Raw genomic sequence first — 69,534 nt, 5'->3', positions numbered from 1 at the left:
CATCTACATGCAACAACTTTGGTATGAAACCTAGCTAGCAAGCAAGAAATTTGATGTAAAGTAACTTAGTTTCGAGTGCCATTGATATAATCTATCTCAGCATACAATTCTCAACATTAACCAGTAATTAATAAATAACTTTGATTTGTAAAGTTAATTATTGCTTATTTTGAAATCGGCTAGCTAGCCGAGCTAGGGTAACTATAAATATTCAACCAATGGATTGGAGTATTTACCTCAAGGATTGATTTTTCTCACATTATATGTTCAATAATACTACGTATATATATTATACTCCATATAAACTTAAATGATTTATATCTCAATAGCAATAACCAATGCCATATTTTAATAGTTGTCCACAAATTAATATCGGCGCATATAAGAAGTTAATTAAGATCTCAATTACAAAGTATCAGATTGGCAATGACTACGAGCGAGTACAATAACAACCTAAGCTAAAACCCTAATCCTCCGTAATAAGAAGATCCACAATATCAATTCAAATTTTACCTCATAACATACTATCATAAAGTTCGTAATAATTTTATTTCGCTTCTACTCGTCTCACATATAAATAATGCTCATCCATAGCACAACTAACTGAATCTGTGCAACAGCACATGTAACACTCGAAAATTCCAAGTTAATGACAAAATGTGCACTTATTAACTTCACTTTAAGAGTACTTTCATATTTTCATGTGCTCCCTTACAAGATATGGCCAATTTCAAATCCATCTATCTATTTAGTCTTTGCTTGCAAAAAAACAATAGGACAGTAGTACTATTTCGTATTTATTTAGAGGTTGAGGGACACATTTCACTGTTTTGCTTATATAATTGTTGTTGTTTTTATTCAACTTTTATTGCACTCAAATTTAATTTTATAAATTTCACGTACCCTAGCTAGCATCTATTATTGAAATCATGCTAGATAATAATACTCCCTAATTTATTTTTCTAGTACAAAAATATTATTGGAAATAATGAACTAGGCTGCATGTTTTTCTGCAACATTGACAACATATCAATACGGGAGTAATAGTTATATTATACCTTTTCTTAAATTATTCTTGATAATTAACGACATGTTACCCTATTAATCCGTTGACCATTATTATTTTTTAAAATATAAAAATTCTATTTTCTTATGTTTTCAATTATGATTGCCAAAACAAAGGTCAGTCTGGTTCTTTTTGACTAATTTTTCAAAATTTTAATTTAATTCAGTTTAATTCGATTTTTCTCATGGTTATTTTACTCATGCTATAACATAATTCAATTTATTTCAGTCCAATTAATATATATTTAGCTAGATTTTAAATTTAAATAAATAAAAAAAAAATTCCTAGTGGAGACTTTGCACAATCACACCGGCCCTAGCTATTAATGGTTCATGGGATTGGAAATTTTAAATTATTTCTGATAATATGTTAATAATACCCCTACAATTTAATTTTTATGGATAGAGAAATGAGTTTCATACTTTCTTATTTACTTCTCACACACTCATAAATATGAAGATCACATTTTCAATTAAATGCCACTCTGAATGCATGTAGGAATGTAAGAGATATTTCTATTTATTTTTTTTGTCAATTAATGTGACAAGAAAATTTAAAGAACACTAAAGTCGATGATTCAAAGCATGCCACTCATAAGTCATAAGTACTCTTGGATCTACAATTTGCTCCCAATCACTAGACATAGAGGTAATGGAGCATACAATTCAAAGTAAGTGTTAGATTAATTAGTCAAAATTCATAGATATGTCGAACCAATAAGTTTGTGATTTTACTCTGATTTTTGTCAAAAAATTTAATAAACTTATACGGTACCATCTTAAAAAATACATATAATTTAATGTTTATATCATTATATCACTTAGATGCAATCCTAAAAGTTGTAGTATATATCATACTCCAAAACCGTTAAAATCAATCAGTCACATTTTGATTTTAGGTATATTATAAAGCTTACAAATTAGTCAAGTTATAATATACCAAATGGTTTTATAACTTCAAAAACATTTTAAATTAAATTTTGGTATAATAAGTCACATTTTGATTTTAGGTATATACCAACACTTACACGATCCAATTCAAATATATAGTTCAATTTGACAGTTTGTAGTTGGTTCACGAATTTAGTATATTCAAACATATAATACGAGCATTAAAAGCCTTTATTGAAGGTGCACCAACCTTCTGCTCATTTGCAAGGGTGACTATTAATAAATACTAACAACTTTACTAATCAAATGAAATAGTATCCTATGAATTGCCTTCCTGTTTTTCTTTTACTTCCTTTTTGCCCTTATTGTGCTACGCCATAACTAGCAATAAGGTTGTGAAAGAAAATAAATGTAATTATTGTTAGACAATAAAAGTTGTTAAAATATTTTAGTAACATACTCCCTATTCCCTATGATCCTAAACATTTTTTCAATTCTATTTCGAGTTTTTTATAAGATAACAATCGCCGTCAAAATTAAATGAAATTTTAGAGATAGAGGGATTATTATTATGCTATAGAATAATCTATTATCAACATATTAATACCAATTAGAAAAATGCACTTATTACTTGGTTATAAAAAAAGGCTTGAACAAGGCATGGTCTTTTTGGTCTTATATATATATATATATATATATATATATATATATATATATATATATATATATATATATATATATATATATATATATATATATATATATATGCCAGTTGAATACTAAATCCGTCTTAATTATTGATTAAACAAACAATCGATTTATTTTCCTATCTACTGTAATCTTCTGTATTGTAATTTGTAAGTATTTGAAAGAAGTATTGTCTAAGGTCATATTCTAACAATAGTTTACTAACACACACACAAAAAAAAAAAAAAAAAAAAAAAAAGTGCGTAGTAATGTAATCACTTAATCATGCATTTGAAATAATCACCAATTGCATAATTATTGATTAATTTACGCTAAAATTCTGTTGAGAGAAATATTAAATAGAGAAATTATGAGTGTTCCCATTATTTAGGCATGTCTGTAAACAAGGGAGCAAAGAGTGACGCAATGCTTTTGTAGAATCTTTCTCTCTCCTGGATTAGGGTGTTCTGCTTGTTTTCCAAGCATTTTAATCTCTTTTTAATACGAAGTATTTATTGAATTCAGTATATATATATATATATATATATATATATATATATATATATATATATATATATATATATATATATATATATATATATATATATATATAATTACTACAACATGCTACCTAAATTAGCCAATAATATTTAATCATCATTAATCCAGAATTGATTAATTAAGTTTATGAAGATTATGAGCTGGTGTAGTAATCGTGTCCAATGAAGAGGATGGCACGTGGGTCAGTGGCCACATGTGTCATGTGCAAATAACTTGTACGTGTCAATGCTCAAAAGGTGGCGTTTATCAGAATATTACTTGTAGTCTACAGTTAAAATGTATAATACGAGAGTGATAATGGTAATGAATTATTTTGTACTCTGTATAAATGGTAATGTGGACATGCAATTTTACCTGAATGTTGTACGTAAATAAAAATACGTGGATTTAGCTTACTCAAGCATTCAATTTTTTACTCCATTATGACTTAATTAGCATCAACAAAAGGATGAATATCTTGATTAGTTACTACTATATATACCCATTTTTAATATACTTATCTAATAAATCAACTCATATTAACTATGCATTCATCTTTGTCAATCTAACAAATCTTGATTAGAAAATCCTTGCACCGTAATTAGAGTCATTACTATTGGGTCAAGAAGTGTCCTTAGAGATCAAGTTACAAATACATTATTTTTAAGTCACATAAAAGGGGTAATAATGTAGATGTCTAAATGATTTAAAAGAGATATACTCAAGTCGATATCATGATTTATTTTATGAGTGCTATAATTAACTAAACTAGTTGTATCTAAAAGAATCAGATCAGATACTCCGTATATGTGACTACATTATACGGAGTATTCTGATCCGATCCGTATGCTGGAAAGTATGGGCAACATGCACTCTGCTATCAAATTAAACAAGTAATGCCAAGATGATCAGGTACATTATTGCAAAATTTAGGAGGTTCAAAACTTGACAGTGTCATTGATCTTAAAGATCCAACCACAGTCCAAATCTTTTATTTATGGTCGTATAAATTATATAATACGAATGAAGTAGCAACTTCGTCAGTTGGAATGTACAGTTAGAAGTATTTTTTTGGCTTAAATCATTCACTTTATAAAATTATAAGTACATGGTAATGTGTCACATTTATTAGTCATAGCTTGCGTCACAACTCGCATGTTCAAAGACAGGCCACTATTATTAATCAAATGTTATTAGTGTACTTACATTAATCATACCAACATAATTTCAAGCCTAATTTGGATATAATCAGAAGGGTAATTAAATTATTTAAATCAATGTGTTGTGTACTTCGTAATTTTCATAAGTAGTAGTATTCATTTTTTTTTTTGGGTGAAATAGTATTAAAATTTCTAATACTTCAATTCGTACAATAGTAGATTACAATAGTATTATTTTAACCGAATTATGAATTATTAGTATTATTGTTCGTGAAATAAATGAAAATGATCGAGGTAATGAATAGAACACATAGCCTTATCTCCCCTGATCACGGAATATATTGTAAGGAATAAGAACCATTAAAGAACACAAATTTAGAATTTGACATGGTGATTAGTGTTTATGTAGTATAACATAAATTCTAAGGTGGTACTGCAAATTAATTGACAGTTATACATCAAATTAAAGTTGTCTAATATATACCATACAATTATTATCAATTTATCACTGTTGAACACAAATTTAGACCAAGCATCCCAAAAATTATAGACACCTTTTATATTATACCCTCATCAACACTGATCGATCTATCTGTACACTTTATATCCGGGAATATATACTTTTGCTTTAATTTGCAGAGTCTAAGTAAAAAACATCATCCTGTTTAGCCATACTATTGAACACATGTAATGTCCCAACTTATTTTATTGTTTAAATTCAGAAATGACCATTATCTGCATATTGCACTGCATTATAAATTACGGAGTACAATTAAAATTTTATATTTCTCCATATTTTCTTAATTTTGAAAGTCTCAGTCACTTACTGTTTATGTGGTTAAAATAAATTTATCTTAATTGACTGTTTTATTATTTACAGTATAAAAGGATAAAAATCAACATGCGAGATTTTGTTGGTTTCGTTTTAGTATAAATTAGATGGAAGCCCGTGCGATGCATGGTTTTTTCATCTAAGATTTTTAATTATTTGATTTATTGTATTTAATAATTTCAGACAAAATTACAAAAGTTTAATATTTAATTTTTTTTACAATAATTTATAATGAATTTATTAAATATAAATAAATTGTAAATATGACATTTTTTCCGTTATATAAAATCTCTAATGTGAAATGATAATTTTTAATAATTTAAATCATAAATCATTATTCATTGTTTTACCATATCTTTTATTTCGATAGAATCACCAACCTCGTCCACAACCAACCTACTACATCAATGGATAAATTGAACCGTGAAATGTTAGCCAAACCGAAATTGATATAAATTAAATCTTTACATTTATATAAAATAAATCAATATATTTACCAATAAATGAAAAATTGTTGCGATATAAAATCTAATCTATGCATTGAAATTTTTTCACCATCTCCAAAAATAACCAAAGTCATCCATATATTAAGAATGCAACATCTAATTGTATGCCATTACATAAACAAATAATCGTTAAGTGTATTAAATAAATACAATGTAACTAATAATTACAAATATAAATTTAAACATAAGATTTTAAAAAATACCCGGACATTGATGACCTAAAACTAACACAAAATTATTAACACAAAATTCGCTTGATAGGGTTTTGTATTGATATGAAATTTTATTTGCGTCGTATGATGTGTTAGATCTGCATGTAAAAAAAACATTTAGTAAATAAAACATAAACATATAATCGTTGAGTATCCCAAATTAATACAATGTAAGTAATAATTAGAAATACTAATTTAAACATTGGATTTTAAAAATTAAGCTAAAAATTACCCGGCCATTGATGACCAAAAATTAACACAAAATTCGCTTGATGGGGTTTTTTTATTGATACGAAATTTTGTTTGTGTCGTATGATGGGTCAATTTATAATGGTAGGTATTACAAATTTTAATTTCATTATAATTAACTAACAATTTGTATTTCTTATCATAAATACTATCAAAATTTATCTTATAATGATAGGTATCAAACTTTATTATAAGCGTTTATCATTTAAATATTTCTTAGTATACTTTTTTTGGATTTCTTATACTTGTAGTATTGAATTAATAAATTTATCTTTTGCTATATTTTTACTTTATGTTTTTCATTAAAATAATTTAATTCGCGTATTATAATCTACGCGGCATTAAAATTTTAGATATATCAAGTCTAATTCGTTACTTTTATCTAGGTGGCGACATAATTTTTTAATTCAAAAATAACATACAAATCTTTCTTCTTATTGGTCGAAATAAGTATATTTCTTACATGGCGCTCCGAATACTCTCCAAAAATGCCTACTATATATATATATATATTAGATTTAATTATAAAATCTATTTTTTTTATTTTTTATTTTTTTATTAAGCTTTTATATATACTATTAAAGGTGGTAAAAGTCGTGTCGTGTTCGTGTTCGTGTTTAGTCTTATGTCAATTTCGTGTTGTTCATAAAATCTATCGAAAACTATGTAAAATGTAAGATAATTGCATAATTTGACCACGTTATCTAAACGGGTCGTGTTCGGGTTGGTTTCGTGTCATGTTGACTTCGTGATTTCTCTTAATAACTTCGTGTTCGTGTCGTATCAGTTTCGATTGTGTTGTCGTGTCGTGTCAGAGATTGCAAGCTATAATATATACTCCGTACGTGAATTATATACGGTATAATATTGGTTTAAGATTTGCATGCATTAAAAACTGTGCAAAAGCCAAATGAGTTGAAGACGAAGAAGTATCTAACTTGAGAAGTCCTTTTAATCTTCACTTACATGATTGTCCCTACTTGTAAGTTCATCATGTACTATCATTAGATCAATAAGGCAGGCCTTAGACAGGTGGATATAAATAAGTATATAAATGAAATCAATCAGAAAAAAATAAAAAAATAATAATTGTTTTGTTTTGTTATATGTTATGTTATTTACTCATTTAAGTTTGGACATTTATCTCTATCATAGTTCTGTTGTCATTCCCATATTGTTGGCAATGATGCAATTGTATAATTATCGGTTGTATGTACGTTATCTTGTTAGTTTATCTCGTTTTGCTACCAATAATGCAACGTTGTATTGCTGAATGTCTGCTGTAGTGCTGTGAATTAGACAACTATCTTTGAATTTTTTGGCATTCGAAATCATTTGGGTGGTTGAATAGAGATAGCCTCATGGGCATGTTCACTTACGCTATACTAGCTTTCTCCGCTCCTAAATAATTGTAATGTAAGTACGAAGGCTGGGTAAGCACATTTTATAAGATCGGGTATTGAAAAAGTAGTTAGTACTCCCTCCGCCCGGAGTTATCTGCAACAAAGGACTAAAATGCGGACTTCTAGGCAAAACTTCTTAAGCAAGATTTTTGAAAAGTAAGAGGAGAGAGAAGGGATAATTAAACCAAATTAAAATAAAACACACAATTAAACATTGGAGAACAACCACCCCACGAACCACCAAAACCCACCACCGCACAAACCAAACCACCGAAACCGCCACCCCACGAACCCCCAACACCAACCCCACTTACGCAACCCCCACGAAACCACCAAAACCCACCACCCCACAAACCAAACCACCGAAACCGCCAACCCACGAACCTCCAACACCCAACCCCACTTACGCAACCCCCACGAAACCACTGAAACCACCACCAAAACCCACCACCCCACAAACCAAACCACTGATTTCCAGATGTGGAATCGAAATCCACCACACCAAAACCCGTGAGTTTAGCAACAACAGTGGCGACGGAAAGGGGTAGGGGATGGTCGGAGAATTGCGCGACGATTTACGGTCTGGGATGGTCGGAGTTTAGCAACAACAGGGGCGACGAAGGTGGTGCTTCGTTTTTGGGCTCGTGGTGTTATGGGCGACGAAGGTGGTGCTGGTGTTATGGGCGATGAAGGTGGTGCTGGTGCTCTGGGTTCGTGGTGCTATAGGCGACGAAGGTGGTGCTGGTCTGAGTTCGTGGTGGTAGGGGCGGCGAAGGTGGCTGTGGTAAGGTGGTAATTAGTTGGTAATTGAGTGTAATTAAAAGAATGTAAACAAAGTTAAAAAATTTAAGTAAGGGTAAATGTGACATTTTCTACTAAAAATTTACCAAAAAAGAAAATGAAAAACATTGTTGCAGATAATAGCAAGCACCTATATTTAGTAAATGTTGTAGATAATAGCGGGCGGATGGAGTATTTAACTTGTGAAGACAAGCATGAGTTACTAAAAGAGTGAGTACATGTTGCAAACATGTGAACAAGAAAATTGTGGGCTTGTTAGTATTGTTAGTTTTTTTTTTTATTTATTTTTTATTTTTTTATTTGTTTTTATGTTTCAAAATTACTCAATATGTTAGGATAAAACTAATTAGATATGTACAAACAATCTCCCAAAAAATATGTTTAAAATTGACCATGTATAATATGATATTTTTTGGGCCTAGTTAAGAGATTATACATACGGAGGGCTTTAGAAAACATATCATCTATAAGTTCGAAACATCGATTTTGGTCACAAGTTCTCCTAGCTTGTCCTTAAATTAGCTTGACCTAATAGTGACCTTGATTAGCTCCACAACCCACAAGTATATTATAGCATGACCTAAACGAAGTTCTTAATGTGTTGAGCACCATGATACTTACTTTTGAAACCTTTTAAATAAACTACTTAATTAAAAATTAGCAATAATTTTTCTATTGTAATTAAGGCAATATAAAAGCAAAATAGAATCTTCCACTAACAATGCTCCTCTAGTACTCTAGTAATATGCTATAAGACTTTAATATATTGAGACCTAATAACGGTACAATGTCAAATAAAATGAATTAGTTAAGAACTACATAATCCAACTCAAATTCATACAACCACTTAAAAATACTTATTTGCACTTAAACGCTTAACTTTACTAAAAATAAATGGAAGGTTTTAGTGATGAGTTGGATCAAAAGGGGACCATATACTAACCTATGTTTAATTAGTTAAAATGAACTAACCATAGTTTAATAATAATTATGATTATGATACTAACACCCGCCCACTAATCGGCACCAACTAAATTGCAAGGGTGGCCAATACAATTAAATTACTTTAATATAAAGTTAATAGATATAATTAAGATATCTTAATCATTCCTTTATCAAGGAGAATCAGCATCCTAGGAGTATACTATTGGTGATATTCTATGATTTGGCAAGTAATAATTCAATGGTGTTGAAATTTAAAAAAAAAAAAAAAAATTGAGAATTGAAGGATAAGAATATAGAAATAGGCTCCCATTATCAAGGGATGTCCAAGTCCAAGGAGGCAGAAAGTGGCTAAATTCTGAAGATTCTCTTACTAATTAAAGTGGCTGGGATAAGGTTCGATCGATGTGTTGGTGCACTTAATACCATACCTAAGGTTTAAACCGCAAAGTAAAAGTATTAGTATATATATACACATATACACGGTTTTTGGTATGGCATATAACACGTATCAACAATGTAAACCGGTTATTTACGCATTTAATATGATGATAGCAAGTCATCACTCAAATGGTACGGTCTTTGTCTCACAAAATTAACCGAAGTGAAAATAGTTTATTTGTTGTGCACTTGTGCTAATGATATACTTCTGCAAAGCTAAATTTTCAGTAAAGGTGCATTGCATGGTCGTTCTTCTTAGTTTCTTCCCCTTTTCACATGTCACTTTTAACTATATATGCACACTGCACATAATCTGTATCCTTTTACATTTTACGTTACACATGTGTACGACCATTCATTCTTAAACGGCAAAGGACATTGATCCCTTATAAGCTTAATAATAACAATGCATCCTAACTCAAAGATTAAAATAAAATTAAGTTGAAGATAAGAGAGTTATTTTTTGAAATTAGCGGCACTTTAGGTTGCATTTTATTGTAGAATTCTGTAAGATGGGCAGATCACATGCTTCCCTGCATAAATAAATATAAATAATTTGTGTTATTATCTTTTGTGTTATATCACTATGAACATAACGCATTTTTTTGTCAGCAGAATTCTCTGAAGATCTGATGCAAGAAAGCCGTTGTATTCCTTTGAATAATAATAATAATAATAATAGTAATAATCTTAATTATATAATCATACGATCCAAGTCAATCAACTTCCAACAAAGATCTAATCTAGTACATAGAATTGTTTATTTACTTCCATAATGCTGTACTATTGCAGACTTTGTAGAATTTTCTTGATGCTCTATCTTCTGAAAATTTAATTTATTAAAGTAGCATTAAAATTAGTGATAGTACAAAGGTTGGCTTTTTGATATTTCAAAGTATTTGAATTTTTTTTTTACTTCAAAGTTAATAAGGGATAGTAAACGAAATTATGCTTTGTGTTTTTAATTAATGCTAGAAAGATCCTTGGGGATAGATGACTCAAAATCAACCACGAATTAATTTTTGACTTAAAATCATCACCCAATTTGGAGCACCACCATTGACTTACAAATAAGTGCTCTCATACTTACGTATTATTTTCTAGTTATTGGTGGCTGGTTAAGTATTTAATGCTATAAAATTACATACGGATCGGAGTATGTAGGTACCTACTATATAATGGTGGCATGAGACTCAAAATAATGAGTATGTTAGGTGCGCGTACTACTGATAAAAAGTCTATTAAAGCGTGCATGTTCAAATCTAACTAAACAGTATATAGTAACAAACTCTTAATGAAGTATTCAAATCAAGGGGTACAAAAAATCAAGCAACAAATTTTTATGCCTCAACACGGTTCATACATGTTTAAAGAATGAACCTTTACTTCATCTCTTTCATTCCTACCGAAAGTGCTAGCTCTTATGGTTAATGTTTTCTAGTCAGTGGTCGGCCATTTATTAGTGTAAATATACGGATTGGAGTATCAATATGCACGAGATCTAATTGAACATGTAACTAACCTATATCACGACTTAGCTTGTTGGGTACATTGATAATACTAAATAGATAAGAATGCTATGCATTATTTTAATGTAACAACATCATATGATCATGTTTTAAGGATTAATTCAAATCTTTATGAACGAGTACACACTATTAAGCTTTAACGTACGTTTTTTTTTGGCCGGCTAGTACTATACCGTCTATACGCATGTCAGCATGTGGCCTGGACTACGTTACTTAGCTAAGAGCCAAACCTATGATTTTATGCTCTATTTTTATGTGGTTGTTATATAACCAATGTAATTGTACTTTAATTAACCTCGTAATTACAACATTAATCTATTTTTTTAATACAATAAAAGGGGTTAAATTTGGACCATTTATGTACATTTCTATGCGGTTAAAATATAAAATATGAAAAGGAATATGGTACAATTGTATGTACAAAGGTGCAATGTATTGGTACATCCTCTGATAAATTTTTTTTGTAGGGTTTTGATAAGAGTTTTCAGAATCTTATCGAGCCAATTACTCCCTTATTTTGGACAGCTTTTACCAAATTAAAATAATTATTATGTGTTTTTTTTTTAAAAAAAAAAATATCGTAGCATAAAGTTATGTATATAAATTTGCTGTTTAACTTTTCAATTTCTTGTAAATAATATTAGGAAAAAAATAATTTGTTGTACACTTGTACCCTATATAATTCACATGGTTGTATTCCATTCTTGGGCTAATATAATTAAATTTATTGTACAAAGTTGAAAGAAAAAGAAAAAAAGAAGGGAGAATAAAGGAATAAACCAACCAAAAAAAGTTCTTTATATTTAAGCATCCGAATTTAAACATTGACAGCTTTAGCTAGCTTTAAAATTGGTTTATTTTGTTGTTCCTAAAATTAATTTTGCTTGTTATAATGATGGTTGCTCTTGCCTTTAGCACATGCATAAAATTTTGGAGTGTAAAGTAAGCACACTTTATGCACATGTATTCTAGCCTTTTGATTTCCTACATGGTATGCCTTATGATTGGAGCTAGCTATATACTCCGCTAGTAGATGATATAAGCATATTTCATCGGTTTAAAAATAGTTGTCACGTTAGCAAAATTACATATCATTATAAACATATAACATGGTATTACATACTCTAATAAATAATTCAACACTATCTAATTCAATATTTAGTAGTCATGAAGCTTACTCTAACTATTTATATAGTTACATATATGCAAATATTTAAAACATTTCTGAAAATGATATTGGTTAGTTTGTTTAGGAGTTTATTAAGATTAAATCATGATTGGCTGATATAGTTTATCTAATGCTTCATATTTTCACTTTAGCGCACTTATAATTTGCTCTTAGAATTATGCATACCATCATTTTCCTAATAAATAGTTGAACTATATATTTTCATAGTTTTTTCTCCGTACTTAATATTCATATGGTAATTTAAGAAATGGTGATCAAATTATTTTAACATAGATCAAAGAGGTCTTTCTCAGTGGCGGAGCCAGGATTTGTAATCCGGGGGGACAATTTTTAGATGTTTAATAATCGACAATAATTATAAGAAAAAAGAAATTGATCACATAAATTGTTTAATATATATTTGAAATCGCTTATGAGATATGACAATTATTCTTATATGGTGAAAGAGGAGTTGTTAAAAAATTAATTGCATATTAAGAAATTTATTAACCAAATTTTTTTTTTTTATGCTGGTAAACCCCAATTTTAAGGTATGTAATCCTTAATAATCGATAAATATGATTTATCAAATGATAAGCATTTACACAAATTGATAGTAGATGTAAAGGGATTTGGGTTACATTTTAAAAAAAAAAATAATAATAAATAAATAAACTTTCTTTGACTAAAAATAAAATTGGAAACTTAGTTCCAAACAAGCTATAAAAAAATAGAATTTAGGCACACATAATTAGAGAGATAAAAAAATACGGAGACATGTGTTCATTACAAATAGTTTAATAACACATTAGTAATCACTATCAACAAGGCGATACTTGATTAAACAGTTAAATGAGAGTAATTAGAGGTTTGAAGACTTATAATACTTTGTATATATAAATTACATACTATATAATGAAATTTAAAAACCAGTAAAAAAAAAAATGGCAAAATCCAAAAACAAGAAAAAGAAGTTAAATAGGAGCACTTTGTATAAACTATAAAATGAAATAAAAATAAAGTCCAAAAATAGCAAAAAGAAACAAAAAAAATGATCGGGTAAAGAATCGAACCTAGGATCAAAGAGAAATACAAGCTTTACTCAAGCCCATCAACCACCAGACCAAATGTTGTCTTTGTTATATAAGGTATACATGTAAGGTATTTATTCTTATTTACAGCATTTATTTAAGCTAACATAAATTAAATTTTTTTTTGGAAAAATGGGGGGACAACCGTCCCCCCTTGTTCCTACATGGCTCCGCCCCTGGTCTTTCTCACGTATCATAGCCCAAATAATTTTTATTTAGAAGCTTAAATTAACTTAAAATTCTACATCGTATTCAGTTTAATCCAATCTACAATTTTTTTTTTTTAAAAAAATATCATATTTGTTTGGCTAGCTACTCAAATTGTTAGGGTTACCAGTTATGGTCCAAAAATCCAGAATTGAATTTCGTTATCATAAATAATATCATTCTTTCACACAAAAAGAACTTCGACCCTTGTAAAACCATACAATTCTATTCCATTCTCTTTTGTTTGTTAAGTACAAAATATACAATAATGTACATCAACCTAATAATGCGACTACAATATTATTGCATATACTGTACAAATAAACTTTATTATTGTTTGTTTGTAATAATAATTCTTTTGGTACCTCCTACCTAGCTAGTCCTCTCTAGCTACTCATAAAGTCATTACCTATTTGTAAACAAGATATACTCCCACCGTCCCATAATATAGTTCTTGTTTTCCTATTTTGGAGACCTAAAATGTTGTTCCTGTTTTTATTTTTGAATAGTATGTAAAGACCATCTTATTTTTTTTACTTTATTTATTGTACTTTCTACATTACCTTTCAATTTTGCACATGTCTTGTACTTTTTTCCACTTTCTCTCTCTAACTTTTGTCTATAATTGTACTTTTCACTTTCATTAATATACTTCATCCACTTCTCCTCCTATTTCTCAAATACTGTAAAAAAACATAAACAGGAACTATATTATGGGACGGAGGGAGTATATGTGTGTATGTTTGGTTAGTTTCGGTGATTGACCAAAAATTCACCATTTCGTTACGCCTAGCTAGCTATTATTTTCAATATAATCCTTTCATTATTAAGTACTAAAATTATGATGATTATTTTATTTTCAGTAATGACATACTATGTATATCCTAAATAAAAAAGGCAGCAATAATAGAGATAAGAAGAGAGCTAGAAAATCATAATCTCAAGACAATGCGTAGGCCAACCAGGCAATAGCAAACTACATACAAACGTTAGTTCACGGGGAGCAGAGATTTGGGGTATGTTTACACATGTCACCCTCAAACATACACATCTTAACGTGTTAGAATACGAACAATCGTTATTGTAGCACTTATGACCAATAATAAACTTCTCTAATTTTCATAGACAATCACTTGAACCATTCATTTGTATAACAGCCAAACTTTCCCCTTATACATATACGTACATTACAAATTTACAACAAATTGTATTTATGAAAGCAAAATATAATGTGCATGCATGTTCATATTATATATAGTAATGTTGTTATATAATTCATCTTGTGGTACCTAGCTCATAGTACGTACTAAAAAGCTAGCTAATTATAAAACGACTAACCAAGTTGATATAATATTGTTAAAAAAAATTGTCTGGTACTATTTATGTAATAGTACGTAGTATTTGTAAATAGTATATTCTTTATAAATAGGTTGAAATGTAGTGTTCCTTAATTCAACATCAGCTTTTATATATTTTTCTCTCTCTAGTCTTATTAGCTTGGTTGCTCTGATCTGCATGTATAAATGTGGGACAATTTGAGTGGGAATCCTTTCTCACCAAGTAACCATCTGGTCCATTTTTGATCCGTGCTAACACATGCAATGTTCCATTCTTATTATAACTATTTAATAAATTGATTTATAAATATATATGATTTGTATTCTTTTTTAAATGTAAATGAGGGGCGAAGTCTCGAAAAAGAGGTTAATTATAATAGAACATAAGTATAGAGGAATAAAACGTTGTATACCTACATCATGATGTATAATACGACCTAAAATATGAAAAAGCCGAAAGAGTTGAATCAACTCAATCTTTTTGTTTTGAATAACACCTACCTTGGTTGGGTACAACACAATTACTAACTACTACTTAGAACTCGAGTCTGCAAGTAGAATATGATCATTATTATATAATTTCACGGATTTGTTTAATTAGATATGGTCGTGTAATTTCAAATTAAAAGTTAATTATATATTTTAACACCAATACACCATGTATCCCTAAATAATTAGTTAAATCAAACGAGCTAAGCTAGTAGCAAGAACGACAACATAATAATGTAATTAACTGATTAAATGTAACATTGTGGCCTCACGTATATGTTTTTTTGGGACAAACTCACAGTTGGGAAAATTCATAAATGATAAAGGCTGTGCATTTTTTTTTAACATTTTCTTCTTTGTAGTATATTTTTAAAAAATAAGTACATCTCTTTCAAAATAAATGACATAAAATGGTACACCTTCAAGAAATGAGCTTCATTTGTTTTTTTTAGAGGGGTGGAGTAAAGGGAGCAACAATAGTACAATACGAATACATAGCTAATGATCACAATTAAATTTAGGTCTTGAGAGAAGACGGACTTAGTTGCTATCACGTATCCTTCATTCCTTCTATCCAATAAATAAGTAAGTAATTGGATCACTAAACTAAGAGCATTATAATATTTTTATTTTTATTTGAAACGGTACAACGATTCATTAATTTTTATAACCATTGTAAAATTAATGACGTTATTCTTATTTATAATGGGTCTGCTTCAAATGAATAGGGAGGTTAGATCTTACCAAATCCTAAACATTGTCATTATTCCTAATTAGCAAAAAGATTATTTTCGAAGAAATTAAACGAAGTTAATTTATTTTTATCTATTCGTTGGCGTCCCATACAATTTGGCTTAATTATTTGTGACAAACATAAAACAATGACATGTATCGAGCTTAGCTAGGGCTAGGTGTAAATTCAAAGAATGATGCTAGTACTTCATGACTCAGGCCAGCTGCCACATCATATACAATTAATTTCCGTTGACCTTTTAATAAAAAAACAAATATGTAGGGATTTTATTTATTGAAGTAACACTATCAAAGTTTTTTTTTTTTTTTTTTTTTTTTTTTTTTTTTTTTTTTTTTTTAATACTACTTCGTATTATTTTATTAATTTACTCTACAATCTAAGTTGTTAAAACGTTGACCTTATAATATATACGTCATCAAAAAGACACCTAAGATTAAGAAATTAAGTCCTTTTCTAATAATACATATATACATACATTAACTTTACTTAAATTAATTAAGTAAAATATCGTAGGAACTCATCATAATGTCGCTAGGAAGGAACATGCAACTCCACCAACTTATAAAAAACTAGCTCTTATACTTGGAAATTAATTAAAAACATAAGTAATGTGTGCTTTTTACTAGAACTAAACCATTGTCAACATACGCACCATTCTTCATCTCTATTGATCAAATGCACTATTTAAAGTGGCCATATGCAAATGCAATGGAGTGAATTCAAAGGGAAGGTTTTGCACCTTAGAAGGGAACTCGTATCTAGGAAAAATTTATTTTAATAATCTATTTGTTCGGAATTAGTTGTTATGTTGACAAAATTGTTTGTTATATATAATTAGATGCATGACCTTTTTTTAATTTTATTATTATTTGTTTCATTCAAAATCATCTATTATAATAGTTGATTAAAATAATTTTTGTTGTTGTAATGAAATTTATAATTCTCAGCAATTAAAGAACAGGGGTTGAATGATTTGGGATGATTAAAGTATATTGATTGTCCACTATATGCTACTTCCTTCGTCTTTAAAAGTACATATGTACCTTCATGTGATAATATGCTCTTATTACTTTGCCCTCTCATCAATAACATGTAATTTCACTATTTTACCTTTTTCATCAAATTCTCTCAACCAAATATTAAAAATCATGTACTTCGTATATTATATTTGGAGTATACTTCCTCCGTTCTTTTTTTATCGCATCACTTACTACTTTAGGAAGTTTACTTATTATTGCATCATTTCCTTTTTAGAATAAAAAATATCTATGTTCACAATGCAAATACCCAACATACCCTTACTTTTTCACACTTACTTTTTATTTTATCTTACATTACATGGACAACTTTGTATTTTTACGTTTCTCTCTCTTACTTTTTCCCACTACCAAATTTTGCCTCCAAAACCCCTATGATACAATAAAAAAAAACGGAGGAAGTATATATTTTAAAAAAACAGTTGAAAAAAAAAAAATAATAATTTAAAAAAGACAAAGGAGAGTAAATGGTTGCAAGTAACAGAACTGTACCTAATGAGTTTATTTATCTATTGCAAAGGTCGTTCATAATCAATATAATAATGCAATATGGGCCATGATGAACATTGCCATATCAGCATAGTCCATTCAGTTGTAGAGCCATAACTTGGCATGACTCAAACACTAATCATCAATAACTTTTATAACATGTGAATATTAATTTCGAACTTGTCCAAAAAATTAAACTGCCTCAATTATTAAAAGTTCTTCCAATTGGTAAAAATTAAAGATACATTTCCATTTTTTGTAAAGCTTATATCAAACATTCAAACCTAGGATACCTTAATATATACTCCCTTGCTCAGTCTCTTAATGATAGTCCCTTTTGGTGAAATTTTACGGGAATTAATAAACTTAAATAAGAAATAGTAAAAGTATATTGGAAAGATAAATTTACATGGGGTATGCAAAACAGTAAAAAAAAGAAAGTAATAAAAGTATAAGGAAATACAAAATTTACATGAGAAAACTAAATTTGCACAAATATTGTTGCAAATTAGAGGAATTTTTGGTGAAAATTTAATATTAATAGTTGTTGGAAAAAGCCAATGAGATGAATATTTTGAAACTAAAATTTAGCCAAACGAGACTATCATTAAGGGCCGGAGGGAGTACAAGTAAATTTTATAATATAAGATGGCCGTAAATTTATGGGGTTTAAAATTTTAATGAAAACATGTGAAACTAAATCTATTTTATTGAATGATGCCATAAACGTGAACACCACTAAAATTTGACTGTTGCTTGCATCTAAAACAAAGTTGATCAAACTGAAGATATAGTTGAATACAGTATATATACAACTTCCAATCAATTAATCCAATGAGCAAAATCATGAGTTCAATCATGAGACCATTAAATGTTTAACGTTCCTAATACTTCATCAGATACTATATATGTAACAGGATAAGGTTCTTAACTCTATGTTATTACAGAGTACTATACTAATTAATTAATGATATGATATGCTAATCCAAACTTTGATTATTATTAACTCATGTAATTAGAATTTAATCTTCAATTTAATCATTTATGATGGTCCAAAAATATAATGCCTTATTATCGTGTGAATTAATCATAAATCACAAAGTGTAGCTCACGTGTCAAGCGGATCAGTGGGGGCAATGGCCACATGTGCCATGTGCTTAGACATTCATGTATGGAATTATGCATGAAATATACACCAATTTTTATCATGATTAATTACAATTTAAAGCAATGATATAATTATTATTATTAGTAAATATTCTAAACATTTACAAGTTTTTTTTTTTTATTAAAATTTTATTTAACGTACATGTATTTGGAAAAATCATGGCAACATTTGATGTATTAATACTTAATAATTCTTCGAAATTTCTTTTTGACTTTGTCACATATTTATGCCGGCCATATGTAACATTTTGTTTTTATTCTAATTTCGAAACGATTTTTTGACCTATGTTTAATCTAAGTAAGAGTATTTTAGAATTCGAATTTTTCGACAGGAGGATAATTTCTTAAAAAAAACATCTTGAATTAGATAATATAAGAAATTGAAGAAGTCCTTGGAAATCAAGTAGCCGTTAAGAAAATCTATAAAATGGCCAAGAAATGGCCAGCTTAAATACGATTGTCATAATTTGATTGCTCTGACTATGATTAAAAATTTTAGGGAAAACAGAGAATAAATTAAAAATAGAAAGTGATTAAAGATAGTATATTATGATGGAATGTGCAAGTTGTGGAGTTAAAAAAACATAAAGACATTCCAAGATTAGTACTAATCCCACTATGATTGGTCGAAATCTGATTGTAATCACATGAACTCTGCCATACTTTGTGTGAAAATTTGACAACTTGATCCCCTCTTAAACGTGCAAGCTAGTTAATTCCATGACAATTTATTTTGTTTCATAAATTTATTTATGGAATTTGAGTATCTCATACATTAATAGATATTATGAAACTAACATGTATTAATGTATAATTTATATAGAATAGGCAAATTAGCGAATGGACTTAGGTTTTGTCATGGTCAGGCACATGCTCAACTTCCATATCTAAACTATTTCATCCATCTTTAAATGTTATTCCTATTTTGACTTTTTATATAAAACGATCTTGGTCCAAACAGGAAGAACATTTAAGGATGGAGCGAGTAAATGATAACTTTCAAAAGTTATCATTTTTTTTTGTATAATAATATTTTTAAAAAATGCATACTTGAAATTTTATTAGGAGATAGAAAATCAAAATATGGATTTTGGCTAGGCTAATTGAACATGCTTACCTTTAGCTCAATTGGGCTTTTAAAAGACCGCAAATTGTAAAAAAAAAAATTGAAGTCATGATCTTTATCGAGCCCACCATCAAATAGTCAGTCTTTTTACAGAATAAGCAAAGAAAAAACCAAGGTGTTTCTGACTGTGTCTTGGAACATAATATGGCACCCTGATTTTGATGGCTTTTTACAAATTAATAACTAAATTAATCAATAATTATTTATTGATTAGATGCTCTAAATATTGCTCTTTTGCACGTGGAACTTTTGGTGGTTAAAAGTATTAATACTTTTGGCTAAATCATAAAAAAGGAACATATATTGGAAATAAAACAATTGCTAATGGACAAATGAGAAAATGTATATTCTTAATTGTATATTATATATTCAAAAACTACCTCAACATAATTATACGCATGTATAAAGAGGTTTTGATTATAAACATTCATAATATCAACTTATATTATTGGCAAACTTTTGGTGTATTATGCTGTATTACAACAAGTAAAGAATCATAACATAATTAAATGTTACATCTGAAAAAGTTTGTAACACTAAAAACCTTGATCTTGCTGATATCGAAATTCCTTGTGAGATTACCTTCCTGTATGATACTCTGTATTAAGCTTCTGTATTTAACATTCGAGGTGACAACGTACATGGAGTTTGTTAATCTAATAGGTTGTGCATTATGAGAAAATAATGGTGTTCACAATTAAGTCGGGATGGCTCAGCAGGTTCCTGCTGCCTTACATGGCCATAGTCCCTGGATAGGGAGGTGGTTCCTTCCATTATAGAAACAGAGTTCGCTGATAAACCCCTTCTTGAAGAACCTCCCGAACATAACCAGTCCGGATAAACAATAGTATATAGTTAGGGATATACTCCATACACTCTCAAGTTTCGGTTCCATTTTTCATAGTGTTACAATTCTTTTTCCAGATACCTGAGGGCTGTAATAACATTTTGAAGTTCAAACCTTGAGTGTCACTTATGCTCCCCTGTTAGACACATTGGGAAAGGTTAAATAAAAAGTCATCTTGTTAAAGTTAGAAATCCAATCATTTCCAGCTCTTCTAAAACTGACATCAAAGTTCAGACTACATCCTTAAAACATTCACAGGCTCACAGCAACAGAATGAGAATAATACCTTTTGAAAATGTTCTGATATTCAAGGGAGTGTTACATACATAGTTACAGATCATATGGAGCTTATTTCATCTGTTCTACATTGTTAAAAAAATTCAAGATGTTACCTTCTTACACTTCTTGGCAAGCCTGGTTGGCATTGCAGACCTCTCTCAGTCTCTCTTTCGTTTATTGTTTCATTGTTATCGCTATAGTTGCCACCCATGCTTGCTGCAGGCTTGCCTTGAGCTTGCGGTGCGACTTTTATATAGAATTGTAGCCTCCATAATGTGGATTCACTCTATATGTCAACGGAAAAACATTCCTAAAATGATCTGACAAGAAGCTAGCCTGTGGGGCAGACAATATATCCAGAAAAAGACTACCTGAGCATCTATAGCGAGGTCCACCTCCTCAGCGCATTTAATACAAAACCAGGATTGCTCAGGACAACAATCTCTAGTGCCCCACTGAGATCATCAGTGGATAGCCTTGTGACTTGTGAGGGCTACGCCAACCTGCCTTTCCTCTTCTGCTGACATTTTCCTGAAATTTGATGATTCAAATTCAGATTAAAAAATGCAGAGAGCAAATAGACCAATGTTCAACCAAAAAACTTCAGAAACGCAAACCACTTTGCTCTGGTGAAAGCTTAATTTACAGTCAATTTCAGCTAGTAAGCAACAAGAAAGCAACCAAAAATATTAGACACAGAAAGAGATAATTCAATGGCTGTTCAAAGAGAGAGTTCAGGTTATATCCTGAATGAGAAATTTTCTAACCATAAAAGATCTGGGAGACATGTCATATTCATAACTTGAATATCATGAGTCATTTTGCATTTTGACATTAGAAACAGCATGGACATCCTCTGCAACACAGACACCTCTTTGAGGGATAATTATAGGGTCATTTGCTTTAAGTTTTGCTTACATGGGTTAGGAGCAAAAAAGAATTCAGGCTTCTTACATGAAATATCTCTAGTCTGTTCAGTTTGAAAGTATTTTGGGTATCAAATTAGAAGTAGTTTGCAGGTGGTTTCAGAAGTATTTCTGTTACACTGTCATAGTTTAAAAAAAATAAGAAAATAAAAAAAAAATAAAAATAAAAAAATCTTAACCTCAGTGATCTCATGCAGCATGTTTGACATGCAAGCTGATTGGATAATTGCTAAAGATATTCTAAAAATTCCAGAATTCCAATGAAATAGTCCAATCACTCCGAAAAAATGGAACAAACCTCGTTGCTTATATCCCAAGTCATTTTGGCATAAGTAGACTCTTGAGCAGCTGCATGCTTAGCTGTACATCAGCTTCCTCTTCTTATCGTCTATTATCCTGCAACAGCAACCTGCCTTTTTTTTTGAACGAGAAAGAATGATAAGATACGACAAAACTTAATAACAAACAGCAAACTGTGCTCACAAAAAGAATGGGTCTTATTGATCACTGGAATCTCACCTTTTCCACAACTCAGGTAAAAACTGTAGCCACTTTTCTTCGAACTTTGCCAACAAGGTTCTTGCCATGACATGTAGATCATTCTTTTCATTAGTATATTTCATAGCATTCTTGAAAATCAACCTCACATCTGCACAGATCTCCCATACATGTTTATATCCACTATCATCCTTAGCTTCCATCTGTTTCTTTATTGTACAGAAATACATCGGGATTTCAATAACCTGGTAGCAACAGAAAACTTGAGGTAGATAATACCAGCAGCCAAATAGTGTAAAAGGCACACAAAAACAGATACCTAGGGGGAAAACAGTCTGTAAAGGGTTCACAGCAAATTGAAGAAAACATTTCAAGTTCATCCATCAATAAATTAAACTTTTATCTGACATTTTGTTCTCCCCAAGGTAGAACTTTGACAATTAATTTCTCCAGATGTACGTTAGAAAGAAGTGAGGGAAAATACGAAGACAAAACAAACAATTAGTCTTACAACTTCTAACAAATTAATGACAAACAATATCAAACTATAACCACAAAGATCAAACAAAAAAAGGTTTTAGGAAGAACAAAGCAGCATTTACAGAATGCAGTGAAAAGAGTTAAACAAGTGAAAGTAATAGGGAAAGGATTTAAGATTACCTCACAGCAATCATTCAAACCGGCCTTTAACATCTAAAGGCTCAATAAAAGGCCATGCTCACTAGTGTTAAGTGATCTAAAAAGCAATACTCAAAGTGAATGGTTCAAATCACCCAATGTGGCCTCTCACAGTATCATTCCACATGAAGAATTCATCCTCTTATCATTACCGACTTCGGAAAAGTAGAAAAAGCACTAAAACTAAAGGGTATATTCCACAATTTTGGATCAATTTCAGAAGATTTTCCCAAAAAAGAAGCATTTGTGGGGAATGCCTCTTCGGATTATAAAAAGGTGTTTAGAACAATAGGTCCACAACTTGATCAAATAAAGGCTCGAGATGGCATTGAGTCAATGAACGGAGGCGTATCTACAACTAGCTAAATTGATAATTAATAGATTAACAGTTCAAATAGGACTATAAGTAGGGAATGTCTCCTGAGATTATAATAGGGTGTTAAAAACCACATACATCCATAAGTAGGTCACATAAAGGACTGGAATGAGACGTACCTATGAATTGATAGTTAAGATTCAAATCATCCAAGTCACCTCTCGGGGCCTCATTGGATCCTAAGAAAGCACCTTGTCCTCTATTATTTTCACCTTCTGAAAAGTTGAAAATTAACAAAAATAAAGGCTTACAAAAGTGATGTGTATATGAGGAATGTCTCTTAGGTTTACAAAAGAGTATTTAGAACCACATATATCCATAAGTCAGTCACATAAAGGTTTGGGATAGCTTTGAGTCAATGATAGTAGGCGTGCCTGCAAATGTGTAATAGACTAACCTAAGGAGGGATAGTATAGGTATTTTAGTAATATTAGGTTAGAGTTCTTAGCTTTAGTGTTTATTATATATAGAGAGAGGGGGGAGAGGATCAGAGAGGCAGAAATTTGTATTGAGGGAAACCTTAGAGAGTCATGGCCTAAAGCCATTGTTGGAGAGTTGTGAGCTAAACTCACTATTGGAGATTAATAGCCTTAAGCTATTAAACCTATCGTTTGTAATCCTTCCACCATTATCAATCAATACTAAAGCTTCCATTTTTATTTAAATTCTTCATATTCAATCAATTTACAAAAAATCAGATTATATAGTTCACTCAAAGAATCAGTCTTTTCCTCTCTATTTCCTGATATCTGCGTGAATTAAGTTAGCAGTAAGCTCAGTCCATTACAAAATGGCTAAATTGTAATTAAATGTCAAAGTAAACATTTCATATCACCTTCTCCAACATTTTCGACTTTGAAAATTTTGAAGATTCACTAACATTGAAGACTAAATGCTTTAAGATCAAATTCTTCCAACTTTTAAAAAAAAAATATTATGCATACGTAGGGAATGTCTCTGAGGCTTTAAAAGTGTGTTAACAACTACATACATCCACAAGCAGGTCACATAAAGGACTAGAATGGCTTAAAGTCAATGGCATGAGATGTATCTACAACTGACTAGATTGAGTGTTAAAAGCCAAAGTAAATGATTCAAATCATCCAAATTGCATCTCGGGGGATCCTGAGAAATCACCTCATCCCCTAAATTTTTGGACTTCTGAAAAATTGAAAATTAACTAAACTATAGACTATAATTCACGATTTGGATCAATTTTGGAATTTATTTTAAAAAAATTGATGTGCTTGAGGGAAATGTTTCCCGGGCTTACAAAAGGGTGTTTTTAGAGCCACATACGTTCACAAGTCCATCACATAACGGCCAATGATACATAGCTTTAAGTTGATGATAGGAGGTGCGCTAGCAAGTGGCTGTTTAGATAGTAAGAAGTAAAGGTCCATAGGAAACACCTCATCCTCTGTCATAACTGATTTGAAAAGGTTGAAAATTCAGTGAAACTAAAAGCAAATCCATGATTTGGTATCTATTTCGGAATTTTTTTCCAAAATTGAAGTATATGTTGGAGTGTCTCTTAGAATTATAAAAGGTTTTTTGGAATCGGATACATCCTCAAGTCGGTTACATAAAGGTTGGAGATGACATTGAAGACTAAATGCTTTAAGATCAAATTCTTCCAACTTTTTAAAAAAAAAATATTATGCATACGTAGGGAATGTCTCTGAGGCTTTAAAAGTGTGTTACAACTACATACATCCACAAGCAGGTCACATAAAGGACTAGAATGGCTTAAAGTCAATGGCATGAGATGTATCTACAACTGACTAGATTGAGTGTTAAAAGCCAAAGTAAATGATTCAAATCATCCAAATTGCATCTCGGGGGATCCTGAGAAATCACCTCATCCCCTAAATTTTTGGACTTCTGAAAAATTGAAAATTAACTAAACTATAGACTATAATTCACGATTTGGATCAATTTTGGAATTTATTTTAAAAAAATTGATGTGCTTGAGGGAAATGTTTCCCGGGCTTACAAAAGGGTGTTTTTAGAGCCACATACGTTCACAAGTCCATCACATAACGGCCGATGATACATAGCTTTAAGTTGATGATAGGAGGTGCGCTAGCAAGTGGCTGTTTAGATAGTAAGAAGTAAAGGTCCATAGGAAACACCTCATCCTCTGTCATTTCTGATTTGAAAAGGTTGAAAATTCAGTGAAACTAAAAGCAAATCCATGATTTGGTATCTATTTCGGAATTTTTTTCCAAAATTGAAGTATATGTTGGAGTGTCTCTTAGAATTATAAAAGGTTTTTTGGAATCGGATACATCCTCAAGTCGGTTACATAAAGGTTGGAGATGACATTGAAGACTAAATGCTTTAAGATCAAATTCTTCCAACTTTTTTAAAAAAAAATATTATGCATACGTAGGGAATGTCTCTGAGGCTTTAAAAGTGTGTTAACAACTACATACATCCACAAGCAGGTCACATAAAGGACTAGAATGGCTTAAAGTCAATGGCATGAGATGTATCTACAACTGACTAGATTGAGTGTTAAAAGCCAAAGTAAATGATTCAAATCATCCAAATTGCATCTCGGGGGATCCTGAGAAATCACCTCATCCCCTAAATTTTTGGACTTCTGAAAAATTGAAAATTAACTAAACTATAGACTATAATTCACGATTTGGATCAATTTTGGAATTTATTTTAAAAAAATTGATGTGCTTGAGGGAAATGTTTCCCGGGCTTACAAAAGGGTGTTTTTAGAGCCACATACGTTCACAAGTCCATCACATAACGGCCGATGATACTTAGCTTTAAGTTGATGATAGGAGGTGCGCTAGCAAGTGGCTATTTAGATAGTAAGAAGTAAAGGTCTATAGGAAACACCTCATCCTCTGTCATTTCTGATTTGAAAAGGTTGAAAATTCAGTGAAACTAAAAGCAAATCCATGATTTGGTATCTATTTCGGAATTTTTTTCCAAAATTGAAGTATATGTTGGAGTGTCTCTTAGAATTTATAAAAGGTTTTTTGGAATCGGATACATCCTCAAGTCGGTTACATAAAGGTTGGAGATGACATTGAGTCAATGACAATACATACATCTAAATTAAAAGTGAAGAGTCAATGTGAACAATATAAATCACCCTAGTAGCTATTAAGGTCTCATTAGGTCCATAGGAAGCACCTCGTTTCTAGCTTCCCATTGAAGTTAGGAGTTCTACATAGGACACATACAACTACCCTCATATGAAGTAAACATTATAAGTTTGACTTAGTAAGGTTGGGAGTTGGGACTCAAAATCTTTCACCAATGACTAGCACCAATTTCTTACAACCATTTTTGAGGAATTTGCTCATACCAGGCATATAGAATGTGCCAATCGGCATGCTAAAAATTACAAACTTATTACAAGCAATCTCAACAAACATGGAGAAAATATGACCCTGAGCACAATTATTTTAATTGAAAATTAAGAAAAAGTCCTTTTACAAAGACTACACCAAATGAAACTTCATTAACGACGAATTAGTCATGTCTCAGTCAGCTAGAGCTAGGAATGGGTGTCATAAACATTTGTTCAGTGCCATTATGTAAATTCAAAGAAAGAAAATAAAATTCAGACCGTACCATCAATAAGAAAATAAAATTCAGACCATACCATCAATTTAATATCTTTCACAAGGTTCTCATCTCATGTTGGGAGGGTAGGATTAGACATATGCATCTTTTATCATACAAATGGGCTCTTCTAGCTATACCTCGTGGCTTGTAAAGATAAGGGTATACAAAGTCATGTACTCCATATGAGTTTTTACATAGATAAACCCATATATTCCATAGGACATACATGTATTTCTTCATTAATATGAATTAATCACTCATATCACATCTCTGAGAAAACATTAGGTTTGATGATACAAACATATACATTAGATATTCACATGGGACATTTTGTGTCAAACTACATACAAACATACTTCTACCTAGTTTATTTACCTTATGGCTTATACTACATGGATTTTCAATGTTATGAACAAACAAATTCTGTCAACCTAGAGTAGAATTGCCAAGTCATATATGGATCAGTATCCGTTCTAGACTTCTCATTTCAACCAACATTAATGAAGAAATTTAAGAGTTAGGCCTCTAAACTAGCAATTTACCAAACAAATATTATTTCTCCGTACTAAATTGAGCTAGGATTAGGGAAAAATCACTAAACTTCAAAATTCAGAAGCAAACTCACATTATTGACTTGCGACAAAGTCGACACGATTCTTGTAACCTTCCCTTCCACAATCACCCATTTTCAATTGTCAATCCTCATCTTCCATCTGAAATATCAATTGCACAAAATATTTAGCACATGAGCAATAATCTACAGTCTCCGCAACAAGAAGCGTAAATTTATAGTTAAAAAAAACGCCATTTCGACGAAAACCCTAAATAAATTCAAATGTTTTCTAAACATTTTGCAATCTTTCTACTAGTCTTAAACATAACCAAAACTTCAAAAATCAAACACAATTCGCAAATTAATTCCAAATTCAACCCCAAACAAACATAAAATCATAAATTAAATCTAAAATGGGCGATTTATAATCACAAAAAATCCAAACTCAACAAAAATAACAGAATCAGAACGCAAACAAATATGATCAGAACAATTAAAAAAAAAAAAAATCAATGAATTAATTCAATAGAAATGCTAAATTACGTAAAAAATTTCAAGGTGAATTTGAATAAGTATCTTCGAATTGAAGACACGAGAACAGGAGAGAGAATGAGCAGAGTGTACTGAAAGTATTTGGCGAATGTTGAGATTTTCTTCTGCTGCTACTATGGCGGCAAAATGACTTTCTTCTCTCCCCTTTTTATTCTTTCCGTATTTACTCGATTTTTTTTTTTAACGGATTTTTTCTTTTTTATTTGACTACTTCCTCCATCCATTTTAATGTTCAATTTCTTAAGAAACAAAGAAAAAATAATACAGTACGATATGTCAATATGAAGCATAGGGGTTGTAAGTGGGGTCGTTGATGAGAGACAGAGACATAGAGAAAGCAAGTGCGGTTATAAGAGATAACAGTTATACAGTACCAAATAAGATAATGGAACAATTTCAAAGGGACACTCCATAGAGGAATACAACAGCTAACACAAATCCTTAGTGGGCTTATTGTCTTTGTATTGGACCTATTGGTTAATTTGACCAACTAATTGCATTAATGGTTTGTATAGAGAAATTTGACCTTACAAGGTTGTGTACAATTTCAAGGAAGGCTCATGTTCCAAATTCTAGATAATCTTGATATTCTTATTTCAATTTGCCAAAAAGTGTAATTTGTACATGCCAATGATGAGTAAATCTACAATTTAGCAAGCATTGTCAAGTTGTTAATCACAGTTCACAATATGAAACCTTTGCGAGGTATATTATTTCATTGGTTATATAATATTTCTAATCTTTTCTAATTCGGGTGAGTAAAGGTACATAGGATATCTACATATCAACTTGTGAAAAATCAATCAATCACGTCTCACTATACAACTATACAATATTGGATCATAAAAAAGTTTGTGCCACGGATGGAGTACCAGTAATAATTACAATTAAGAATAAGAACTTCTAATTGCGACTAATGCTTGACATTAACAAGCTCAACATCAAATATAAGAGTTCCTAATGTCGATCCTTCTCCATTGGCAAGACGTGTAGGGTTGAAGATTGTAGTGAATAATCGTTGTCTGTCGAAGAACTAGTCCAAAGAAAATCATCAATACACTAGCATATACTATGTAAGTTATAATCTTGTACACAAGGAAATTAAATGTAGTGTATGACATACATTGGGTGGTAAAGGTTCTTGAGTTGTATTCTGATATCCTTGAGATGGAGGAATTATTACTCTTCTAATGCCACCAACTTTCATTGATCTTACTGTTCCTTCAATCCCTGAAATTACCTATGATATACATAATAAATAGTTACATAATATGCCATTTAATTTCTTTAACTTAGTTATTTTTAACTTATTAACATTTTATTTATCTAATGTATTGAAAATTGTATTAAATCTAATGCAAAATTACATTGTTGGAGCCAAGAATGAAGATGAAAGGAATTGGTTCACCAGTTGGATCTTTGTGATCATATGTTGAATCAAAACGCCAACCTTGCTTTGCTGCTAATCTTCCATAATAATGTATTGCTACCTACTCATTTTAATCCCTTGCCAAATTTCATTAGTGAATTCACATGCCATAATATGGGATTAATAAAGAAAAACTATACGAAGTATATATAATCGCCAATAGGCTAGAAGCAACACTTTCTACATTATGCCATGTCGTCTCGAAATAATAGGTTACTTTCCGACTTTAGCATGTTACAATTTTAACTCATCCCAGTGTAACCAATACTTGTATTATGTAGCAATAGAGAAAATATTAATAAATCAATATGTTCGGAATATTAATAAATCAATATGTTCGGAATATTAAACATGTTTGGCAACAAAAAGTTAAGGTAAGTTTGGAAAATTTAAGGCGAAGAGAATAGAGCCTAAGTCGAACCTTGTCACCATTGACAGGGATGGAACCGGTACCTACACGAAGGTCTAATGCCTTAACACCACCGGAATTCGGGAGCTCGTAGAATTTACCAATTGCATCACTTGAATTATTAGGAGTTGATGAAAATGAAGCAGCAGAAAATGAGAAAAAAGTAGCAGGGGATATAATTGATGTTATGATACAAGTAGATAGCAGCAATCTTCTACTGCTACTTGTTGGTTGTTTAACTAAAGGAGAAGAAGAAGATGAAATAATGGAGATTTTTTTTGATTGTTGAGATAATGCTGAGGAATAAATGGTAAGATGGTGAGGTACATGGAAGGATATCATAGTCATGAAGCAGCTGATAAATCAAGTGTTTATTTCTGTAGCTTGATCTTTATTTTATCTTGTTTTTCAAATGAAAGGACAGGAAGTCTTCTAATTAAAGGTTTAAGATACATAGATGTTTGTGTTGTGTGTACCACTAGATCATAAAGTGACAAAATCTTGACCGTAGATTTCCTCTTATTATGCCAAATTTTGTTAAGTTTGAATGCATACATGCTACGGAGTACATGATAATTAACAGCGAGTTGGAAACAATAAAGAATTAATGTAAGTGAGAATTTGACATAAGTGGGAGGGAGGAACAATAAACTAAAGGAAAAAAGTTATGCAGGTTAAAATGTTTGTATCGATTTATGTAAATATGAATATTATTATATTATCATAAAACGAAAAGAATAATTATTGTATAATGATACTCTGTAGTTAAAGATATTTGTCGTTAAAGTTTTGCGTTGGAATAAATGTCTTATTTGATTGAAACATCTATACTAAATTACTAATAGATTCGAACACCCAACCTCTTGTAGGAAATATGGTTATTTAACCATCTAAGTCAATTAGCAACTATACTATAAATATGAAAGCAAGGGGGCATTTGGTTAGTGTATTTTTTTTGGATTGGAAACGAATTCCATTAAACCGATATCCTTATCGTGTGTTTAATTTGAAGGCATGGTAACAATTACCATTACCCTTAGGTAATGGTTACCCCTCATTTGTTACCTCTCAAAAACTTGGGGTAACAAATACCCTTACCTTACTCTTAACAAATAACTTTTTCATGGTTAAATCAAACAAATGAAAAGATAATAGCTAAATGATTCCTTTCCACCCTTTTATTTGTTTCCTTTATACTCCATTTTCAATCATTTCCCGAACCAAACGCACCTTAAATGTATATAATTAAAAATCACAAGGACTAATTAAAAAAGAAAAAAAGACACTAAAAATGCAACGCTCGAGCCATATACTAATTTATTTTAAAAATGAGGTAGTACATGCATCTGAATGTACTCTGTAATAAATTGCAGGTAATAATATTAATGTACTTTGTACTACAACTACCATAGTAGAAATAGTGTAAAATCATTCTTGCAAATATCACTAGATCCTTCATTGAATGAAAATTATGAAGCCCAAAAAAATTGAAGGACAAGAATTGAAGACCAAAAGAAGGCACCCTACTCATTTCTATAAATTGATGCTTTCTCCTCCTCAACAGTCCATCAAGCTGGTAATCTTTCTTTCTTGTTTTTTCAGTAATTCAAACTACTAATTTAAGCTAATTGGTTTTATTTATTCATTTTTAAGTCTTTGGTGAGATCATTTCACACGGGTCATTGATTTAATTTCATATGCTGTCTTCTAATTTTATTTCATAATTTCCATTATTATCAATTCTTTGATTATATATTGTGAAGGGGTTGATTGTATTTGTGAGATAGTACAGCTATCCAATGTTAATTTGCAGTTTTTACTCATAATTAATTAAATATGTTAATGGTGAAATTAACTATTGACAAAAATAAAAGTCAAAATATTATGAGGGTAGAAAATAAGAGGAGGAAGTAGTATAATGCCTGTAATAATATTAAGATAACACAATTATACACTTCTAAAAGTAAGATCAAATAACATATACTACCTCCGTTACATATATTATGTGCAACTTTTGGATATTATTTGTGAGAGATAAAAAAAATTCAAAAATTGCACATAGTATATAACAGAGGTAGTACTGTACATAACATTTACAAAGTATGTTAATTGCGTTGGGTTGATTTGCTACCAATATGTTCCTTAAGTAGTTAAGTTGGTAATAATCTCAAAATCCATATATACATACCATTTTTTGCTAATTGAATTGAATTAATTTGTTACCAATGTCTTCCTTGAGTTGGTGACAATCTTAAGAGTGTTTAAACAGTCTTATCTCATCAACTGCATCTATACATCTAATACATGACAGAGGATTCCGAAGAAATTTGCAAGGACACGGCGCAATGAACTCTCTAGTCCAGTCATCCTTACGGTTCCAACAGGTGAAACCCGAAAAGTGGAGTTAGTAGAAGAGGACAATGATCTATGGTTTAGAGATGGCTGGGAGGACTTTGTGGAGTACTGCTCCATAGGCCTTGCTTACTTCATGTTGTTTGAATATGAAGGGAATTCTAACTTCAAAGTTAATGTATTTGACTTAACTGGTTTTGAGATATCTTATCCATTTAATGCGCGTTCTTATTCTCGTATGCAACATGAAGGAGTTGATTATAGTGATGGTAATGACAGTATGAAACACGAAATTATGCACACATCTTCCTTTAATAGCTCGAAAGCATCTGATGTAGAAGTAATAGGACTAAGTAGTGAAGACGATGAATGTGTTGGTGATGATGAAGTGATGGATGAAACTAGAGAATGTTTTCCATTTGGTGAGTGGATATGTTGAATAACATGTGTTTAGCTTAATTTATCGTCCTCTTAAGTCTTAAATCGAGGTTAGATTACTTGATTTAGTTGAATATGCAGGGTATCCTTTTTGGTTGAAGAGGTTTCAAGGGCTAATCAATGTTGTTATTGCTGCTGGAATTCCCTTGCCAAAGAATCCTTTCTTTGTTGCTGCTATAAAGGAATATGTTTTGGGCAATGGAAAGTACTTGGTAAGTTTTATGCAAATTCAGGTTTATTATGCTTGTATAGTTGTATCATTCTATGTTATGCTAAGCTATGTGGAGTGTACTTAGTAAGATTGTTTAAAACACGATTTCTTATTCGTGCAGAATATTCCTAAGGCCTTCGGTCAAGGGCACCTCAGATGTGAGATATACCAAAAGAAATCTGTTAAGCTTGAGGCATATGATGGAAGGCAATGGAATGTTGATTGTGTTAGAGACAAAACAAAGTACATTTTTAGTCGAGGGTGGATTAACTTTGCGCGACAGATTGGTTTAGAAGTTGGAGATATCTGTGTTTTCGAGCTAACAGATGCAAAGAAGCATGTTCTGAGAGTTCATGTTGTTAAGAACTCAAATACCTGCAGGGTTTCTGAAGATACATTTTGATGGCATAGTGCAAATTGTGTTACTCCTGCTACAACTTCTGTAATGTACTAATAATGGATATAAATATTAAAATATGTAATGGACTCTTAGCTCCATTTCAAAAGGTCCTAACTAAACGGACTCTAATATCATGTTAATATTGTATGGCGTATGTTGTGTAAGTTCGTGTTGTTAATATTGCATGGCGTATGTCGTGTAAGTTCGTGGTGTTAATATTTTGACACTTTATAGCTGTTTTTTTTTTTTTTTTTTTTTTTTTTTTTTTGGTGAGAATAATTTATCCAATTAATAATAGGAAATTAGGAATACATGATTTATTATTTTATTTTTTTTTAACAAGAAGTAGTACGTAAAATAATTGAAGATATTAATCATGTGATTGGATTTCGTAGGAAATTTTAAAAAGTGTTTGGTTAACCATAGGTTTCTCTAGATAATTTACTTCTCAATTTCTCATGAATTTATCAATCAATACCACAAAAGATTTCCAATTTCTAGGAATTTCAACTTCCCATGTTTTTTTTTTTCAACTAAATGACTTTTTTAATTTTTTCTTACCAGTAGTATTTATGGATTTATTAAAGGTCTATATATTTATCTTTTTACGTTTTTTTTTCGTCTTCGAATTTTAGTGAAGGATATAAATTAAAACCGCAATACTTTAATGCCACATCGAGAGTTCCAAGTTACAATTATTATACTCCATATTATAAAAAAAATAATAATAAAAAAACAAACAAACAAACTCTGAGACATTGCCAACTGTGAGGTCTATTCAAAATTTCTACGGTCAATTCATCACAATAATAAATGTGGTTGGAATTACCAAAAGCGCGCTAAATTTACAGTGAGGTTGACCGTGACAAAGAGTAACCATGGAATGCAACAAAGAAGAAGAGAAGATAATTCATCACAGAAAACCTTGCTGCTTTTTCAAGCTGATTCTCTTCCCTAATTCACAATCTAAGAAGTTGGTACGTAAATTTGTTATTTTGTAATTTTTATTTTTGCTAATTTAACGTGCTATTGATGATAGATAAAGTTGCGCTCTTGAATTTCTTAAAAAAAAAAAAAAGGGTTGTGTTCTTGATTTATGTAGTATTGGTGATATGGGCACTTTTGGCTGATCAAGGAAACTATCTTTGATGCACGGAAACTCTCATAAACGTCGTGATAACCCGTCTAAGAACAACAAAATCGGGGATTATTGGATTAAGTATATGAAGTATTATTAGAATTTGTTGTTACAAAAAAAACGTTACTAGTTCAAATTATCCTATCAATGCACACGATGAATTCTAAGAGTGTTTCTATGCCTCTAGAGGTTAAGAGGTCATATTGCCATGTTATAATTTAAGCACCTAGGCCTAGCAGTGTAGCATCGACAAATGTTTCTGATTATTGGGAAGTATTGCATTTTCATGTTTTCCTCGGGTCTTGTAGAACTCTTGACATCAATTATGCTTGTATAATTATGTTCGTTGTATAAATGATGCATAAATGCAACTTCATATATCTGATGCTTCAGTTACTTGTAATTTTGCATAAACAAAGACAAACAGGCCGTGAATCATTTTTATTTTTTCTTCTGTTGTAATATTTTGGTCATGTACAGGGGATTCCGGAGAAGTTTGCAAGGGCATTCCGCGAAGAACTCTCTGCTGTTGCTATCCTTACAGTGCCTACAGGTGAAACTCAAAAGGTTGCATTAGTCGAAGAGGGCAACAATCTATGGTTTCATGATGGTTGGCAGGATTTTGTGGAGTATTACTCCATAGGCTATGCATCCTTTTTGCTGTTCAAGTATGACGGGAACTCAAACTTCAGGGTGCATATTTTCGATCCATCTGCTTGTGAAATATCCTATCAATGCAGTGCTCGGATTGCTTTTAAACCACAACTTGATCCTTGTCCTGAAGAAATTGATGATGATGCTGAGGACAGTCGCGAAATATTGCATTTATCATCTGTTGATGTGAACAATTCTGATTCTGAAGAAATTATAAATCTGAATAGTGATGATGAGACAAATGATGCAAGAGAATACAGTCCATTTGGTATATAATTTACTAGAAAGGTTACTGAATTTAACCAGTTTCTGCTTTGTAGTGATGTTAAAGCTATTCTTATGGCAGGGTATTTTTGTAACTTGGAGAATAAAGAAGGGATAATGAACACGGTTGCTGCTGCTGGAATTCCCTTGCCTGATAGACCTTACTTTGTTACTGATATTAAGACGTATGTTCTGCATAAAGGACTGTACTTGGTAAGTTTTTTACTTGGATGTCTACGAGGTGTGATCTGAATGTGCTTTGGTGAAGCTTTTTCCAACATTAAAATCCAATTTATGCATAATTCTTGCTCGATGATCTACCTCTTAACATGCACATAATCTTGCAGAATGTTCCTGTGTCTTTTTGTCATGACCATCTCAAATGCAATGTGATGCAATCAAAGTTCATAAAGCTTGTGGCATACGGTGGAAAACAAGTGACAGTTAAATGTATAAGAAGTCAATCTAGATGTACTTTTGGTTCAGGGTGGATCATCTTTGCGCGAGGGGCTGGTTTGGAGGTAGGAGATGTATGTGTTTTCGAGCTTACTGATGCAATAAATTATGTGCTGCATGTTCATATTGCTAAGAAGTCACAGATCAAGGCTGCTGCTTGACAACTCTTAAGCCCCTTGTATCTTTTGGCTTAATTTGAGCTGCATTTAGATAGTAGGATTATGTATTTTGTGTACTTGTTTGTTAGTAGTATGTAGTATCATGATATATTTTGTATATGTCGAACCATAACAGTCGTGCATTAGGTGAAACCTTAGTTCAATCTTTGCACTTTCTGAATTTCAATTGCATATTTGGACATACAGATGCATACAGACATGATTGACACAATCGAGTAATGGAAGATTTAATTCTTGAAATCAATAATATGTGAATCTTTCCAAATAGATCACTAATAATCGATCTAATACAAGGCTAGTAATATTTATGATGTAAGCACACACAATATTATGACTGCATTGTACACTTGTACTGCTCTTGAATTGAATTCCAAATCAATAATATATGATCTAGTAGTAATCATGTAAATGGAGGCTTCAATAAATATCTTACAGCAAGCTTTTTGCTGCATGAAGCCAAGAATAGACCTATATAGTCATAATTGATGACCTTGCTAATTTACGGCAACTCTAGATCCTTTGGCACGGTTTGCTAATGTGATCCTGCTCTTCGAGCAGGTTGCCAATAATGTTTCCGAGCATGACTCTCCATTAACCATGGAATCCAAATGTTCAACTATAATATAAGAATGATGTAACTAGGATTTGATGACTCCCAAAGTTTCTGGTTTGAGTGAGACAGAATGCCTAGCATCACCAATGTGAATTTTGTGATCACCCAAGGGAATTCGCCTAATTCCTGATCTATCCACCACACTCAAAAACTTGCATACATGGATGTGGACACTGACCCTCTGCTGGGATCCAGCAGGTACGTGGACCTTCTCAAATGCAACGAGTTGCTTGCGTGGAGCCCACTGCCCTGCTGGTGGCCTTGAGAATACAAGAAGGGTATGGGCTCCATCCTTGGATCCTTGGTTCTTTACATCCACGTGTACAGACAAGGACAATTGGTTGCACCTTGCATGGGTCACACGGATGGCCTTGCCGGCATTGCTGGCATTGGACCTCCGGTGGCCATCTAAAGGTACTACAACCTCCAAGGGGGCATCAGCTATTGTGTGGATGAAGTGGGTGTAACTTAGTCCATATCCGAAAGGATACACCACGGGCCCTTGGTAGAACCGGTAGGTTCGGCCAGGGTAACCTGGTCCTGAGCGCATTGCCATGTTGGTCATAGGGAGATTGTTGAGATATTCTTGAGGGTACCATGTCATTGGCAACTTACCACCTATAACAAGGAGTATATCATCATAAACATTACATATAGATATGAAAATTAAGATTCATAAAACGTGTATATACTAGTCTTGCTGTTACCTGGATTAGTTGTGCCAAAGAGGACATCTGCTATGGCCTGTCCACCAGCTTGGCCTGGGTATCCAGCCCATACAATGGCCGATATTCGTGGGTCATTCTTCGCGAATGAAATATCCACAGGCCCACCACTCATCAAGACCAAAACTACGGGCCCTTTGGAGGCTGCAGCCACCTTGGACACGAGCTTCTGTTGTTGGCCTGGTAAGAGTAGCCCACCTCTGTCCCTGAACTCTGCCTCGATGGACTGGTCAAGGCCCATAATGAGAACCGTTGCATCCGCTTGCGTTGCTGCAGTGATTGCAGGCCCAAATTGTTTGTCATCATTGCAGCCCACATTTGCACAGCCTTCTTGGTGAATTGTCTTGGCATACCTCCCTATTCCTTGAAGTGGGGTTGTGTACCCACATGCAATACCTAGATCAAGTCAAAAAAACAAATAAGCAATTTGGAGTAATGAATGTGATTAAAGTTGTCAATTCGAGTAAACAAGTCGACATTGTATTTGATTTTGTGTCGATTTTAAATTGTTTAGAATAATATGCCAACCCAAAAAACACAAGCCCAAATCCTAGCCAGTGCTAGATAAAGCTAAATGAGCACGAACATGAGTAGACAGTCTAGACACAAGCTTACCAGCGTAGTTGCCAATCATGGTCACTGTGACATCGGAATTGGGCCCAATGACAGCGACGGTACGGTGACGAATATGGGACAATGGAAGGGTTGGGCCGTGGTTCTTAAGAAGAACGATGCCTTGTCGGGCGGCTTCAAGGGCCAACTCTTGATGGGCTGGAGAACATACATCTGCTGGACCAAGGTGGCCATATGGTTGGGCTGATGGTGGGCCATCAAACATTCCCAACCTCATTTGGACTGTCAATGTATTTGTTAAGGCGTTGTTTACATCTAATTCAGTCAGTAGGCCCTTCTTTATGGCATTTTCTGTGTGGAGCCCAAGGAACGGCCCACAGTCCAAATCCAAACCTGTAACATTTGTAACAATAAAAAAAATGTCATTAAATCTTATTATAAGTATTAAAGTACTATATGAATATAAATAGAAATAAAATCTTATAGTATAAAATTGGAAAAGGAAAATTGATTTTACCTGCTTTGATAGCATCAGCAGCAGCTTCTTGAGGAGTTGATGTATAATGTTGGTTACTGTAGAAAACTCCAACTGAGTCACAATCTGAAACTATGTATCTGTTTATGCACCAGAAAACAAATCAATTTTGTCATTTTCAAAGAATAACGCATAAAAATGTGCCACAAGTAGTAGTCGATTTCTAGGTAAAATTAGTAATATGGTAACACGTTGTGGCTACTATTGTAAAATTATTCCTTTGATAACTTATTTTGAACGTATAACGTAACAAAAGACACCTAATTTAAAACTAAAGTAAATTATTAAGAGATTAAGAAAATGTACCCATTAAGGCGCCAATCTCCTCTAATAGTGTTACGAAGGAGTTTAGGGTCAGCACAAGTAGGGATGCCATTGACTTGATTGTAAGAGCACATGACACTCGCAACTTTGCCTTCCATCACACATTCTCTGAATGGCACATCATATGTATCCACCATGTCTTGTTTTGTAACCTGTCCAACCATGATTATATCTTTAGGAGTAGTAACACTCAAGAAAAATAAGTATTTACAGTTTCATTTATAGTAATTCACGCAACGTTGAAACTAACATACCCCCATCAAACATGTCTAATATCTTTAGACGTAGTAATTCAAACATAATGAAACGAACATATTATTAAGCATGTGCTATGTTATGAATCAAAAGCCTAATTTTACAGAATTATATCTGACCATTGTTATGTGGAGTATTTTTATAGCTCCGCCATCATTAACTAATACGAAGTATTACTGTACTATATAGGAATCTCATTTATGTGAGACATTTAATTAATCAAATCAATAATTACCATTGAAAAAAAGATCCTCATATTAATTCTTCAATGCAATTTACTTATATACAAGTATGATCTTTGACTACACGCCTCCTTTTTTAAACAAGTTGGCACGGCCCACTCTATCCAATTATCTATATGTCGGCCAACTTGCACAACTTGCTACATAATGCTAACCAGAGATATTATGTTGGTTACGTCGCTACTTATACGGATAAAGTATTCTTTCTTTATAATATAATATACTATGATTAACATGATACAAATATAAAATTATTATAGTATTATTAATATTTTATAATGTGGGTTATTGTTTTAAGAGTTTATAGATCAGTATGTCAGAGGTAATTCTCGTGAAGTATTAGTACATTCCAAATCTAATGCTTACTTTCATTTCAACTATTTCCAAGATTTTCAAATTTGCACAAAATTTCAACAAAAATTAAAATTGTTTTCTATATGAAATTACTTTATAAAATGTACTTTATTTTCTTGATCAAATATCCCACCTAGTGTTTATTAAACTCGACTAATTATTGACCTGATCATCGGGAATAAAATCTGTGCTAGAATTTACGTCATACGAGCTATCTTTTAACTTACATTATCATATCTAACGTGTACACAAAAATTGTAGCATGTTGCACCATTTTAATTATCATATGTTACTCACATTATTATCATACGTGTGATATGATTAGTTTAATCCTTAGGATCAACATAATTACCACATTATATTAATTATGACATTAAAAAAAAAAATACCTGAGCATTGAAATGGAAGCGATCAACACCACTCCAATTATCAAGGTCATAAGCAGTATAGTGTTTACAAGATGCAGCAACTTTCAACCGGTTACCGTCTGTACCCTGTAAACCTCTGACATAACTGGCAGCGTATTTACCGGCAACAACAGGGTCTTCACCGGGAGTCTCCTGTCCACGGCCCCAACGTGGGTCCCTCAATATATTAACATTAGGACTCCAATAAGTCAGTCCTCCCATCCCTCCGTTGTACATTGCTCTTGCTTCATCTGACACCACCTTCATTTTCAACCAACCATAATTTCAATTAATATAAATTTATGAATATCTAACAATCTAACATAAACAATTATTATTATTGTTAATAAGGTTTATAATCATGTTCGACACAATTTAAAGATGCAACATGACAACAGACTTATAATCTACTAGAGCACAAGACATGCTGACACTACACATAGACATATATAGCCTGAGCGTGTCAAGCTTTGACTACGGTTTTTTTTTTTTTTTTTTTTTGAAATTTCCTGGTTATTTACTTTCAATATTCAACAAATCAAATGGAGCCCACTTTGGATGATACTTCAACTTCTTCGTTAAATAAATGATGTCCAATGCAATTTGCAAAGGACTTTATATCATAAGGTCCATTGAATTTGCTGAATACTAGCTAGTGGCTAGTAGTAGTACTCACCTAAATTTAATTCCTAACAAGTTGAATTGGTACGTTATATTGAATCTTTAAAGCTTCAAATACAGATTCTTTTGGGGTTTAAAAAAAAAAAAAAAAATGAAGTAAAACTTGATGACATTAATTGAGTATACAGAAAGTGACATTAGGAGATAAGCCCTGAAACTTTAATTACCATTTGCATTTGCTTAGGATGTTGTCCGAGGGAAGCAAGGTATACTACTTTAATTTGTTATTTTCTTTCAATGTGTTATGTTGTTTGTTATCGTTCTGAGTATTTAATATTAAATTCGTGAATGTTAATATATATATATATATAGATGCTCTAAAAGGAGAAGATAGATCTATAGTATATTGCCATCGAAATTTTGATCCAATAACAAATATCGAAAGCTAAAGTTATTATGGTGACATTTAAAATACTGTGAAAAGTACGTTTTGCGACACTATATTACTGACAAGTGACAATGGTTACAAGACTTACGGCCTATATTTTTTTTTCATAAGAGAAAAACACTATGCATACCAAATCTTAGAAATTAAATCTACCCTACTCTAAAGTCCATTATGAACAACGCTTAACATTACTTACATCATACGCATGATATATGGATTATTAGTTTTTCAAATTTAGTTGGTCATCTAAAGGAAGAAAATTATAAACAAATTATAAACTTTGATAAAACAAGAAATATTAAGCAACTTATTAACCTCTAATAATTTACCTTTCACATTCGTTAAACCAACATGTGCATGCATGTTTGTTACCTACTTCATTGAAACTTGAAAATGAGTAGGCAATAGTATCTAACACATAACACAAGTTGCATTATTATAGTCAGTCTTATCTACCAAAAAATATGCCAAGTACATTGGTGTAACATCTTTTATAATTCTATATTTAGCAAGCTTAATTATTGTATATGAGTTGCCTGCCAAAGCCAAACTGATAAACATCTTTTATCACTTTAAAAGATACTTTTCTACCTTAAAATGACATAAGCTAAAGTTGTTCTTCTGAAATTTTCCTCACTCCATTACCTAAAACAAAAGAAAAATGCTTCCCTTATCGTTCATTTTTGTATGTTTTGGGATTGCGTTATCTTTACAGCACCCTCAAAAAGAAAAAGAGAAGGTATGTAGTCATCCCGAAAATAAATATTATCGTAATATAATATTCTTAAAATAAAATTGACAGATGACAAGTAAGGGATGTCTTGAGTTTTACTCTAGAATTAATAGTGACTTTTGATTTTTAAAAAAGATAAACGTGACTAATTACAAAATACGGAGTATATACAAAATAAATTATTTGTTGATCTAACATAGACAACAAAAAAAAATCTATTTATATCCAGAGTATTTTATACTTCGTATTAATTGTATATAGCTATGTACTCGTATTTAATAAGGTTGTCAACTTCGCGCTACACGAGTAAAAGAATACTCGTACAACACAATGCAAGTTTGCAACCTTGTTAATTAGATCATGTAACATGTTATAAAAGTAACCAAAAGACGGCAAGAAAATAAACATACCTCGTATAATTGTATGACATTAGAAATTATATTGTTGCAAAGGCAAAGGAAGAAATCTCACCCGTCCAATTTCTTCCCACAAAGAAGCATTGAAAGAGGCAGCAGTTGTAATAACTTGAGGAAAGCTAGTTGCTCCAGGAAATTTCCCTCCAAATTTAGTCCCTGGTCCTACATTAGACACCCCATGTAACGCCTCAGACCACCACTCATAGTCCTGAATTCCGAGCCTCGGGACCGAGGCGGCATTGTCCACCAATAGCTTTACCTTCTCTTGCAATGTCAACCGCCCAATGAGGTCCCGAACACGTTCGGACACGGGCAATCTGATTTGACAAAACGGGAAGGCTCGAAACCCTGCACGCTTGGGGTTACAAGCAAACGGGGCCCGGGCCTCCCCGTTTAAAATAAAAACACTTCCAAGAAGGAGATAGAAGAAAATAAGAGTGCCTTCCATTTTGGGAAGGAAGGATTTGATATTTTGTGCGTTTGGCTTTAAGGTTTGTGAGTGGATTATGAAAGTCTGTGCTTGTATATATATATTGTAAAGCTATTTGAATATTTTATTATTATTTTTTATTTATTAATTTAAAGGGTGGCTAGAAATTAGAGTATTGGATATGATGATATTAGTAGGATGATGTGATGTGAGAGGAAATATATTGGGTGATATGATATGGATTTTCTTTTAAAAGTGTTGTTGGTTAGATGTTTGGAGAAATGGTACTAATATATTTGAAGTAAGGAATTAATTATTTGACAGCCAAGAGGTGGGGGAATATATGGAAAAAAAGAGCAAGTGAATTATTTGAGTGGTGAGAAAAAAATAGCTGTAACTAGCAGTTGGTGTGAGCAATTATATGACTTTTTACCAAAACTGGTTTTTTTCAATGATTTCAGTTGTTTACTTCTTAAACCAATTAGAATCCTTACTTTCACAATAATAATGTTGTCATTTTCATTTTTACCGGATTTATTCACTTTGCTTACTTCTAAAGTTCATAATTAGTAAATCAGATCGATAAACAAACACATAATTTTTAAATACATACGACGTATAAAGTACATCTTAAACATTAATACATAGTGGGTACCCATCTCTCAATCATGAGATTTGTAGTTCCCTGCCCCGTCCCTCTCCATTGTCATGATACCTCAGTACCTCACTGATCATTGTCATGATAGAGACATCTAATAATAGTTCATCATATAAGAACATGAAAGTTTTCGATTTCTTATTATCGACTCCAAACATCATGGCAATTACTCTACAAAAATTAAATTATGGCCAATTGTGGAGTGATGAAATAGTGGTGTACATACGTTTAAGTTGCCAAAAAACCAAACAAATTAAAGAAGGCCATGAAGTTATGGGTTGTTATTATATGCATGCCCAAAACAAAAAATTGTGAAGTTAGCTATTGGAGGTTGGGGCCAATATATTCTGTAGGACCCCCTCATAAATAGAGGTTATTTCGTATTTGGATATTGTTATTGTGCCTATTGAAGATAAGAGCAAGTCAGATGTGCTTTTCTGATCATCATCAGTTCATGCAACTTTAGATTTCTACGCAACAAATTATAATCTAGTGGACGAGCTTTTTGGTTGGGTTAATTAAGCTAGTGATAGAGACTTACCATGAAGTGTTTTGGAAGATTATATGGCCGGGATCGGCAGATTTTATCGTGGTGTTCATGTAGATTTACATTTAATTCGACCTGAAATGATAATGTTTCAGATTGAGTATACCTAAGGAAATGGAAGCTAGTTACGATTTATATAGAACTTTGTTTGATGTTAATTGTACTCGACACCAAATATGACTTGAAATTGATATCTAAACCGACTAAACTTGAGTCATACTCAACCCGGATCAAATAACACTTAAGTAGACATGATATGAAATTTTTATTCAAAAAAAAAAAAAAAAAAAAAAGTAGACATATATTTATTACTTCTATTAGATTTGAATTCATACCTAAGTTCTTCAATTAACTTGGTTTAGAGTCAGCCAACTTATCTTGGTACGATTCGATAAAAATTTAGCTATAGACAATATAAACCAAATAAAATTACAAAATTTTGTGATGGAAAGTCTAGTCATTTGCAAGGTACAAGTAGTTGCTATTAAATTTTAAAATAATATTTTCCCATACAAGAAAAGATAGAGCAATCACAATTTACAAATGACACAACTCTAGCAACAATTGATGGTTTAAATGTAACAAGATTGGCCTAACATATCATCATAATATCACATACTATATGATGCTATAATAGTATAATACTAGATAAGAAAGCCAGCTTGTTGTGTCCCGCTATTGACTCACTTTGGTGGCTCCAATTTAATGTAGAATGGGCAGGCTAAGCACAAAATTTGTTATAAGGGATGCATATAATAAATTTGTTCTTTCACAATACCAAAAATGTGGGACCTTACCAGCCATTTTCCGTGATAAAAATCCAACTAAAAAAATTCTCACCCTAATGACGAAGATTAAAGGCATATGTGGAAAACCTTTGTCTATCATTAAAAAAAAAAAAAAAAAAAAAAAAAAAGAAAAAAAAAAAATTGTTTTTCTAATGGTATTTTTATAAATAAATCAATAAAAATATTTCAGTTATCATGATATTTTCATAAATAAATCAATATATATGGGCTCATATTTAATAAAAAGTTATTGATTTGATTATGTAAATGTTACTAGATAAAAATTGTTGATTTATTTCAGAAAAATACGGCTAAAATCTCATTGTTATATTGACTCATTTGGATCAAAAGCTCAAAAAAAAAAAAAAAAAATCATAGTGTAATTTAAGCTTAACACACATACCGAAAAAATTTACTTCTTCATCCATACAAAGAGCATGAGCATGAGCAAGGGAATTGGACTGCATGTATACAGATTTGGGCTACTGGGTTTTGGCCTTGAGAAAGGCAACCTTAAGTCACATATAGTTTCTCCACAACCCAGCATAATAAATGGAAATACTTTAATAATTTAAGAAAAAAAAAATCACCAATCAATTACGAAGTATAATCTATTATGTTAAAGTTCGTATTATGTATGATTTGGGTGTGTAAATTGGATAGACTATCCAATCTAAAATTTTTGGATTCGGGTATTAGAATTCAAGTTTGATTCAAACTATTCACAAATTCAGTTAGGTCCAAACTTTATGTATGAATTCATCCAATTTCATCCAAATTTTATAATGATAAATTTTTCTTTTATAGCTCAATTATAGTCAAATAAAAAGTAGAAATTTTTTTTAAAAATACAACTTTAAAATTTGGACTTTAAGAGACTGAGTTCATGTTTAGTCCGGAAATTTTTAGATTTGAAACTTTGAAATCAAGTTCAATCCAAACTTTTATAAATTTTGTCTAGTTCAACAAGTTTAGACGGAATTGATTGAAATTCAGACTTCTGTCCACTTACCCATATAGGCCACAATGCTCCATCTCATAATATATATATATATATATATATATATATATATATATATATATATATATATATATATATATATATATATATATATATGTATATTTGAAACATAGTATACTATATAGGGTTACTACTTTAAAGCAAATACTTGTCCCAATAATAGTATTCCATTCTACGTACAAGTATTTGTTATTCACATTTCACAATAACAGTATTAAAATTAATTTTATATGGAGTACTTATAAAGAGAGAAAAATAATTTTCTTAGCATGTCAAGCCATTTTATTTTTATTTTATTATTTTTTTTTTGGTATGGTGCCTAAATATACTTATCATTGCTTACAATACAATGGACCAATTCATGAAAAAAAAAAATTAAAAAATGCAGCCATGAAATGATTATTACTACTACTATGCTTCTTAATGGCTTTGAAGTCACCAAAGAGAGTGGATGGAATTGTCGATGATTTGTCAATTGCTTAGCTTAAAAGTTAATAGAGATCCAATTGCTCAACTATTGTAATCTTCAACACATAATGGTTAAAATAAAAGTAGTAATTTGCATTACCTTTCTTAGATCTTACAAAGTTTCAGCATAATTTTGATGGATTACAAAGTTACAATTTACTAGCTTAGTAGTCGTTGTACTTTGGTGCCTCCAATTTAATGTAGAATGAGCCGCAAGCACAAAATATTGTTCTAAGGGATGCAGCCCCGTTTATGAGATTTCAGTGGCCCGGGGCAAAGATATAAATTGGGGCCCTATTTCACATGAAATACCAAAAAAATTTAAAATTTTTGGGTATGCAAAAAAAAAAAAGATAAAAAAAAGACATTTTATTACGATTGAAATCAAAGTCTAACATTCACATGAAAATATTTCTACGAGCATCTGGACGCAAAGTCACTAATAATCGTTTCTACATCAATATGTTCTAACATATTTTTCTCAATACATAAAGTAGCTAGACCATTCAACCTTTCTTGTGACATTGACGATCTCAAATAGTTCTTTAGTAACTTCAACTTTGAAAAACTTCTTTCGGCAGATGCAACTGTTACCGGCATAGTTAATAGGATTCGATATGCAATGGAAACATTTAGATAGCAATCTGCAGCTTTGACAAATTCAAGGATTTCAAATGCTGATATCAAATCATTTGGCAAAGTCATTTGTAACACTTTCAATTCAGAAAAAAGATCATCTACATCAACATCAGAAAAATTATTATGAGTAAAGGTAGTTTTAAAATTTGTGCAGGATTTTCTCAAATCATCATTATCCAACAATTTCAAACTTTTTGCATCAAACAAAAAACCAAATATGTTATTAAATACCTCCAATTGCTCAAATCTATTTTTCAAAGAAGCTATTGCAATATCAACAACCACCAAAAAATAATTGACTCTAAAAGATTCCTCGGGTGATTGTTCCTCATCATCATTTTCACTCTCAATTTCATCAAATTGCCTCTTTCTAATGATACGACGCTTTGTTGGAAATGTTGGCTCTATATCCATATCAAGTGCAAGGTTTTTGGCAATTTCCAAACTAGCTTCAAACCCTTCAATTCTATATTTCTCAAAATATGTGATTATACCCTGCACTTCATTCATTAAAACTCCAACACTCATGGATTTAGATTGCAACTTTTTACTCATAATATAATTAGCAAATAAAATGTCATACCAAATTACCATGCCGAGTAAAAATTCAAAATTTGCAAGCGAATTAGCCAAACTTTCAGCTTCACTTTTTGTTTTAGCAATATTAACATCATCATGACAAGAATTGTACAATTCCAACAAAGCTAATCTAATTTGAGGAGATTGAAATCTTATAGCTCTAACACTCTTAATTCGACTCTCCCATCTTGTATTACACAAAGATTTAACAGTTAAACTTGGCACATTATCAACTAAAATCTTCCACCTTTTAGTGGAATGTGCAAATAATGTGTATATGCGTTGTACAATTCCAAAAAAAGATATAGCTTTAATGCAAGAATGTGCCATATCTGAAAGAGTGAGATTTAAACTATGACAAGCACATGGCATGTATAAAGCCCTTGGATTAATATCAAGCAATCTTTTTTGGACCCCTTGGTGTTTTCCTTTCATATTAGAGCCATTGTCATAACCTTGTCCCCTTATATCATCAATATCCAAATCAAGAGACTTACAAACATTTAACAATATATTTAAAAGTCCCAATCCAGAAGTATCATCTACTTTTAAGAATTCTAAAAAAAATTCTTCTATTTTGATTTTATCATCTGATACATTCACGCATCTTACTATAAAAGTCATTTGTTCTTGATGACTCACATCAGGGGTACAATCAAGGATTACAGAAAAATATTTTAACTCTTTTACTATTTTTATTATTGAAGTCCGAACACCATGGGCTAAAAGAGAAATAAGCTCATTTTGAATTTGAGGACCAAGGTAATGATAGTGAATTTCATGGCTTTGAATACGTCTTACATGATCTTGCATTACAAAATCAAATTCAGCTATCAATTCAATTATACCTAAAAAATTACCATTGCTATCATCATAAAGCTTTGCACTAGATCCACGAAAAGCTAGATTATTTTTAGCTAGACATTTCACAACATATACAATTCTAATTAAGACTTGCCTCCAACGTTCTTTTTCCTTTGAAATTGCCTCTTGCAAGTCTTTATCAATGTCTTTGTTCTTTTCTAATCTCACTCTTGTTTCATTCCACGTGTTCATATTAGTCATATGCTCAACACTATTTTCATGTAATTTGAGTTTCTCACTAAGATGTTTCCAATCATTCACACCATCATTTGCTAAAAAAGATTTGTTATTTTGAGGTGCGAAGAATTTACAACAAAAACAATATACTTTATCTGCTGCTTTTGAGTAAACCAACCATTTTCTATCAAAAGTCTCACCATGGCTAAGCCTCTTAGTATAATAGGCATATGAAAAATGCCTTAATTTGTCATCAATTGGAAACACAAGGTTCAAGTCTCTTATGGGTCCTTTTTCAATTAAAATATCCCTCCCTTTATTGTCAAGATTACCCCAATTATTAGAATCATAAAAATCGAAAGGAGGGACTACTTGTTCATCAATGCCTATATCATTAACATTGGATGCATTTGGTGCATCCATTGGTTCATTCATATGAGTCGCATTCTCATTCGGGTCATTGGCATTATTAACATTGTTTAAGTCCTCATTAGCTTGTTCATGATTTTCATTTTCCCCCAATTCATGAGATAACTCGTCTACTTGTACTACTTTAGTAAAAAATTTGTCAATGGAACCCTTTTGAGATTCTATTAACTCTTTTTCTTTTTTTCCTCTTATCATTACCAGATAAATATCTTCTAGGCAACATTATATGAAATAATGAAAATTAATAAAAGTATAAAAAAGAGCAAAAACACCTGATAATTGAAGATTTAACACCAAATTCTGCTCAATGCCTCAATTTGAACAATTGCACTCCAAATAATATCTCAAATCTGAAATTATGAAAATACAGTACATGTTATACACTAGTATTTTTAGGAAAATCAATTTATCAAACAAATAAGAATATAATTACCGTTGAAAATCAACCAATTAATCTGAAACTCGGAAGCCATTGTTTCACCAAGGATTCAAGGAACCAAACTCAACCAATTAATTGAATTTTTTTTCCCAATTTTTTTCCCCAACTTCTGATTGTTCTTCAACTCGAAAACAGCTATAAAAATTAGACGAGATACTTTGATGAATTAAGGAGTATATGCAAGTATTATATATAATTAGGCAAAATCCCGTTGAAAATTGATGAGCAAAATTACCGTTTTTGATCGTTTTCTTCTTCAATTGAATCTCGAAAGTCGAAACAACCCCAATTCATCTGACTGAAATTGAAAATTGTATACAAATACATCTTGGGGATTAGATTGAAGCTTGAACGTTTTTTTTGGAGAAATCAAATAACTTTGGAAAGAGAATATTATGGCCGAAAATTAGGGGAAAGAAGTTGAGGAGATTGTCTGAATATTAGGAAAGAAGTTAATGTATTACACAAGCTTGAATGATGGAAATGAACCGTACCTCTTAGGCTTCATTTCAGCAAGACAACAACGTGGGCTTTTTTTTGGGGGCCCAGGGCGGTCGCCCCAGTTGCCATAGGCCAGCGACGGGCCTGAAGGGATGCTTATCATATTTGCTATTTTACAAATTACAAGAGAATTGCTCAAACGAGTCAAATGTGGGACCTTAGAGCAAAGCCATTCCCCCGCAATGAAAATGCAACCAGTGAGATTTTAGCCTACTGAAAAATATTGAGGGTCTATGTAAGAAGGACATGCTCCCTTTTTGTAATCTATGCTCCCTTTGTTCTCAAAAGTTTGACTCACTTATTGTAAACTCTTGTTTTGAGGAATGCATGAAAAAAACGAGCGAAGGTAAGAAATGAAAGAATAAAGTAAAAGAGATGAGTAAAGATTAAGTTGGAAGTGTAAGAATAAGGTGGAATGTGAATAACAAGTATTATAATACTTGTACGTAGAGATGAGTAAGGAATAAGGTGGAATGTGAATAAACTACCACGCCACAGATTCTCCGACCGCAAGAACTTGCTTTGCTCTCACTCCGCTTGTTCCCGGGAAGAGGGGGGCCCTTGCGGAATCCCTGTCCGCCCCACCTATTAGGCCCGACAAGCGGTCCACAGAGTTGCATCCAATAGCTGCTCCTAAAACCGAAGGGAAGACTAAATGGGTGAAAATTGCTAGGGAACCATGCATTCCTCCCGGGCTGGGCTCTAGCAGTACGTTGGGCACACTCCTCCATGCTTCCGGTTCCCCGACCTCGGCGGGTTGACTAAGAGCCTCAGGGATGCAACCAGAAAAAGGGCATCAACTTTGATGAGATCTTCTATGATAAGTAGTTGGGAGAAATATGAGGTTAACAACACATTTTGATCATCATTGATGACTAAAACCTATTTATTTGAACAACTTTGGTATGATTCAAGCTAAGGACAATGTTTATACTCACTATATATGGATCATTTTGGGATATATATATATATATTTGCATCATACTTGTACATGCGCTCAAGCGGGTAGGAACGTTGTGGCTTGTGGTTCATCTTATTTTGTGGTTTAGTTTACCTTTTAGGAAGGAGCTTGTGCATACCAAGATTTTCTTAAGTCGTGCTATATTCGGTGGAACTTGATATTCTTCAATAATGTTCTCTATTTCTAATTAAATTATAGAAATTTGAACATATTCTATAGCTTCTCAGGTACTACGTAACTATTAGTGTTTTGACCAGATTAAGGTGCCACTAAACAATTCATTAACACAAGTAAACAATTAACCACTAGTTTTGACACAAATAATTAAACAGTACGAGTGGCTTTTATTATTAAACTTCTTACTATTTCAAGTGTGGAGGAATAAACAACAATTAAATTAGATTTTATTACTATTTTAGTAAATATATGTTGGATATTTAGAGTGTTGATGGTTGCGCGCTCGCTCCCGTGAAGAGCGCCCGCGCAAGTTAGGCGTGGCCGCGCAGAGAGCGCGCCTAAACCGCGCACCTCTCTGGAAATCAGCAAATTGGAAGGGTGTGGTTGGCGCGCCCGTGCGTCCTGGTGGAGCGCCTGCGCTGCTGGTCGCGCCTAAACCGCGCCCTTCAGTGCCTTCTTGTGGAATCTCGCAGATTTTGGGAGGCGCGCCCGCGCTTCCAGGTGTCGCGCCCGCGCCTCTCTGTTTTGCGGTTTTTCCTAACGGTTGAGTCTTTTATTAAAAGACATATTTTCGTGAAAGAAAACACACAGAAGTTAATTCTTCATCTCTCCAAAAAGTATTCTCTACATTTTCTCTCAAATTTCTTGCAAACTTTTGTGAGAAAAACTCTTTCAATTAATCCAATCTTGGTGAATTTGTCATCTTTATTTCGATTCTTAGTGCAAAGAACGAAATTGCTGTCTTTTGTATCTCAAAGAGGATTTCCGGATTGAACCCAAGCACCGTTGTGGGGAAATTAACCTCTTTAGGAAAGTGTGTACACGCCTAAGATATTGTATCAAGGATTGAGACTCAAGTGGTCATCAACATTCTCATGTTCATGTTCTTGGTGAAGGCTTGGAGTTGAGGCAAGTATAGAATTTTTCACATTAGTGTTTTCTTTTGTAATTTCTGAATTACATTGTATATTTGGTGCTTGGTTTGTAATACTTTGATTAGTATTTGGATTGTTGTATAATTTGATATTAATCATACACAATTTAGGTTTTGTTCCCACAATCTTAAGTAGTTCTTTGTTATTTGAATTACTGTAAAACCTAACAATATAAGACATCATCAGCTCTTGCTTGTACAATTATGTAATATTCATCTTATCACTAGAAAATATAGTAAGCGTCATGGTTGACATGTGTCTCACCACTCATATATATATATATATATATATATATATATATATATATATATATATATATATATATTCACATTTAACATGAAATATATAGAATAAAAAACAAATATGTTTTGAATTGACAATTATAAGTGTCCACCCGCTTAATTATCCTATATCCGCCCCTTAATGTTAAAAATTTCCTCTATGCTACAAAGCACAAACCCACAACTGCTAATTATTTTTTTTTAAAACTTTTTTTTGAAAGGAAGCATATCCATGTTGGAATTTCATTAGCATAAAAATCTTTTTTTTTTATAGAGTATAAAAATTAGGCCCTGTTCACTTTACCTTACAAAAATAATATTCAGTAAAAATATTTTCAATTCAACAAATATAATTTTAGTTCAATAAAAATAATTTAAGCTCAGTAAAATTAATTTAGTCCAGTAAAATAAGTTTAGTAAAAATAAAGAAATTCAGTTCAGTAAAAATAATTTCAATTCAGCAAAAATAAAGTGAAGTGAACAGTGCCTTATTACTTTGTACTTTTTACTTCACTAAAACTTGAAAGCATAATCATGTTGGAATTTTTGTAAGCATTAAAATACTCATGCCTTGTTCACTTCACCTTAAAGAAATAATATTCAGTAAAATCAATTTCAGTTCAGTAAAAATAATTTCAGTTCTTAAAATTAAGTTTAGTTTAGCAAAAATAATTTCAGTCCAGTAAAAATAATTTCGGTTCTGTAAAAATCAGTAACTTTAAAGAAGAAATATAACAAAGAATCAGCAAAAATAATTTCACTTCAACAAAAATAATATCGGTTCAGTAAAAATAATTTAAGTTCAGCAATAATAATTTCAGTTCAACAAATAATAAGGTGAAGTGAACGAGGCCTTACTCTAATACGGAGTAAATCTTCAATAAAAATACGGAGTAATTCAGTAGTTTTGGAATCTTCGATAAGGAGTATTTTTTTTTCTTGTACAAAGGATATAATCTATATTCTTGTTCTACTCGATCTTGATTGAATTAAGTCCTCAATGATTAGTTTTACTCCTCAAGGAATAATTACACACTTTTTATTCTTTCTACCAAATTCAATATATATATATATATATATATATATATATATATATATATATATATATATATATATATATATATATATATATATATATATATATATATATATATATATATATATCAACCATGTGTTCAAACTGATATTGGAACTACAGTACAATTTTTGTCCAACTAAATCCAAAATTAGGTCAGGACAAGTCTTTTATAAAAGTATGTGTAGTTTTGATTCAATTGGTGTTCTTGTAAGGAAAATGAACCTACTTAAAAATGCATGAATTCTAATTTATAGTTAGTTACATATATAGAGTTGATAAGAAAATTATAAAATATATATAAATTTCTCAATAGTACCTACAAATTACTCCATATTAAAATTAAGTTGACGCATGCATGCAGTAACTAATTCCATATTATTCCTCCCAGTTATTAAAAGACAATTTTTTATTAAATTTTTTATTAAGAACACTAAATAAGTATACATTGCATAGTCTCTATTTTTATTAAAAATTTATACCTAACAATCCAAACCAAAGTTGAATACGAAACATCTACGAAAAAATACTAACCAAAATGAAAACATTACACTTAAAATGGTTGAAACCCTTACACCATATCCATCAATTGTACATTGTTTGCCTGAATGTCAAGTCTCGGTCAATTCTTGTAACATCGCCACAATCACTAATTCCACAGTATCAGACACCGTTTGCACATCTTCTTGACAAAGGCCGAGATATCAATATATTAAGCCATTCATGTGGACACTGCCGGTGAATTCAACCATATATTATGAGTATAATTTTGTTTTGTAGATCATTACTTTACTGTATTATAAGTATAATTTTGTTTTGTAAATCATTACTTTACTGTATATATATATTTTTTTTATGTTCATATGATTAATATGGTAACTCTTACATATTTATATAATATATATAATTAATTTACACTTGTGTGATCTATCATTATTATTGTACAAATAAAATTAGCTAAAACAAATAATATTAAATTTTCTTATGCATTAACAAATTATGTGTAGCTACGTAAATATTATATTGCACATAGTTAATTCATATAATTATGTGTATTGATATATTACTTAAAATTTGCATATTATAATTCTCATATTAAATGATTCAATGCTAAATAAATCATTACATTTTATTTGAAAAATAGTTTTAAAAATAATTTTTAGTTAAAAACAAAAGGGGTTAATTGACCACATTGCTTTGAATTTTACATAAATGGATTTGGAGCGAAAGAGCTGGAGCGGGTATATGATTCAGAAAATATCCGAATCAAATACTGTAACCTACTCTTCGTTGATAAATGCGTTTTTATTTTAAGAGAAAAAAGAGTGGGTTATTGTCAGAGAATGTGGAAATGAATTTTCATACTCTATGTATGTTCTAAAAGATATATATGGGTATTATTGGGAATTTTCTACATTGGAGGAGTTGAAATTTTGTTTAAATTTAAGAAAAATTAGAGCATACCCGTGCTTTGCATAGGATATATTACGCGAAAGTAACAACACAAAGTGAAAATTTTATTGGTAGTTATTGGTATCCCTAAAAAAAAAAAAAAAAAAGTAGAATGGGTAGTTGTTAGTGTTAAAAAATAAATAAATAAAAAAGATAGTTAAAAAAAAAAAAAAGTGTGATCAATATTATATGATCTAATTAAGAAATTATCTTTTTGTGGAATTTTTTTGTATAAAAATTAAAAACCATGCATTGCATGGACTTTCATTTAAGTATTAAGGGTCTGTTCTGTTCAGCTTAATTTCAGTTCAGTTCAGTTTAGTTCAATTCAATTTAATTCCTAATTTCCTTCTCTCATAAACAATTCATTTTAGTTCAGTTCAGTTGTTTTTAGTAAATCGGAACATGCCTTAAATAAAATGAATGGTATATGTGTTATTAGGAAAAATATTCAAAACAGTAGAAGTGGAAGTTATTTCGAGGTTTATTTTTGTTTTTAAGAGAAAAAAAAAAAAAAAAAAAGAGAGGACTGCATGAAAATTGAGGATTGAGGTTTTGGAGAGAACTCATTAACTGACTTTTAAATTATATAAAAGACTAGAGTGTACTCATGCAAAATGCACGGGATATATATTTTACAGAATAATATTAAAAATAAATCTAATAACAAAAATTGTTTTTCATATACGGGAAGTTGATTTTGATGTGGTAACTAACTGTTATAACACCGTGTGTCCAGCTATTATGGGAGTTACTTTATCAGTTTTATAGGAGTTATTCATCCAGTGTTATAGAGGTAACCTCGTTAGTGTTTTAAGGGTTACTCCATCAATGTCATAGGAGCGACTTTGCTTTTGTAAGCAGCCACACTGGTGCCTTGTCACATGAAAAACGTGTTGTGTTTTTTTTTTTTTGATGATTATTGAATTATTAATAAGGTAGTTACTGAATGATTATTTGAAATATTACCAATGTTTTAAAGGTTACTTTGTTCTTTTGCAAGTAGTCACACGTTGTGGCTAGTCGCATAAAAAACATGATATATACATTTTATGTTTCACAAAGTTTCATATGTGGCTAGCCACATCGTGTGATCGGGTTATTTGTTTAGGGGTAACTCAGTCGGTCAGGGGTTACTTGATCTGTCAAAGGTTACTCGATTGGGGTTTTTTTGTTAGGGTTTACTCGGTCGGCCTGGTGTTATTCGATCAGATGTTACTCCGACAGGGGTTATCTGGTTAGTGTTTTTTGTGTGTCAATCGGCCACGTGTAGGAAACACGCTATTTTTGTTTTGATACTTATTAGATTAATAAAAAGGTGGATATTAAGTGATTTTTAAAAATGTAAAAGAAAAACAATTGTGATTGAAAATAGTGAACCTTATGGTGATTATATTATTTTAAAAAAAATGAAGCACACGTAATTTTAAATATTGATTTTCAAGTGTTGTGCGAAAAAGTTAGGAAAAAAATGTTTAATAATAATATAGATTCCTTGTATTATGGGGTTTCTAAAAAGAATTTTATTGGATGATATAATAAAATAGATATATTTTTTTTTTGTAATATTAATTAAAATGGATAGTAGATGTGTTATTAGGAAAAAAAATAGTGAAAGTGAAAGTTATTGGAGGATTTTTTTTATTTTTTTATTTTTAAAGATGGAAGGTATTAGGAGGATAGTGCAAAAAAAATAAAATAAAAATAAAAATAAATAAAAAAAGGAGAGAGTGCATGAGAATTGAGGATATTAACTTAGGTCCTGTTCACTTCACCTTAAAAAAATAATATTAAGTAAAAATAATTTCAGTTCAGTAAAAATCAGTTTTAATCAGTAAAAATAAGTTCAGTAAAAATAATTTCAGTTCAGCAAAAATAATTTCAGTTCAGTAAAAATAATTTAAGCTCAGCAATAATAATTTCAGCAAAATTAATTTAAGTTCATGTACTTTGATGCTTTTTTTTTACTAGGCTTTTTTATGTAAATTATTTTTTCCATATATTGCAAAATATTGTCGTACAAGGTTTTTTAATACTTCACATATATTTTTTTTATGCATCATTTTGTCTATACTTTTATCACATATTGTATAGTTATAAAATATAATATCTTTTTTTTTTGTCAAGTATTAAATATTATGTCTTATTGATAATATTGTAGTCGGTGATATTTGGTAAATACAAGTACTATATTTTATAAAAGGGTAACAAAATTCATCGTAATAGCATACCTAATCAATTACAATAAATTCAATAAGATATTGAAATATGATATTCATATATGATTATATATGCATGATCTATACAATACTACCAATATGTCGTTATTTTTTTTTTGCTTAAATATCACATGCCTTGATATGATCAATCAAACTACCAATATTTGCTATAATTATTTGTAAATTACATGCAGTTAACCAACATATACGTAGTAAAAAATTGACTGACAATTCAAACAAAAAATTTAATTAACAATATTTTTTTCATGCATGTCATAAATTGTGCTAAAGTCATTTGGTTTGAGATCGTTAACTCCAACTTGCTGCTTTAGAAACTATTTTAACGATCAACTATATATTTTAATAGTCTCATATATATATATATATATATATATATATATATATATATATATATATATATGGTGTCAGTGTGTTTGACTTTTATTTAAAAAATTGTAGAATGTTTTATTTTATGTTCAACAAATGTAATTAATTATTTGCATAAAAAAAACAAATGTAATTAACTATTAAACAGAAATATAAATTTTTGTTTAAAAAGGATTGTTTAAGATATTTATTTTATTTTGAAAGTAAATTCCTAAATTGAGTACATATATATGGTTAGCACGCATATTGTGTGTAAGATTTCACAGTATTGTACAATTTTTTTTTTGGAAAAATAAAGATCATAAATTATATGTCAAAGTATCTTCATAGTACTCTATAGTGCCTATAAAAATCTCTTTTTCATAGCTCTAGTTCATCCAAGTCGAGCTTGTAGCTTTCAAATCTTCATGGGTTCGAGAACCAAATTCACCAATGACACTACTAAATTTTTTTTGGAGATTCTTCTCCAACACAAATTAGATGGAAACTCAAAGTTAGATTGGGAAAAAATTGTGCGTAATTTGAATGCGCAAACTGGACAAATTTTTTCTGAGAAATCTCTGCAAAATCATTTTGCAGATTTGAAAGGAAAATATATAGCTTGGTATGAATTGAAGACGGGTACTGGTTGGACGGGTCTTGCTTTTGATGCAGTTACTGGCTGCCCTCTCATCAAACAAGATGATAGGTGGGCTGCATTTGTTAAGGTATTAAACTTTGTTTTCTGTCATCTATTATTCAAATTATGTTAATGATGTATGGTAGTAATTTTAGTTACCGTAATTATTTTGTTATATAGAAACATAAAGGAAGACCTATACAATTCTTGAAGAGGCCATTAGCTAATGAAGATCTGCTGCATGCTTATTTTAAGGGCACTTCTGCAACCAATAAATTTGCTATCTCCCCATCAATGGCAAAAAATGCATCACTATTTTCCGATTATGAAGATCAAGAACCCACAGGAGACAATGATGATGAGCAAGATGATCCTTTAAATTTAACCCCCGAGGATAACAATGTAGATCATGAGAATGATTCTTCTAGAATATCACCTCCTCTAGGAAAGCGTAAGAGTTTGGGGGAAACTAGTAAAATTAATAAAAAGAGGATGAGTGACATTGATAAGTGTATAGAGCTTGTGAAGTCAACTATTCAGGCTGAGTCATCAAAGGTACAAAGTAATCCAGTACAAGAAAAGTTCAATCTTCTTGCTACAACTCTTAAAGAGATTCCTCAAATGAAAGGTTACAGTGATTCTTTTTATATCCATGTTTTGGAGTACTTAACTAAATATCACAATGGGGAATTTTTCATGGCACTTACTACTAATCATCAGAAATTGCTTTGGTTGAAGTCAAGGGGTATAGCTTTTCCTGGAGACTATTATACTCCCTAATTAGATGATGAAATAAATGACTTGGACTTGTCATAAGTGATAAAAACTAATGTGGTGGAGATTATTATGATGAAATAAATGAGTGTTTATTTTAATAAAAACTTTGGTCCTTCGTTATAATATGAATAAAATAATTTCATTTTATTTCTTTTGTCGTTGTATTATTATTATTATTATTATTATTATTATTATTATTATTATTATTATTATTATTATTATTATTATTATTATTATTATTATTATTATTATTATTATTATTATTATTATTATTATTTTACTATTATAGATTTTGTATGGTGTAAATCATGCATGCTCCGGTTTATGTACAAGCTCCTTTGATTATAAAAGGAATAGGTAACAACAGAATGAAATTACACGTTTTTGAAGATTCACGGTTTATTACAGATCGAATTCCTCATTAAAGTAGTATCAGCATTCGGCTAGTTTGTACAGAGTCATCAATTGATGAGATGATACTGACTTTGTAATTAAATTTTCATAAAACATCCCTTTGTGATGAATTGATGAGATAATGCATGCGCCTAAAGGCTGTAATAACTTATAAGTGGTCATGATTATCAATGATTAGAGCTAAATAGTATGCTGGTGGGGATGCATTTCCTTGTACGTTGACATATGAAAATCCATGCAAAATTGCACACAAATGTCATTATACCTGAGATGAACTTATACAAAACAAGCCTTAAGGGTTTAATTTTACAATAAAAATAACAATCATTGTATTGCATGTACTTATATATATATATATATATATATATATATAGAGGAAGGCTCATATAGGAACCCTCCTCTATATAAGAACCCATTATATATAAGAACTAATCTGGACCGTGAGATTTGAATAGATCTGACCGTCCAAAATGAATAGATTAGTAATGACACTTTGGTAATTTCAGCTGCACCCTTACCCCTCTAGATCTTTCTCCTTCTTCACTCATAATATGTTACAGGTCTTTCTTTCTCTTCACTCTTCTCATAATTCTTGCTGCAAATCCTCTCAATCAACGCAAGTTCATGAAATTCTTCAAGAAATTAAGGTTTGTCATTCAACTTTTATAATTTCTATTCTTACTTTTATTGAATTTATGTGTTCGTTTTTAATATTTTCGATTTAGTTTCCTTGTATTTTGTTCGATTTTTTTTTGGTTTTTTTCCCGTCAATTTCGAACAGATCTTAGCAGAATTTCGCAATTTTTGATTTTTTTTTTCTTCAAATTCAAACAATTGATTATAGATCCGTCAATTTCGAATTGATCTTTCCAGAGTTTTTGATTTTTGATATTGTGTTTGATTATATGCTAATTTTTTTTGCTTCATTTATAATTTTTTTTGCAATTTTTTTGAATCAATTTTTGATGATTTACTGTTTTTTTTGTACAAAATGTGATGTGTCTGTTATTTTTTGCAACTAATTATGTAATTTCTAAATGAATGAAATGACTTCTGTGATTAGTTATACGGTCTTGTTCCAAACTATTTTTCCAAACTATTTTTCAGCATGTTCTAAATTAGTTATACGGTCTTGTTGTGTTCTTAATTGTTAGTGATAGCATTTTCATGATCTATTGGGTGGTCGGTTGGCGCTACACAAGATGTTCCCAATAAGAGGGTCCTTGCTTTATAGGTGATGGAAGTTTCCATTTATTCTTATAAATGAAGTCTTTTCCTTTTGTGTTATCCTAGCTAATTTTGGTGGTGAAGCAGAATATATATTTTTGGAATAATTGATCATGTTCTGAATAATTTGTGCATATGTTCTTATGTTCTAAAGTCTAAACTATAAAGTAAATATCCTAAACTTTATATTGTACATGTTATGTTGCACTTGGTGTTGGCTATATTAGTTGCCTATATTCTTTCAAGTGACTTGTATCAAGAATGAAAAAAGTGTGAAGTACTAAGTGCTGGAACCACTTTCAAGTAAATTTTTTCTTCTGGTGTTGTGTTATATTGTGTCTGCTACTGTTTTAAGCCGAATGTCCCCTACCAGGCTGCCACAACTCATCACATGTCTCTATTTTATACTTGTATTTATGAAAATGAGAATGGCTGATATATGATCAATTTGCATGCTGCAGCCTGTCATTCAAGATAACTTGATTTCGTCATTGAACTTGGGTTATCTGATGTATACATACAGAGTCGTCAATCGTGTCTTGCTTATGATATTTATATGTCGTTTTTAAAGTGTGGAAATTATTGATTACTATGTAAATATAAGTTCTACGATATGAAGTGATTTCATAGGAATTGATGAAAGAATGTGCGAATTAAAAATAGTACTCTAATAATGTGGATTACAAAATTTGTAGTGTTAGAAAGTGGTAAGTGATGAATGCTCATTACTTGAGACTTTGATTACTTGCACACTTTGGCATACTATATCATCACTATGCATATCATGTAAGTACTACATGTATACTCTTCTTAAACAACCTCACATGATATGCATATCGATTATGAGTATACTTTCTGATTTAAGCACTACCCTTTATTGTTAGTCATATTTTTGTCAAAACTTGCTTGGTTAGCATTAGTCTTAACATGGGATAGTCTTTGTCTTCCCAAAAAGTGTACTAAAGGACTGCTATGAGCTAACCTAATGTCTATCTTTTTAGTAATTTTTTTAGTTTAAATGCTTTATATACATTAGCCTACTAGCTCAACGGGTAGAGCATTGTGCAAATGCACTAAAGATGTGGGTTCGAATCCCACGTAGGTTCATTTTCATAGTGTGGAGACAAGAGTTTGTATGTGAGTTAAGTTGTAACAAAGTTTCTATAGTCGTTAATCATATCAACCAATTTATTCTTGTACAAAATATAACTTAGAGCTAATTTAATTTTCCTTTTAAAGTTATTTTTAGAATTAACCTATGTAGGAATCGAACCTACATCTTCTATGCATTTGCATAGTGCTCTGCCAATTGAGCTAAAAGGTTTTAGCATATGTTCTAAAATTAACTGAATTTGTTCTAAAATTTATTGCAAATGTTCTAAAATTAGAACATAGGAATTGTTTAACAGAATATTGCTATGGAACGAGTTGACGCACACCAGCAACCACCTATTCAGGTGTACGAGAGGAGGCACAAACAAAAGAGCAAGGGACAAGATCAACAGCAGCAGTAAAGTGTAATGAGGAAAAGACAACGAATTTTAATGATCCACTCACTGGCAGTACAGGACAAAATATTAATGTTAGAGTACTTTGTGAGAGAAAGCTTGATATATATAAGTCTACTTCTGTTTTAATTTTTTTTTTCCAATGTTCTAAATTTAGTCTACTTATGTTCTAATTTTTTTTTTCCTATGCTCTAAATTTAGTCTACTTATGTTCTAAAGTTTTTTATTCCTATGTTCTAAATTTTTTCTACCTATGTTCTAAAGTTTTTTTTCCTATGTTCTAAATTCTTTTGCCTATGTTCTAAATTTAGTTTACTTATGTTGTAAAGTTTTTTTTTTTCCTATGTTATAAATTTTTACTACCTATGTTCTAAAGTTTTATTTTTATTTTTTTATTTTATGTATTAAATATTCTTTTATCTACATTCTAATTTTTTTTCCCTATGTTCTAAATTTAGTTTACTTATGTTCTAAAGTTTTAATTTTTTTTTCCTATATTCTAAATTTTTTCAATCTATGTTCTAATTTTTTCCTATGTTCTAAATGTTTTCTACCTATGTTCTAAAGTTTTTTTTCCTATGTTCAAAATATTCTTTTACCTATGTTCTAAATTTAGTTTACTTATGTTGTAAAGTTTTTTTTTCCTATGTTCTAAATTTTTACTACCTATGTTCTAAAGTTGTTTTTATTTTTATTTTTTATGTTCTAAATATTCTTTTACCTATGTTCTTATTTTTTTTCCTATGTTCTAAATTAGTCTACTTATGTTCTAAAGTTTTTTTTTTCCTATGTTCTAAATTTTTTCAACCTATGTTCAAAATTTTTTATACCTATGTTCTAAATTTTTTTCTATGTTCTAAATTCTTTTGCCTATATTCTAAATTCAGTCTACTTATGTTCTAAAGTTTTTTTTTTCCTATGTTCTAAATTTTTACTATCTATGTTCTAAAGTTTTTTTTTTTTATTTTTTTTTTATGTTCTAAATATTATTTTACCTATGTTCTAAATTTAATCTACTTATGTTCTAATTTTTTCCTATGTTCTAAATTTTTTCTACCTATGTTCTAAAGTTTTTTTTTCCTATGTTCTAAATATTCTTTTACCTATGTGCTAAATTTTTTTTTCCTATGTTCTAAATTTAGTCTACTTATGTTCTAAAGTTTCTTTTTTCCTATGTTTAAAATTTTTTACATCGTTCCACGATCATTGCCAGGCTCATGGAAGTAAGCCATATCATGTGTTACATTATTTCCACGTTTTTTTCACAAAAGACCAATCTAAGCATCAAAATCAGAATTCTAAACATAAAATTTTAATATTTCATCCGATTTTTAATTACTTAATCTATTTTAATACTCTAATACGGCCGAAAATGAAAAGTGGAGGAACGAGGGAGTATCATCTAAAACCAAATGCAAGGAACTCAACACCTCTGAGTCTCTGACTTGTTGCGGAGTGCCTCGATAACACTTAGACAATCGCTCTCCACCACCAAACGCCTCATGTCAGTCTCCTTCCCCATATGCAGCCCCTAGAAAACAGCCTTTGCTTCCCCCACCCTCGATTCCCACTTTTCTAAGCTTTGGAACGCAGCACACCAAAGGAACTCCCCTGAACTTCCTCTGCATACCGCACCCAGCCCATAACATCTTTACAACATACAACATCTAAATTTAGAACATACGACACTTAAATTTAGAACATGATCATGAACATAATCGAACATGTAATTTAGAACATTGATACGAAGTATAATAATGCTAATCAATTAAACTAAGTGACGACAGGAAATACATTGTACTTGTATTTCAATCCTCTGCATAAAATATACAATCATCAAATTTTGTAAGATAACACACCTGAACTTGTAGCTGAAGCTGTTTTAAATATTCAATAGCTTCATCCAACATTGAAGCCTTATCCGTCTGCCATAAAAAAAATATTGTAGTAAAAAACATTGATAAAATGGAAAAATAATTAATAATTATAAGTAGATTTAGTAGCACCTTATTGGAGTTGGGAATCAATTTTTGCAGTGCTTTCATTTTCTCGTTGATCCTCTGCCGCCTTCTCTGTCCACAATGAAAATATCAAAAAAATCTAACGAAATTGCAAAAAAATCTACTGAAATTGAAGAACAAAATAACATATCCAAAACAATGTATAGACGAAAACAATGTTTTCGAACATATAATGCACATAAGCAATAAATATCTAACGAAATCGAAGGAATATGTACCTGAATTTGAAAATTGCGAAATCTAGGGCTTTATCGCCAAAATTTGTACTTTTATTGAACAATTTGACTTGTTTTATGATCCTTGATGTTGAATTTATGCAAAAAAAAATGAAGGAAAAATGTTGAAAATCCTTCAAATTGCAGCTTCTATGGAGATTTTTAGGAGTTTGAGGAGAGAGAAAGTCATGAACTACTACGATAATCGAAGAGAGAGAAAGTTAGGTTGTGTGTTTTTTGAGGAAAGATGGTTTTTATTTTGTTTTAATCCTGACCGCTCATCCCAATCTAATCCTACGGTTGAGATTGGTTCTTATATAACTAGGGTTCTTATATAAGAAGGGGTTCTTACCGGATCCCTCCCCTATATATATATATATATATATATATATATATATATATATATATATATATATATATATATATATATATATATATATATATATATATATACTACTTGGGTGGGACGAATTGGACAATCATAAAAATATACAATACTTTTTGTAACCATCTATATATTGAAGGTTATACGTTAATATTTTTTATATATTTTTTTTTTATATTTTTTGTTTAAATTTGAGATCTCACTTCTTGTTGTTGCTTTTATATTGTAGAATGGACAATGAGTAACTTCAGAAATGCATACTGTTTTTGGTACTATATGAATTGTTGAGACTCCTTACCCCAATTCATCGCTTACCTTTAAGGATCGGGGGTGAAAGTGGATCAGCATATATAACAAGGTTGTTAACAGTTCATCCTGGTTTGTTTAAAGAGCAACTAAGATTGGATAGGGATATGTTTGTGCGACTAGTCCAATTGATGATAGAAATTTTTTTATTATCGGACGGAAGGTTTGTAAAAGTGACCGAACAAGTAGGAATTGGTCTATTTATATTGGCAAGAGGGGCATCTCAACGCCAAGCTGCTGACACATTTAAGCAGTCAATATCCACAATTAGCAAATATTTCAGAAGGGTGTTGCAAGCATTGACAAGATTGTCATGTGATTTAATTCGTCCTTATCAAGATTTGGCCGATACACCACCAGAAGTACAAGAAAACTCATTATATTGGCCTTTTTTTTAAGGTTAATATGTTATTTAATTTTCATATAAATGCATTTATAAAAGCATAATTTAATAATAAAAAAATTAATTTTTTCATGTGTTAGGATTATGTTGGTGCTTTAGATGGAACTCATATTAGTGCAGTTGTGTCCGATGGTGATGGTCAACCGTTTCGAGGACGTAAAGGAACTAAAACTTGGAATGTACTAGCCTCATGCTCTTTTAATAGGTTATTCACATTTGTCAATGTTGGATATCAAGGAAGTGCTCATGATATAACGGTGTGGAGAAATTGCTTAACTGATCCTAAATTCGAATTTCCACACCCTCCTCTAGGTAGGTAATTCTTTAATATTATTTTCTTTTAGAAGGATAATTTATTCTAATATAAATTTTATTTTCTTATCTGGAAAATATTATTTAGTGGATTCTGGTTATCCTAACACACTCGGTTATTTGAGTTCAATTAAAGACAAGCAGACAAGGTATCATATGCCGGAATTTCACAATGGTCCTCCACCTCGAGGAATGCTAGAACATTACAATTATCGTCATTCTTCATTGCGTACTACAATTGAAAGGTGTTTTGGCAACGTTAAGGGGCAATGGAAAATTTTGAAAAACATGCCACAAATGTCTCAAACATATCAATTATCAATCATCTTATCAACGTTTACTCTTCATAATTTTATCCGATTGTACACTTTAGGGATACCAATTTCAGAAAGATGTGCAAATGTTGAGCCAAGAGCGGAATACTCCATATTTGATGAAGGTAGGAAAGCTCATATGGATATAGTACAAAATCAGATAGCAGAACATATTTGGCAATCAGTTAGGGACATCGAGGAAGAAGATCATCATATGGACGTTGAATAATAAACTTAAATAGTCATATGCAATAAGAAGCAATCCTTGTAATAATTTATGATTATAATAAAGTTATGATTTTATTCTTATTATTATTAGTTTTATTGTTTTGGTATGTTTGGTTGTAAAGTTAGGCAATGAAATTAAAGGCAGTATCCCTAAACCTAATATCATATACAAGTATATCAAATACATATTCCCATAATATATAGGCCAACCATTTTTATATACGATATTATGTAAATTTAAATGGTTGGCATAATATATTATCGTTATATATACCAACTATATAAATTACAAAAATAGATTATTTTACCTAATATCTCTCTCTCTCTCTCTCTCTCTCTCTCTCTCTCTCTCTCTCTCTCTCTCTCTCTATATATATATATATATATATATATATATATATATATATATATATATATATATATATATATATATTAAATCAGTAAAAATAAGTTCATTTCAGTAAAAATAATTTCAGTTTAGTAAAAATAACTTCAATTCAGTAAAATAAGTTCAGTTTAGTAAAAATAATTTCAGTTCAGTAAAAATAAGTTCAGTTCAGTAAAAATAATTTCAGTAAAAATAAGTTCAGTAAAATTCAGTTTTAATCAGTAAAAATAATTTTAGTTCAGCAAAATTAAGGTGAAGTGAACGGGGCCTTACTCTACAATTATATTACAGATTTCTTCACCAAAAAAAAAAAAAAAAAAAAAGATTCTAAGGAAACTTTACATACTCCATACTTTTGATATTTTTCACTGTACCTAATTCTAAGGAAACTTCACATACTTTGATATTTTTTTACTGTACCTAATTCTAAGGAAACTTTGCATACTTTTGATATTTTTTGGTTGTGGATTTTTTTTTGTTGAAATAAAAGATTAACAAACTTAATTATTTGGGCACTTAGTCACGACGCGAACTATAATTATCATGATAAGATGTATAAATAGATAGATAGATACGATTTTTTCCCCCTTGGTACACCTATAATTGACAGGAATAACTCTTGTAAAAAGTATAATAATATCGATAATTCTCATGCAATTTAATGCAGGAATATTAATACAAGCAATATGAACTAAATATATATATAACAATTCTCTTAAGTTTTTACATCAAACTTTTTTTAAAATTACCCTCTCTTTTGAACGTTTTTTTCTTCATTTTGGGTTGTGAAAAGTATATTACAATGGATGAACTAGTACATCATGCAATTAATGTTGATGTGTTTTCAACCCCAAACCAAGCCCTTAGAGTGTATCCTCTTACCAACCTTATTTGCAACAATCACCCAATTAGACACCTTCTTAATCTCATTTTTCTTCTCTTCTATGGTGTCTAAACTTGGCTTCCAACTTTTACCCGATACTTGCCTACTAAGATAATCCGGTTTTTCAATCAAATCCAAACCCTCATCATCAAACTCGCCACCCTCTTCCATTTTCCTATCATCGGAACCCAGTACCTCTCTCTTAGATACCGCAGACTTATCATAGTTATCTTCAATATTACTCATGGCAGGACAAATCTTGGCGAAAAGAGGGATGAATTTCGATGAAGAATTAAATGTTTTTGACCTAAGAAGAATATGATGAGCCTCTTGGGGAGACAAATGAGCTAGTTTACCTTTCCTTAGAGGAACCATAAGGTAAATTTTATCAACCTCTAGGGTTTTATCAGCTGGCAAAGGAGTAGGCTTTTTTTGTGTTGTTGTTGATTTTAGATCAACCACCATTTGTTGTGGATACTCTAACATTAACTCAGCCACAGTTAAGGGCTTGTCAAATTCTTGGATTGAACCATCTAGAAGGATCACTTTTCCGGTCACCGGTGAACCATTAGACACTTGATTGCCCATTTTGGTGATGATCAATATACACACTAGTAAAATATCTAAAGGAGTTTTGTTACAACTTTCTTTTGGGTTGTAATGAAAGCTTAGAGTACAAATTTTTTTGAGAGTAGATGAATCATATATCGGAAAAATTGTAATGTATGTATAGTTTAATTTGTAACGTTAGATTTATATTTAAGTAGAAATTGTAGGAAGGTGTTTGTTAAACCGCTCCATCTTTCAATAGATAGAAAAGGTGGACTTGGTAACAACTAAACAAATATTAACGCTTTCGTATGACATGTTCATGGGGTTGTTGAACTGAGTCCAAGTCCAAATTTAATCTTTTTTTGGAATTGAATAATTGATGATGACATTTTCTGTTTAAGAGGACTTGTTAGATGGAATTTACTTCTTGTTCGTAAGATTTTCTTTCACTTTCTTTATTAAAACTTAAAGATAGGTTTACTTCCTAGATTAGGTGTTAGAGGAAGTTTAATCAATAATTACCAAGCTGAACAACTCGTATTCGACAATTTGTAAATGATCAATATATTATGGAGTATGTTTTAAATTCTTGTAATTAAGAATATGTATGTCACGTCTTTTTCATAGTCACCTTATATTCATCGTAAGGCTATATTGAGTATGTGATAATGTTAAAAGTATACTTCTATATAGTTCTTGTAACTATTATATACTTCTTGTGCTATATGTTAAAGCGTAGATTGCCAAATTGTAATAAATGCAGTGTTACTTGGAGCACCTAAAGTGAGAAATATGCATTGAAATGTTGAACTCTAACCAAGTGAGTAACTAGTTTGTGGGGGAGGGTTGTTAAAAAAAAAAAAAAAACACATATGGTATGATGCATATATAACGATACATTAATATTAACTATATATTTTTTTTTAAGGCAAAAAGATTAGCGGATAAATTAATTAGTTTACATAGTTCCATCAATACATAGGAAAGATCTTCAACTCTTCAAGGAATAGTGATTCTCTAAAACTTGTTCAACCCCAAACGAAACAAATCAAGGTCAAATGTGTAAGTTGGCCACTTGGTTAATGTTTAACACTTGTTTAGTCCGATTGGAATAGGCCCATTATCTGACTTCATTATCCAAGGGCCCAGTTTGAGGAACATTTATGGGCCCTATTATTATTAGCCTAAATTATTTGATTGGTTCTAGAATTTATTTTTTATTAATTTTTTTTTTTTTTTTTTTTTGACAAAAGGTTCTAGATTTTGCTAAGGGATAGATTTTAGACACCAGTAGTAAATTAAATGCAAGCTTTGAATATTAATGATGAAATTAAAATTAATCTGGCTGAA

At 31.0% G+C, this 69,534-nt stretch overlaps 6 protein-coding genes and 1 pseudogene across 18 annotated transcripts; 3 read left to right on the top strand and 4 right to left on the bottom strand.

Moving 5' to 3' along the window:
• Nucleotides 1-20,522: 20,522 nt before the first annotated feature.
• Nucleotides 20,523-30,758, bottom strand: LOC110734316 (peptidyl-prolyl cis-trans isomerase FKBP17-1, chloroplastic-like). 12 transcript variants are annotated; one of them, XR_002513790.1, is made up of 6 exons: nucleotides 28,421-28,875; nucleotides 27,950-28,037; nucleotides 22,695-22,918; nucleotides 22,474-22,588; nucleotides 21,363-21,780; nucleotides 20,523-21,106 (listed from the first exon to the last, which is right to left on the bottom strand). XR_002513790.1 is itself a non-coding variant. In XM_021914416.1 (4 exons), the coding sequence occupies exons 1-4, from the start codon at nucleotides 30,613-30,615 to the stop codon at nucleotides 29,343-29,345; spliced, it is 696 nt and encodes a 231-aa protein (XP_021770108.1). In that variant the 5' UTR covers nucleotides 30,616-30,744; the 3' UTR covers nucleotides 29,340-29,342. The 12 variants fall into 12 exon arrangements, 3 of the variants coding, with proteins under 3 accessions (XP_021770108.1, XP_021770110.1, XP_021770109.1); XR_002513791.1 differs by lacking the exons at nucleotides 20,523-21,106; nucleotides 28,421-28,875 and adding exons at nucleotides 29,553-29,669; nucleotides 30,280-30,366 and having other exon boundaries at nucleotides 21,129-21,780; XR_002513786.1 differs by lacking the exon at nucleotides 20,523-21,106 and adding an exon at nucleotides 23,847-23,942 and having other exon boundaries at nucleotides 21,129-21,780; nucleotides 28,421-28,876.
• A 537-nt stretch (nucleotides 30,759-31,295) lies between these two features.
• LOC110734314 (B3 domain-containing transcription factor VRN1-like) lies at nucleotides 31,296-33,815 on the top strand. 2 transcript variants are annotated; one of them, XM_021914413.1, is made up of 4 exons: nucleotides 31,296-31,843; nucleotides 32,579-33,041; nucleotides 33,127-33,269; nucleotides 33,390-33,815. In XM_021914413.1, exons 1-4 carry the CDS (start codon nucleotides 31,730-31,732, stop codon nucleotides 33,669-33,671), a joined length of 1,002 nt encoding a protein of 333 aa, XP_021770105.1. In that variant the 5' UTR covers nucleotides 31,296-31,729; the 3' UTR covers nucleotides 33,672-33,815. The 2 variants fall into 2 exon arrangements, with proteins under 2 accessions (XP_021770105.1, XP_021770106.1); XM_021914414.1 differs by having other exon boundaries at nucleotides 31,566-31,843; nucleotides 33,139-33,269.
• Nucleotides 33,816-33,897: 82 nt separating this feature from the next.
• Nucleotides 33,898-36,456, top strand: LOC110734315 (B3 domain-containing transcription factor VRN1-like). Its single transcript, XM_021914415.1, has 4 exons — nucleotides 33,898-34,645; nucleotides 35,287-35,728; nucleotides 35,807-35,937; nucleotides 36,072-36,456. The coding sequence occupies exons 1-4, from the start codon at nucleotides 34,547-34,549 to the stop codon at nucleotides 36,339-36,341; spliced, it is 942 nt and encodes a 313-aa protein (XP_021770107.1). The 5' UTR covers nucleotides 33,898-34,546; the 3' UTR covers nucleotides 36,342-36,456.
• Nucleotides 36,457-36,608: 152 nt separating this feature from the next.
• Nucleotides 36,609-43,414, bottom strand: LOC110734313 (probable beta-D-xylosidase 2). Its single transcript, XM_021914412.1, has 7 exons — nucleotides 42,661-43,414; nucleotides 40,370-40,648; nucleotides 39,112-39,281; nucleotides 38,788-38,885; nucleotides 38,313-38,663; nucleotides 37,680-38,093; nucleotides 36,609-37,590 (listed from the first exon to the last, which is right to left on the bottom strand). Exons 1-7 carry the CDS (start codon nucleotides 43,051-43,053, stop codon nucleotides 36,998-37,000), a joined length of 2,298 nt encoding a protein of 765 aa, XP_021770104.1. The 5' UTR covers nucleotides 43,054-43,414; the 3' UTR covers nucleotides 36,609-36,997.
• Nucleotides 43,415-46,868: 3,454 nt separating this feature from the next.
• Nucleotides 46,869-50,249, bottom strand: LOC110734312 (annotated as a pseudogene).
• Nucleotides 50,250-65,211: 14,962 nt separating this feature from the next.
• On the top strand, nucleotides 65,212-66,362 carry LOC110734595. Its single transcript, XM_021914759.1, has 3 exons — nucleotides 65,212-65,466; nucleotides 65,588-65,819; nucleotides 65,908-66,362. Exons 1-3 carry the CDS (start codon nucleotides 65,212-65,214, stop codon nucleotides 66,360-66,362), a joined length of 942 nt encoding a protein of 313 aa, XP_021770451.1.
• A 583-nt stretch (nucleotides 66,363-66,945) lies between these two features.
• Nucleotides 66,946-68,769, bottom strand: LOC110734311. Its single transcript, XM_021914409.1, has one exon. The coding sequence runs from the start codon at nucleotides 68,218-68,220 to the stop codon at nucleotides 67,594-67,596; it is 627 nt and encodes a 208-aa protein (XP_021770101.1). The 5' UTR covers nucleotides 68,221-68,769; the 3' UTR covers nucleotides 66,946-67,593.
• Between the last annotated feature and the right edge of the window lie 765 nt (nucleotides 68,770-69,534).

The sequence above is a fragment of the Chenopodium quinoa genome, unplaced genomic scaffold (assembly GCF_001683475.1).
Source record: "Chenopodium quinoa cultivar QQ74 unplaced genomic scaffold, ASM168347v1, whole genome shotgun sequence".
NCBI lineage: Eukaryota > Viridiplantae > Streptophyta > Magnoliopsida > Caryophyllales > Amaranthaceae > Chenopodium > Chenopodium quinoa.
Note: the sequence above shows the minus strand (reverse complement) of the source record. Positions and strands in the feature narration are given on the sequence as shown.

What these genes read in the sequence shown, in the direction of transcription:
- LOC110734314 (XM_021914413.1), top strand. Translation starts at nt 31,730, where the DNA reads ATGAAAATTATGAAGCCCAAAAAAATTGAAGGACAAGAATTGAAGACC. An exon ending in TAGAGAATGTTTTCCATTTG is followed by an intron (nt 33,042 to 33,126) that starts GTGAGTGGATAT and finishes TACTTGATTTAG; the next exon opens with TTGAATATGCAGGGTATCCT. An exon ending in TGGGCAATGGAAAGTACTTG is followed by an intron (nt 33,270 to 33,389) that starts GTAAGTTTTATG and finishes TTATTCGTGCAG; the next exon opens with AATATTCCTAAGGCCTTCGG.
- LOC110734315 (XM_021914415.1), top strand. Translation starts at nt 34,547, where the DNA reads ATGGAATGCAACAAAGAAGAAGAGAAGATAATTCATCACAGAAAACCT. An exon ending in ATTCACAATCTAAGAAGTTG is followed by an intron (nt 34,646 to 35,286) that starts GTACGTAAATTT and finishes GGTCATGTACAG; the next exon opens with GGGATTCCGGAGAAGTTTGC. An exon ending in AAGAGAATACAGTCCATTTG is followed by an intron (nt 35,729 to 35,806) that starts GTATATAATTTA and finishes TTCTTATGGCAG; the next exon opens with GGTATTTTTGTAACTTGGAG.
- LOC110734313 (XM_021914412.1), bottom strand. Translation starts at nt 43,053, where the DNA reads ATGGAAGGCACTCTTATTTTCTTCTATCTCCTTCTTGGAAGTGTTTTT. An exon ending in GGAGATTGGCGCCTTAATGG is followed by an intron (nt 38,886 to 39,111) that starts GTACATTTTCTT and finishes GTGCATAAACAG; the next exon opens with ATACATAGTTTCAGATTGTG. An exon ending in TGCTGATGCTATCAAAGCAG is followed by an intron (nt 38,664 to 38,787) that starts GTAAAATCAATT and finishes CAAATGTTACAG; the next exon opens with GTTTGGATTTGGACTGTGGG.
- LOC110734311 (XM_021914409.1), bottom strand. Translation starts at nt 68,220, where the DNA reads ATGGGCAATCAAGTGTCTAATGGTTCACCGGTGACCGGAAAAGTGATC.
- LOC110734316 (XM_021914416.1), bottom strand. Translation starts at nt 30,615, where the DNA reads ATGACTATGATATCCTTCCATGTACCTCACCATCTTACCATTTATTCC. An exon ending in TCATTCTTGGCTCCAACAAT is followed by an intron (nt 29,670 to 29,796) that starts GTAATTTTGCAT and finishes TGTATATCATAG; the next exon opens with GTAATTTCAGGGATTGAAGG. An exon ending in AAGAACCTTTACCACCCAAT is followed by an intron (nt 29,463 to 29,552) that starts GTATGTCATACA and finishes TCTTTGGACTAG; the next exon opens with TTCTTCGACAGACAACGATT.
- LOC110734595 (XM_021914759.1), top strand. Translation starts at nt 65,212, where the DNA reads ATGTTTGTGCGACTAGTCCAATTGATGATAGAAATTTTTTTATTATCG. An exon ending in TGGCCGATACACCACCAGAA is followed by an intron (nt 65,467 to 65,587) that starts GTACAAGAAAAC and finishes TTCATGTGTTAG; the next exon opens with GATTATGTTGGTGCTTTAGA. An exon ending in ATTTCCACACCCTCCTCTAG is followed by an intron (nt 65,820 to 65,907) that starts GTAGGTAATTCT and finishes AATATTATTTAG; the next exon opens with TGGATTCTGGTTATCCTAAC.